Source organism: Taurulus bubalis (genome assembly GCF_910589615.1).
Source record: "Taurulus bubalis genome assembly, chromosome: 20".
Lineage (NCBI taxonomy): Eukaryota > Metazoa > Chordata > Actinopteri > Perciformes > Cottidae > Taurulus > Taurulus bubalis.
This window is the reverse complement of record NC_136608.1, coordinates 15,845,881-15,917,969: the sequence shown is the minus strand read 5'-3', so window position 1 is coordinate 15,917,969 and position 72,089 is coordinate 15,845,881. Positions and strand designations below refer to the sequence as shown.

The window sequence follows — 72,089 nt, the reverse complement described above, 5'->3', positions numbered from 1 at the left end:
TATGATAACCATGATGTCTCTCTGCTCCTCTCCCTCGCCGCCGCCTCGCCGGCCGCCAGATACAATAAATTGCTATCGTTAATCACGGCGCTTTGTTCTGCCATGATTACCCCTCCACCGCAATAAGAGTTTTATTTAAGGGAGAATATGGATTTGTCATCCTTCTGGCGGCAAAATGAAACCGACAATATTTTACGTCCTGACATTTAATTTGTAAAAGCGGACGCGGCCTGCATTTGCATTTTATGACACCCTCTCCCTCTCGCACTGATCCATCCCTCTTCCCTCCTCCTCGATGTCTTCCTCTCCCTTTATACGTGGAGTGGAGGTGACATTTGTGGATCGGGTTTGGGGGGCTGGAACGAGAGCAGAGGAAAAGGAAGAAGAAAAAAAAAAAGGCGAGGCGATGAATGCTTTTGAATGCCGGCCAGAGTTGACGTGTTTTTATTTTGCACGCCGTTGTTTTGCTCGGGCACGCCGCCTGGCCGACGAAATGAACTAAAAATAGTTTTCGGCAGGCAAATCAGTGCTGTGGGGATTTTTTTTACATCACGGTGTACTACAAAAGAAGGGATTCTCTTATCTCGGCAGTATCAATACCCTTTTCAAGATGATAGGCTCGGTCGTCTGTTTATCGGTGAAGACGTGAGATATCGCCCGATGCGGGAGATGTATGTGGTCTGTTGTTTAGGAGGAGGGCCGTGTCTTCAAGTGCTAACTAACGCAGCTGAGGGGAAAATTAACCTCCGACAGGTTTATTTATTGGCACCATTTTTGCATATCTTGTTTCCATGGTTTTGACCAAAAACTGCTGGGAGGTAAAAAAAAAAAAAAAGGCCCCACAAAAAAAAGATTCAAATTTATTTATTAGCTGTGTACAAGAAAAGGTGACACAGTGTCGCCACAGAACCAAACTTTTTGGGAACGCAACATTTTGTTTTCCTCCACCAGGGAAGTCACGGCTTCGGTTCGGTTCGTTTGTGTCTGTTTGCCAGCAGGATAACGAAAAAAATATAACCAGTGGCGAGGTTTTCATGAAGCTTTATGTACACACATATATATATATATATACAAATATATGTGTATATATAGAACATATATTATTGTTTTCATCCTCTTATTATTCAATCGTGTGACGTTCATCATAACTGTTAAGGTAAATGTGACTGTGTATTGTTTTGTGTGGTGTTTTAATAAAAAAGATTTTTATTGCAATATTTTTTCTCTATTTATGTTTCTTACTCTGCAATAAACTCGCTTGATTCTGATCACTTCTGGGTTCCTGAAGCAAGAGTGTGAACCTTTCCACATTGTTAATGATAAGATTTTAATCAAAATGAATCCAGTTCATCATAAATAAATAAGTGCAGCCAGTCACAGCTCTTTTAAGATCAAACAGAAATATGTTTTTCCTCTTCCAGATACTGCAAGTTTGATTTTGTTTGTTGTTTTTTGTTTACAAATCACCCGGCCGCTCATGAAATTATGTCCAAAAAGAACCAACGGGCATCATATTCATGAGGTTCAAATCATAAATGTTACACCGTCCATCCCGAGAAAAAATGTCACGACAAAAATGATTTGGAGAAGTTCAGGAGGGATCCCTCTGCTGCCGCTGTTCGTGAGAGGAAACCCCGACGGCAGCGTTATGATGTGGAGAAACGATAATATAATCAAGTATTAAGTGGAAAGAGTTTGGGGTAAAAATGCAGAAGCACCTGAAGTTAAGATTGTGGATTGAAATAATAAGTTCGCCCCCATTTTTAAAAATCCAGTTCACGTTCGGCTTGCTGTTAGTGTCGCGTTTAAAACAGACACAAATATTAAAATATATGAGCTTCAACATCTTGATAAATGTCTGTTTGTCGAGACAATTCTTCCCCTCCTAAGGTCCTGAATTCGACATTAGCGGGTCATTTGAATAAACTCTTTTTTTCTCTGTGAACGTGGAAAACACGACCTTCCTTGAAGGCATCGCACCAACATGAATTGTCCTTTTAGATATCAACAACGTCTAAATACTAATGAAGAGGGTCCTAATAAACAGATGCACTGTTTACCGTCGCACCGCTGCAGGGATCTACATTTACAGAGTCTACACACACACACACACACACACACACACACACACACACACTGTGAGGGCTCTCTGGGAGATAACCGGAGTGAAGTCAAGCTATTTCCTTTTCCTGTTTGTGTGGTGCCAGGCGAGCCACCCTGCTGCCACCGAGGAATGTTGATAATGCTGGCCCTGGGCGCTACTACACACACACACACACACACACACACACATATACACCAACACACGCATAAACACTAAACAGACGACGCCCATGTTATTCCACCAACGGCCCAAAACCTAATACATGTAAACATGACGGGGAATAAACTCCTTGAAAAAAAACAAGAAAAAAGCCTCCAGAGGAGACTAGACTTTGAATGACTTTGACCCTGCGTTGCCTTTGCTGCCTTTTTGAACACACACACACACACACACACACACACACACACACACACACACGCACACACTCACGCACACACTGGCGTCCCTCTCTTTCCCTCGGCTCCACCTTCCTCTCACTTTCCTGACCTTCCAGTCCGGGCGGATGGAGAGAGACAGCGAGCCCACTGGAACCTTGGGCTGAGTTATGCAGGAGTGAGCTTTGAATAATTGTCCCGCAATATGAGTGTCTCTGATTAATTGCCTGAGATAAGGTCTGCTTTCCTCCCCTCTCCTCCCATCTGTACTCCCCCCTCTCCCCAGCTCCAGCTCCCAGGCCTGCCTGCCTTGCCTGAGCTCCCATAATCAGCCCGGACTACTGAGAGAGAGAGAAACTATTTAACTGACCCTGTCATCTCGGAGCACGATGATGGCTGTCCTAATTACTCAACAATAACAAAGGCCCTCATTTAGCTCTGACGGCTGCCTGCAATCAGCAGTTCTATGAATAACTTAACAAATAGGAACGAGGGGGAAAAAACGTATTTACAGGCACATTAATTCAAGGCCAAAAGACAATACGTGTCACCTCCAGCTAACTCGGGATTCAGGTGACAATTAGTAGGTGTGTGTGTGTGTGTGTGGGGAGGCATGTGTGTGTGTGTGTGTGTGTGCATGTAAAAGCCTTTTGCACATGCACGCGAGTTAGAGTTTGACTAATCAAACGTAATTATTAGTCTAATAAAAGACTGAATGAATGAATAAATGTGTCACAAAAGAGTTTGTGAGAGAACTTTAGGATTTTTTTGCAGAAGAATTGCGATAATTGTGGCTTCAAAAGAGACGACGTTTTATCAAATTCAGCATCCTGTAAATTGGATTTTAGGTTGACAAATGCAGGCTGTCATGTCAATTTCAGTATATGTGTATATTCATGTATATTCATACAAATGCCACCATGTAAAGATTAGATTTCCCCATGAATGCATTTTAAATACACACCTGTATACATAATTAACAACAGTGATGAGGTAATATCAGGAAATGTAAAGTATCAAAAGTGGAAGTACATGCATTGCTGTTCTCAGAATATTATGCCAGTATATTGCAGTGTTTCTCTAATGGCAGTACTAGTACCCTCTGGGGTATTTTGGCGTACTGCAAACAAATTGAGTTATGCATTGTTCCTAAAACAATGATACTTTAATAGGTTTATTGTTAAAAATATAAATTGTACACTATCCTCTTTCCAATGTAATCGTTAGCTGCTGTAAACTGTACATTTCTGCAACAAACACAGTTACTTCTGTTCGCTTTGAGCAGGAAGTGAAACGCTTCTTTATGGAATAAATACTAAAATCAAAGGGTTTTGTGAAAAACACCGAGAAAGAAATGAGAAAAAGAGTGAAAACTAAATAACATTTGATTTACAGCATTTGTGCGTTTTTCAGTTACGATATTGTTGTTATGTAAATCAGACGTTGTGCAGCTCTGAGATCTTAAAGGTGAAGTTTATCCCACCTGCTTGTATGAAAAGAAGGATTTCCCAGATACTGACTCTAAAAAATGTAACCGACCCTTAACTCACAAACCCCGAGACACGGTGAATACATCCATCACACTTTAAAGCTTCCGACTTGCAATTTGTTCGTAAATTCAAAATATATTTAGCACTCAAAGGCGTCAACCAATCACATTGTGTGTAACGGACATTTCAAAACCTACACTGAACACAGAAGCAAACTTTATTTGTCCTTTCAACCTTGACAAAGACAGAGAGAGCAGATCAACTCTTTCAGTTCCTACCTTTCACAATAAAAGCCCGAGACGTGAGTACTTGTTTACCAAATAAAATAGCTTAGCGTAGCTTAAGCTATACAAATATGTACCTCAGCTGCTCTGTCAACAGGATCCTGGTAGTTGGTCCTGAGAATCCATGTGTTGCAACTCTCATAAATTTGGATCTCTGCTAGTGTAAATAGTTTCGATGAGAGATATTCCCAGGCGAGTATTATGCAATTTCCAGTCGTGATTCGCCGTGCCCTGGCTTTGTCAAGGCCTTTAGACTAAATAGACCCATCAATAGAAGCTGATGAACAAAACACACAACCACCTGGTAACAATGCACCAACTGGCCAGAGCCTTAGACTGAATACTAGACGTGGAAGTGGTCATCGTGACGTCACCCGTTGGTTTATGGGCGACGTTTTTGAAGTCTTGAGTCCAGCAATTTTCGCCGTTGCCACCTTGGAACATGGCCGCCGTCATGTTTTTTTTTCGCAACCGATGAACAGAAGTTACCATATTTTTAGGAAAGCGAAGGAGGGACGTAGTTGCTGGCTTTGCCCAACAGGCTGATTGTGTCATTGATAGCGTCTTTTGTACTCACTATCTGCTTGTGAAGACAGAATATCTCGGCCAGAACATCGTCGTAAACCAGCATCAGTATCAGCCATCTCTCTCTCTGTCTGCAGCTTCCTTGCTAACCCTAACCCAATGTTTGACATCCTCCATCTTCTGAATTTCAGCTTCTATATTCCGAAGCTCTTTCTTCTTCACTTCATATTCTTCTTTCAGGGGAACAATGAAGCTTTAAAGTAATTGCAAAGCAGATGGTCGGACATGCCGAGCTGAACGCTAACAACAGGCAGGACTTCGCGGCTGTCTGTCGTTAGCTAGTAGTTAGTTCCACAATGAACCTCGCAGGAAACTTCTCCGTGTTCGGCAACTTGTTGCTCTGAGCTCTTCCCGTCTTTCCTTCAGGCTGACCGTCTGTACTGAACAGTCTCAGATATAAAAGTCTTGACCTTATTGACCCGCAAGCTAGCTCACATAATACAATAATGAAAATAAGACTGCAGTGTGAGAAATGATTTAATGAGAGGCAAACAGAGAAGTCTTCAAAGTGAGAATTTTAGACAGCTTATCTGCAGTTTTCTGTGAGTTTGTTCCAGATAAACGGAGCATAAAAACTGAACGCCTTTAGTTCTGACTCTGGGAGGAAAGCAGACCACCTGAGAGGTCTGCATGGATCATGGATAATGCAGCGGAAAATCAGAACATAACCGTTCAATTAAACCAACGGGAGTTTTGGTGACGGCTGTGGACCAAGCAAGGTGTTTGGAGTAGGGGGGAAGGGGCCATTGGATACCAACAATATTAATTATATTAATAAATATAATGGACTTTGAATCAGTTTTATCCTGAAAATGATCTAAACATTTCTATAAAGCCCCTTTTTCAGCCGTGTCAATATTTTATTCAGCTAACCCAAACGAGTAAGATTTCACTCGCAGGAATTTTACTTAATAATAAATTAATCTCATCTGAGTATCAAAGTATTGATCACTGGACTATCGATCTGCTCAGTTTTCCTCTTTGCAGACTCCTCTTCGGCATTATTGATTCTGCGCATTATATCCATCATATCAGACGAGGAGGACACTGACCAGACCAGATGTGACTTTTTTTAATGATAAGAAAAAACACCAGCCGACCAGTCGTACCGGTCTGAGCTCAGTCGGTGTGTTTGATTCGTGTTTCAGACGGAGAGGAAGCCATCCGACCGCCAAAGTATCAGCTTCTGTTACCGCAGATAGCACCTGCACTTTGTTGAGCGGACTATTTACATATCAAACACACACAGGCAGAAAAGAAGGGCATTTCCTCAAGGAAAATATATATATAAACTAAACAAGGGGAGTGAAAAGAGTTATAATGGAGGCGGGCGAACTGTGTGGAGCTCCGTTTACTGATAAACACTCCGGGTCTTTATAGTGTGACAATAAACTGGCAGACCTGGTAACAAACACACACACACAGACACACACAGGGCAGTGAGGACAAGCAAAGTTTTGACTGGAATTTCAGAGGTTTTTGAGGGAGAAAAGATAGAGAGAAAGGGGAGAAAGAGGAGGGGGGAGATAGCCGGGGAGGGGAAGCGAAAGCCGAGCGTACACTTGACACTCAGCTAATGGTAAATCCTCAGCTTTATACTGTAATTTACTGCAGAGCCTTCAGGCCAAACTGCCTTTGAAGTGCTCCGAAATGTCAAATCAATTATTACTTAAATGAAAAAAAAAAAGAATTCAATTTACGCGTTTCATGATAATCGGTAACATTTCATGATAGAAAAAGAAAGAAGAAGAAAAAAAGAAAGAGCAAAGCAATTTGAGGCGATTTGAGCCCCGGCTCCGTTTTTCTGTGCAATTCTTTTTTTTCATCCTTCTCAGATATGCTGATTGGAATATAAAGTTGTTGATGATTGCGTCTTTTCTTCCGTCTTTCTCTCGTGTCCTCGCGATCGCAGAGTAAGGAGAATCAATTTGGGCGGTATAATACTCTTCATCAATGGAGAGCTGGGCGATAATGATGTTCTACACCTGTGAGTGTGCGCTCGGCGGGCGTAGCGTGGAACAATACGCCTCCTTCATGATTCATTACGTTCTAATGTCGGCGTGAATAAAGACGGCGCGGGCCCCGCCGAATTACACACTTCCCCCCCACACCCTAATGCCTCTGAAAAATAGGCCAAACCGCCGTCCTCCTTCCCGTGCCGCTCTTTGTTCGGCGACAGGTAAAAGCAGCCGAGCCGTGAAGCCGGCGACACGCTCGCAAGTAGTTGACGCTGACGTCTGTATCGGCGAACTCGTCTTCATCTGCCTGTAATTGAGACTTTTGATCTTTTCCATGATTTGTTCTTTAGTAGATATGGATGAAAAGGACGGTTATTAAAGGGCCAGTGCACCTAAAAAGTATTCTTTAATGGCAGCTATCCATGCAGATAGTAAATGGTAAATGGACTTGTACTTGTATATCTCTTTTCTAGTCTTCCGACTACTCAAAGCGCTTTCACACTTCATGACATCATTCACCCATTCACACCCAATTGTACACTGATGGGAGGGGCTAAGGTGCCACCTGCCCATCTGGAGTAGGGAACTATTCATACACCGTAGGTAGGAACAGCTACGGGACTAATTTTGGGTTAAACGTCTTGTCCATGGAACACTTCGACATGGGCTAACGGAGCCGGGGAATCGAACCGCCGATCCTCTGATTGAAGGACGACCCTGCTCACCACAGTGAGAGCAGATAAAAGGTGAATATTATTCCGATCGAAACGCACCAAGCTTTTTTTCGTACGGCAAATCCGTTGAGGTATGTGAAGTCGACAAATCATATTCGTATTCTGCAGTAGATCCGGCCGTGTGTTGCATAATGGATCCGGCTCGTCCATGAATCTGAATTTACATTATCATGACTCACCCTCAACGTTCTGCAAATGCGTCTGTCACAATGTAGCGGGCGACGAAACACGGATCAAACAAACCGGGTTTGAATCCGTCCAGCCCAAAAAAAAACAAGCGCCGCCCATCGGCTGGAGCGAACCGGACGGTTTTGTGTGACGGGATTTGGTGCATCACCATGACTCCAATGTAAACCCAATTGGCGTCGCCATTAGGCACTCAGAGCCACCGATGTAGCAGTCGTGGTATTAAGATCAAGAAGTCCACCAATGGTGGTGAGGAGGGGGGTCAAACAAACACAAGACTTTCAGGGGGCCATCGTTCGTGTCCTGTGTAAAAACAAAAGTTATGTCACTTGAAATTCATAGCTTAATTTATCCTACAAGTGTACTTATTTTCAGCCAAACCAATTCAAACCCTTACCGAATGGTTTTATTGCAGTTAACTTTGTACCTTCTAACCCAACCCCAGGATGACGATTGGGATGAGGTCATAAAGGTGCCGATGAATGTGGGCAATCAAATCAAAGTCAGGTGTCTCAAAACATCTGCAGATAAAACCAAGTTAATCTGCTTGTGATTTGGGTGAACTGGTCCTTTAAATGGACGTAACGGCTGCAAAACCACACAAAAAGTCGTTCTTTTTTTCTCGAGCCGGGTACAAAGAAGATCGATTGCAGGTATCGTTTGACTGGAGATGTTTCGATACCACTCGGTGCAGGATTATTTCAGTCCATACGGAGACCTGCAGTGACTACGTTCACCAAACGTCCAAACACAAAAGGTAAAATAAAAGGTTCAGGAGCAAAAGTACCCTCTAAGAATCTATCATATCAGGGGCATATTATTGTCTGAACCCTCGCAGGAAGGCGACCCCTCGGACGGCCTCAGTGACTCCGGCTGTAGACCCGGTGGAGGGAGCAAGAGGGCAGAACGAGGAATAAAAAGGGCAGACAGACACACCGCCAAGCGCCCACATCTCCTTCTCTCTCCGTTCCCTCCCTTTGTGTACCGTGTGGAATAACATACCTTCTCTCCCCTCCGCCCCTCCGTCTCCGAAGCGATCAGGGCCCCTGATAGCGCTGCCGATTACAAAACCGCAGGAGCAGGAGCAGCCTCCACACCAAAACAAAGTGTTTTTCAGCTCCTGTTTTTTTTCAGGGGCCTGGCGCCAACCCGGAGTAAACCGTAAACAATAAACACACACGGGGGGGGGGGGGCAACGCCGGGGCACCTGGGGGTGCCGGTTCACTCATCATCATCCGCAGGTACAGTGAGTCATTGTGAGCAATTGCCGGTGCATTCAGGAGCACGGCGTGCAGGGATGAGTGACGGCTATACTTCCGGACTCGCTGTGCACATTTTGGGCTTTTCCATCTATTATCGCTTCTCTTTTGTCTGAGGTCTTTATAAAGACCACCCCTCTAAACATGTGCGTGCTACCTTTTCGCTGAATCGAGTGTTAGAAAGCGTCCTTTTTCCATCCCTATCTTTACATCTTCCGTGGCCGGCTCGCAGCCCCCGGACTTGCGTCGAAGCGGTTCTGCTAAACGGTGGACTTCGTAGCAAATTGACTATTACTTCAAAGTGGGCTGTGATTATGTCCCTGAGTGATTAGGGAGGGGTTGGCGGGGCTGTTAAGAGGGAGCCACTTGAGCATTGCCAGTGAACCGGTGAAGGAATGCCGGCTCGGTGCCGACCGGCGAGGGGAAAGCGTGCAAATCCCACAAAGGCAACGGCCGTGCAGAGAGACGGGAATGGGGGGGAAAAAGGGGAAAAGGAAAGTTGGAAAAGTGAAAAGTGAGTTAGAAAGAAGCTGCACAAAGTCAATGAAAGATGTGAGAACATTATTTTAAAAAACCCTACCTAGGAAGAGGTCAAACGTTAACGTGGAGGTGTGTAGACGCTACGCACTTAACGCCGGGCGGCAAAATCGTTAGCTAAGCACATCAGGGGACGAGACCTCCACACACTTCCATTACCTTCCAATTGTTACCAGATTTTCCAACTTTTCAGCACCAAACTGTTCTTGTTTGCCCTTTTCCCCCTTCATCTCCACATCAAACAGACAATAGAGACAAGAGGAGGAGGAGGAGGAAGAGGGGGGATGAAAGAAGGAGAGAGAGAGAGAGACGGTGGCAGGAGAGAGACCCGGGTAGCGAGGCCGTTTTAATGGGAATAATAAGCTTCTATCTCAGGCAATTAAGTCTGCATTCGATACTTATCTCGAGCAGAGGTCCGCTGTGCCATCTAAAGAAAATGTTTGCGTTTGAAAAAAACTCTGTCGCATAAACAAGATAAGAGGAGGAGGGGAACACGTATGCGTGCCGCCGGTGGCGTCCAACCTCGGCTTTGTTCTTGGAGGGATGAGTGACTCAGAAATATAATAATACAACGAGGTGGGGCGTTCGGACCAACGTGGGCTTTGTGAAGGTCGATATTGACGCGGCTTTGTGCAAAATGTGGCCACTTTCAAAAAAGAAAACTTGATTGTAAAAATTGTCTTGACTTCTGGGGTTAAAATGGGTAAAATGTCCAAGTTTCAGTGTTGTTTTAGTCGCATTTAGGTGAATATACTTATACAATATAGATAGATATGAAGCAGGTCCTAATAACATGAAGAAATATAATCATTTAAGACAGTGCAGACAGACGAGATGATGATGATGATGATGGTTTTCGTTGCCTCTGCAGACGCGCAGGAGAGAACATGCACGTCTGTTGCATTCCTGTCGGTTCCTCATTGCGCAATCCTGTTGTTCTAACCGCAGCGGGTCACGAACCCGTCCGGCGTCGCAGAACACCTGAAACCTGAAATACTGCATTTCAGACATTCAGAACAGTACATGTACTCACAGGTACACACACACACACACACACACACACACACACACACACACACACGGGCACGTAGTCGTGTACGTGTTTATTTGCATGTGGAAATTGTGGAACATTTAGTATTAGGCAACTGTTCTGATACTTGATTAATGATTTTTACAAGATCAAGACATTTGATCAAGACAACTATTTTTTGCCTTTTTTTTAATTAATTAAAGTAGATGAATCAAGAAAATAATCCACGGATTAATACAAAATTATTGCAAAATATGTTAAAATATTAACAAAAAATATAATTTTCTTTTATTAAATAATATATTAACATCATATTTATTATTATTTCAGTAACAATGAGGTGACATGTTGATGGAAGTTTACGAGGACATGTTATTACTAGTAGAAGCAGTAGAACTTGTAGTATTTTTAGAAGTAGTGGTGGTCGTGTCCCAAGTTAGCATTTCAATTTAACAAAAAATACTTTGGTTTTGTGGGGTATAAAGCAAAATGTACATAAATTAGTATTATTTATTTATTGTTAAATCTGACAAATATAAGTATCTTAGTCCCTGACGATATTCCGTGTGATGATATATAATATTAGTAATAAGTATCTGCTGGTCTCAGCTGCGTCTCTCGTGTCTCTGGGTCTCGAACCCGCGGCCTGCAGCGGACCGGACGCAGCGTTCCTGCATGTTTTCCTTCAGGCACACGGAGGCCAAACCAACACCGAGGCCCCTGTGACGCCGAGAGCCAACGCCACCGCGGGGTCGCGACCCCGGCCACGGCGTCTCAGGGGTCACGGGGTCGGGTCAAGCGGAGGGGAATGTTATCCAAAGCATCAGAGTTTATTTGTTTAATTCCCCCTTCAAACCCCCGGTGTCTGCCTCTGATCAAGATGACGGTGGATTAGACGAAGAGGAGGAGGAAGAGGAGGAGAGAGAGGTGAAGGAGGGAGAGCCGCGCTGCTTCAAATTAGGCTGGAAAAATAATCCTGCGTTACCTCAACTAAACACCGTACTTTAAACTTATTGTCAAAAGTCAAATAAGCTTTACAAACCAGGAAAACACTGAGCAGCCGGAGGAGGCGGGGCTTCACGTAAAGGTCACTCCGAGTGTCACGAGTCTTTTTCAAACCTTTTTCTCTTTCTCGGTCTCATTCGATCTGCTAGAGCAGCCACACAAGTGTCCGGTTCATGAACACCGACCTCTCTGCAGGATTTCACGGAACATTAAACTTCTTTTTTGTTTGATTTTAACGTCTTTATGAGGTTTTTTTTATCCATTTTACAGGTCGAAAGAAACAGCTTCATTGTGTTTTGTGACGTAAATGAAGTAGAGGTGTGTTTTAATACATGCAAACTACTACCTGCCTTGTCACAACACACATATTGTTGAACTGCAGCAGGTATAGTTCATAAAAAGAACAGATTTCACTCAGATTGAAAGAAAACGAAAAGGTTAAAGCTCCTCTGCAGCTTTATCAGATTGAAAACATTTGTTTCATAATTGTTTTACCTCATTAGAGAAATAAATCTCTTGTGATTTTTGTTTTCACTCCTCAAAGTACTCCATTACAAGTACATTCAAAATCTAGTTCAAAACTACTTGTTGCACCAAAAGACAAATATCATAATAACAGTATTTTGCTGTGCAGTAAGATTATTTCTACCTGCTTTAAATATTAATTGAATTACTTTAATTTGATTCTAATGTGTTTTTATCCTTCATTTATTCATTAAAAACTACGAAAAACTACGATTTTATTTCCACTGAACGACGCATCACGTTTTTATGAGAAATAATGTGCAAAAAAACAAATAACCACAGCTGTCAGGTAGTGGAGTAAAAGTATAAAGCAGCAGAGAATACTTTACTTTAGTGAAAGGTCTTAAAACTATACTTTACTTGAATACATGTAGTTACCCTCCACTTCAAATACTAGTGTGTATTTACAAGATTGTTATAAAAACCTCAAATTAAAAAAATAATACACAATAGTCCAAACAACAAATACAAGTAGTTTATTTTAGGTCTAACATGACTAACGTTAAAGTTAAAGCTTTCTTTAAGTGTTTAAAAAGAGAGTTCCTTTGCAGTTGTCTTTAGATTTGTAAGTATTTAATGATGCTAACGTTGACAAAGGCCGAGCTAATCATCGATATATATACATATATATATATATATGTATATATATATATATATATATATATAAGTATATAAGTATATACATGACAGCTTTCTCTCTAAAAGAACCCCAGTAAACGTTTAAACCCCGACTACAAAGAGGAAACACCTCCCGGTGGCCTGGACCTCCATGTGGCGCGGCAACAAAACCTCTGAATGACTTTTCACCCCCGCGCTGGAGGCAACGCAACAATGCGCTTAATTTGCTGTGTGAGTACCTGTGTACCTGCTGAGGTGTGTGTGTGTGTGTGTGTGTGTGTGGAGATAGAGCGAGAGCCCAAACAGTGCGGCGCCAGCAGTCTGCCCTTCCCTTGAGAACGTAACGGCTGAGTGCCATCGGAAAGAGAGACGGACGGGACGGGAGGGGTGAGGAGGGGGAGGTGTGTGTGTGTGTGTGTGTGTGTGTGTGTGGGGCTTAATATTTGCACCAATTGAAGGAGGCAGGTAAAGACTGCCAGGTGAGGCTGGCGATGCCGCTTTGTCCTCGACCGCTGGAATACTGGAACTGTGACTCAGACTCGACGCCATGTTGCTCACTCGCCGCAAACAACAACCCAGCCCCGAAAAAAACAGTCACTTCCTGTCATTTCCTGCCTTTAAAAGGAACAACTTTTGATCTCTCTATAACGAGTGAATGTCCGGCACTTCCACGTAAACGCACTCTGCGCCTCACATGATAATCCCACTGTGCCGACGCAGAACCGCTTCTCGTTTTTTAATCTGTAGAGGAGAGGATGTGCTTACTCCTTCAGAAATACATTTCTGCTGCGCTCGGCACAATCCCGGTGCCAAAAAACTTTCACCCGCGGTCCCGCTTGGCCTGTTCCTCCCTCGACCGGGTTCCACTGAAATCAAATGTCATGTTTTAAAAACAACAGAACCATAACTGGCCCCCGAGTTCGAGTCCGAAGGAGCCAAAAAAACGACCGAAACTCGATCTGGCTACGGAGCGCTCTTGTTTGTTTTCACTGAGAACACTAACTATATTTTTGGGATGTGATATTGATGTAATGATATTGCTCCTGTCAATAGCATTCTCTCCAGTTTGATCCAAGCGAAACCTGTCGGATTCAAACGCACGGCCCTAATAAAAACAACAGCGGCGCGGTTCAGACGGCTCTAATTCCCTTGACAGCCTTTCAGCCAGTCCCACTTAAGGTTATTATGGGCTATAAATACACGCTGGTTACCAGGGCTAGAATGTCAACGCTGTTTGCCCTCGTTAAGACACATAATTACCTCATTTACATCTCGTTTCCTCAACCAAAATTGGGAGCCATTATGCGCCTCCGCACTCGGCTTCCCGTCCCACCCCCCGTCCCACCCCCCGTCCCCCGTCCCCCCCGTCCCACCCCCCGCCGCCCCCTCGCGCAGCCACCCTTCCTCCGCCGACGATTAGAGTCATCATCCAATCAGCTTCCGAGCCGCGCTTTGGGGAGAGGGAAAGGCTCCCATGAGTCGGACTGGGACGGAAAAACCAGCAGAGAGAAGAGGCTCATGGGAGATGAGATGCTCGGAGAGGAAGTGCATGTAAAGGATCGTTTTAGTGGAGTTGCGCCGTCAGCTACACTGATACCAATGAAGGATTTGGATTTTGTTGCACTTAGTTATGCATCTGTGTATTTATTTTTATTTTTTAGAGTTTCAATGGTGTTTTAGTGTCTTCTCACGCTCTATATGCTGATTGGGACACTTATCCACCCCCCAAAAAAACTACAAAACCCACTAGACCCTGGTCAGGAGCTGGTAAGCGCTATGATTGGCAAGTTTGTGTTCGAGGGGCGGGACTTAGCGAATGGATCAATTAAGGGAATAGATTGATATTTTAGTGGGGGGGTTAGGGTTTCACTTTCTGGCTTTCTTGCCGAGCGCTAGATGAGCAGACTGATGCCACTCATATGAGTGCCGGTTAGCTTAGCTTAGCTTAGCACAAACCCTGGCTCTGATCAAATGAACTAAATCGGCTGACAGCACCATTAAAGTCACGAATTGACACGTAGCATTTTGGCTAGCTGTTCCCCTTTTTTCAGGCTCTGTTTATTCATTTATTTTATTTATTTATTTTATTTTATGAATAATTATATTTACTTTATTGACTTTATTTTATGAATTTGTTTATTTTAATCATATTGATTGGTTGTATTGTTTTATCTATTGCACTGTTTTATCAGGGTTTACCTCTGTTAAACCTCACTGTTGAGCTTTCTGTTTTATTGTGCTGCTTTGTCTTGTCAAAGCACATTGAAACACTGTTTTTAAACGTGCTACATCAATAAAGTTATTATTATTATTATTATTAAAACGACGCGGCCACAGTGACCTCACTACCGTAGAGCTTCAGGACATTTATCTGCCGTCTAGCGACCCGGCAGCGACCTTCAGGGCCGAGCACGGAGACACAAACAAACACAGCCGCCTCCATGTTTCAGGAGACAAAACACCACGCTGTGCAGAGATACGTGTGTGTGTGTGTGTGTGTGTGTGTGTGTGTGTGTGTGTGTGTGTGTGTGTATCGGAGGACAAAATAATCTGACGAGGAGATCAGAGCGACTTCATTCCTCACATCGTTGACAGGTTCCAGCTTCTGTCTGTCCACATCAGCCGCCGAAATCAACAACAACAACAACAACAACGTTAGACAGAGGCGGCCTCTCTCGCTCTCTCTCTCTCTCTCTCTCTCTCTCTCTCTCTCTCTCTCTCTCTTTATCCCTTTACTGATGCTTCCCTCCCTTTGCTGTTGCCTCCTTTCTCTTCTTTACTCCTTCATTCTCCCTCCTACTAACTATCTTTACCGGCTTACCGTTATATGGTGGGAGTCTGCTATATTGTGTGTGTGTGTGTGTGTGTGTGTGTGTGTGTGTGTGTGTGTGTGTGTGTGTGTGTGTGTGTTATAACAGTATTACAGCAGTTGTGTATGAAAACAGCAGATAAGAGAGCAGGATGATGAAATGTGAAGCAACAACACATGACCCAGCTTAAAGATCTCTGATAAAAGCAAACACGCTATGCGCTGTATCTACACACACACACACACACACACACACACACACATAGCCGCGAGAGCACACACGTCTGAATACACGTGTACACACACAAGGTATACATACGTTTTAACAGATAAATACACACAAGCTGTGAGGCAAATGTTACACGGGCAGAAAAATGTGCCGCCGTGTTTATGATTGTGTGTCTCTGCATGTGTGTGTGTGTGTGTGTGTGTGTGTGTGTGTGTGTGTGTTGAGTAATGACACATGGTGGCCAGTTCAGCATTGTAAATGAAAAAGACTTGATAAGATCGGGGAGACGGGCCGAGTGACTCTGGTATATGTGGTGTGTGTGTGTGTGTGTGTGTGTGTGTGTGTGTGTGTGTGTGTGTGTGTGTGTGTGTGTTGGGTTAAAGCAGTGGATCATGGGGAAATACATGGAGGTGTAGACTAATTTTCACTGCTGCAAACTGCTTAGTGTCTGCCACGAAATCAAGTGTGGAGAGATTTCGACACGGCTTGAGAAAAGAAATTCACCAGATTTTATGCATATTTTTTTGAAGAAAAGCTAATTATTGCCAGTTTTCTCACAGCAGTAGTATTAGTAAATACACAGTTGTACGTGTAGTTTGACGGTTTAAAAATACGTCAGGCTTTAAACCTTCTGGAAACCATTTTAAGGATTTGTTCAGAGGTTGTGTTTGTTTTCCTGAAACTGAAAGTCAACACAAAATATCAATAAACTGTTGCATGAAAACCACCCATGTGTTGCTGAGGGAGAACCTGTACTACACACATGTACACACACATGTACACACACATGTACACACACAAAATACTGCTTTTAATCCTTGCTACGGATCCCCAAAGTGTCCAAACATAACGAATATGTCTTAACGATGAACACAATCATAATTACATTTGTTCAGCCCCTTATAGACGTAAAACATGAATGTGAACGTGTGTTTTATACGTGTTTGGCATCCACTCACATCAATAAACTTTATTCATTCCAAAGCTTATTTAGATGCAGTTTTCTCTGTGTCTTTTGCTTTTTTTAAACTTTGACAGAAACTGTCCACAGAGCACTTTAAAGGTTTAAAGGTTGACCTCAACAAGCCGCTTTGTTATCGCAGCATTTGATCAAAACTGTTTCCTCTCTGCTTCCCTTTTGTCTTTCCTCTTGCTGTCTTGTGAACAATGTCTGCATCAGAGTGAGGAAAACACACACACACACACACACACACACACACACACACACACACACTCACCAATCAGTGGCTGGTTCTCTATCTGATTTGGACTTGATCATGGTGCCATATAGAGGGTCTCCAATGAATTCCTGCACACACACTCTCACTCACACACACTCACACACACTCACTCAGCCCTTTTGGTCTGATAACAGCGGTTCGGGGGGGAAAGAGGGAAAGTCGAGGGACAGATATGTTTTTTTCCGGATGGACAGGTATGGTTTTGGCCACGCTCCGCTGCTCCGGGACACCTCTGTGATTGGCATGGAGGCCGGGTCGCCTCCTCCACCGACAGATTATTCATATCACCTAGTTAGGTTTCATGAAGCAATTATATGTCTTCACACTCCGCCAACTTTGGGAATGGCAGACTATAGCAACACACACACACACACACACACACACACACACACACACACACACACACACACGCACTATACGGCCTCTGCTGGTGGGGAGTCACGGTGTGAGGTGGTTTCCTTGAGACTGGAAGTCTGTTTTAACTCTAAATCACAGATTTAGTGATTCAAACTATGGGAAAAAATATGTTATATTTGCTGACAACTGACCTGCCTTGAAAAGTGTGTTTCAAAAGTGTGTTGCACAAGAAGTGACTCGTCCACCGGCTTTGATTCCGCTCCAATAAACCGGGTGAGCGCAGGGTGAAGTCGAAATGAGCGGCGACAACATTCCTCGTTTGATTGACAGGTGGTTCTGGTGCACCTCTTCCTGGTAAAGTGCCTTAGGGAGGGACTCTCTCCTAAGTTACCTGGAACTATTTCTAACAAGCAGCATTGTGCATGAACATGGTGAGCGCGTGCGGGTCAACAGTTCAATCAGAGGAGGCGGAGACGTCGACTCCACCGGCCGGCCAATGAGCTTTAAAAGGGCGGGACATCTTACCCGAACCCGATTAGCTTTTTGGTTTCCTGTAAACGTGATAAACTAGTTCATCTTATTCTGTTTGAGCTAACTCTTGTGAAGTGTGAACTGTAGATGTGTACTTTTCAAAGGAATTTACTTTCGCAAATTTAACCGTAACATTGAGTTTTTCCCTTTTAACCTGTTAAGCCCTAACCCTTTTATATCAGGAAAATCCAGAAAAAATCATGGTATAAATCCCTCCCCCCCCCAAAAAAACATGTTAGGTATCAAATTAAACATAAAAATCAGGGATACAATAATATATAACCCCGATGTACAACCTCTAAACACAACTCAAACAATAAATAGGATTAGGGGTTAGGGTTATTAGGGTTATTGGGGTTAGGCTTAGGGCTTAAAGGGTTAATTAGATAAAGTGACATCACTGTCTTGCAATGTAGAATATATTCTGTATCAATTGAGAAAACATCAACGCCTCAAAGCCCATTTAGTATATTTAGTAGAAAAATGACACGTTTTTAGGACTTTTCGGGGGGTTTATGGACTGGACTATTTCTGGACCAGTAACTTCCTGGAGTCTCGGCTGGTTTCCAAGCAACTCCATGGACATGACAAGGAAAAAAGTCAAGTTGAAATGGAGTAAAAGAAAGAAATCCTCCCATTTAACAAGCTTTAACTGGAAGATTCCATGAAAATCCTCTCCTAAATGAACCAAAACAATAATTAATTCTCTGATGGATTTCACTTCGAGCTTCAAAATGTGAAACGAAAACCAAGACGACGAGGTAGTTTTTTTTCCACCCATGTTGCCAAAAATAAATTCACCTCCACTCCCCGTGAACGCCTTGTTGGCCCCGTCACGCAGCTGAAAGGTTAAACAGTCATCACGTCGGCGTCGGGAGCGATTCAACAGACTCTTGATTACTCAACGACTACGGCAGGAAGTCAGTGTAGCCTGACGGCCTCTGAAAACAGACTCCTGCGCCGCTGAAAGACGTGGCTGCAGCGCCGGCACCGGCACGTACGCAACAACAACACGGAAAGAAGAAGAAAAACACGCACAAAAAAAAAAGAGCGGCGACAGCGAACTAAACGCACACGCGTACACGTGATGCCGTCACCTCTGCGACCTGTGAGCGACGTCATGGGAACGCTGCTTTTAAACAAGCGACATATAGAAGGTTTAAGGTGGCGATTTGAGCTCTCCCTCTCTTCTTCACACACACACAAACACACACACACACACACACACACACACACACACACACACACACTAAAGTGAGCACAGCCCCGGTTCTCACACCATCAGCTGTGACCTGGTTAGCTTTAAGCCGCTGTTTGAGCCTGGCCCTTAGTTGAGGTTGGCTGCTCAGACAGGGCAATGGTTTGCACTCACACACACACACACACACACACACACACACACACACACACACACACACACACACACACACACACTGGCCACTGTGGCTAATTGAATGGCCAGGGCAGGAGGTCCAGGCCTTTATGGCTCATGGAGAGGAGCCATGAATATCTCTGTTTCATTTTGGACTTCACACACGGAGGCGGTGGGAAAAAGGTGAACAAGTGTGGGAACCAAACGTGTCGAGGTTTGAATATTTTACTTTCTTAAAAGCTCCGCGGGGCGAGAGTATGTCCTGCCAGAGAAATAACATACACTTTGTTTGATTATAGCATTGTTGAACAACTTATTTATTTATGTATTTGTTTATTTTGCAGGGACAATGACAGCAAGCAACAGTAAAACTGAAAGTTAGCCACAGTTAGCTAGAGTTAGCGACAGTTAGCTAGAGAGGCTGATTTTCATCTGCTGTCCTCACGGATCAAAGCAACACTGGCAGCTTCCACACGTGTGAGTGAATGATTTTTTTGTATTATCATCATCATCATTGTTGTTGTTGCCTGTTTTGCTTCTGCTGTCCATATTACACCTGCAGCCCTGCAGGAAACATGCATGTTTAGCATGTTAGCATGCTGCCGTTAGCTCATTAGCGCCGGACTCTGAGCGGAACCTCGTTAGTTTTGCATAAACCCAAATATTGGACGAACTAAAGCTTGATGAATTTTTAGGGATTTTTATCTCCAAATATAATTCATCCTGAAGGTCAACGTGAACGTCTGAAACCAATTTCATGACAGATTTGATTGAGAATAAAAAACATTGCCATCCAAGCAAAATTCTCACCTTCACCTGAAGGCAGCACGTCTCCTAAAAGTCATTAATTTGAATTTGCAATATCAAATACGCTTTGACAGAAACATACATTTTATTTACCAAAATAATAAGGATGGAGAAAAACTGAGAAAAAAGTTGCATAATGTATGAGCAAAATATTCTATACAAATTTGCTGGCTTTTTGTTTATTTATAGCAACTAATGCAGGAATTAAGTCTTTATAGTTTATTTTTGTATGTATTCATGGTGTGTTTAGGCAACATAAAGCACTTTGTTTTGGTCAACTCTTGAAACCACAAACGTGTCACAAATGACACATCCTCAAAAATATATATAATATATAAAATCTTTTGTGTTTGTCCGGGGATGGAAGTGAGAGTCGCATGTTCTGTGTTTCTCATGATCGATACAACATTTCAACAAATTGGGGATTCTGCTTCTACTGAACCCTGAAAAATACATTTTGGGAAACCTTAAAACAAGGTTTTTAAAATTCAAGTTCTCCCCAAGCCGTGACAATATGCAAGTGAAAGTGAAAAATGTCCGATTTAATGGGTTTTCATTTCAGGCCTTGAGGCGATCCATAGCTTTAATCGGGGAAAAGAAGGAAGAAAAAAATAAAAAATCCAGCATGCATGTGCCGGTTCTCCCCGAGTATCAGTTAATGTACAGCACACATCTTTAATCATTTCCATGCACGTGTGTGTTTAGCGTGTATCAATGATCATGCATGTGGAGTCATCCCTTATCTCCAACGAGGGAAAAGGAAGTGAAAGGACACAGAGAATAAAATGGAGTCTCCAGGAGGGGGAAAATGAAACCTCGGAGCAGGAGTTGAGCGAGAGGTGAGAGGACGACTGCAGATTGACGGAGCACAAGAGGAGAAGGGAAGAAGGAAAAGGAAATTGAAGCGGTGTGACGGAGAGGGAGAGGGAAAGCGGTCGCGGGGGAAAAGGAGAGAGTCGGCCTTATTTGATGCAATAATGTGTTTGCTGATGTTCGTCGTTCGCACACATCGAGTCACGTAGGAAATCAGAGCATGAGTCGCACACACACCGTTAGCTAAACCCAGAAAAGGTTGTGCACGGTAATTCGTACAAAACAATTAGTGTTTATTAAATCAATTAGTGTTTATTTCACCAACAAACACAGGACTTACATGCAGGAAACCGCTGTTCGTGTCCCGCGTGTTCCCGGAAGTTACGGCATTTATTTATTCATCACGTAACTAACACGTAGTTATCGCCCTTTAAATTATTTAAATGATCTGCCTTTTTCCAAAAGAACGTATGCATGTATGTATGTATGTATTTATGTATGTAATGAGCAGATATTTACACGTGTTACTGGAAAATAAGGGAAACATTTTTTGTAAGAAGTCACAGGAAACCGTTGTTCGTGTCCCGGAAGTCACGGCATTGATTTATCCATCGCGTAAATAACACAAAGTTATCTCCCTTTCAATTATTTAAATTAGCTCCCTTTTTTTGTCAAAAGACCATATGTATGTACGTATGTAACGAGCAGATATTTACACGTGTTGCTGGATTTTTTTTCGGGAGGAAAATGAAAAAAAAAATAAGGGATAGATTTTCGTAAGAAATCACAGGAAACCGTTGCATGAAGACACGTTGTATTCACACACGTTGTATTCACACAACACATATTACATTTTAGTCAGTGTTTTTGAGCATATTAATATCTTGAAAATGGAAAGGAGGTTTTGATGATGTAAATGTGGATTTTTGACACTTTTCCACTCACAACAACGATTTAAATGAGTTCAAACTGATGGAAAACGTACAACTTCTAGCGTGTAAGAAAGATATCAGACGTCTCACTAAATTCACCCACACTCATAAAAAACACTCAACTCTCTCACTCTCACTCATTGAATTACGCCTCATTTAAAAAAATTTAAAAACAGTCGACAAATGAAGCGTTGACCGAATGTTGCATGAGGCGCTATGAATGCTTTGTGTTTGTCACTCACTCTCACACACACACACACACACACACACACACACACACACACACACACACACACACACACACACACACACAATGTCTTGTAATACCTTTGTAGTGTATAATGGTTCTCATAAGGGCAAAGAGGGGCCACAGCTTCAATTATGACATAAACACTGGCGGGAAAAACGCACTCCACACACACACACATACACACACACACACACACACAAGGAGGAAGTGAGCACCATTAGAGCCGGTGGTTAGAGTTGAACATGGTCTGTTTCCACTGTCTGTGTAGTTACTCCCAGTGTTACTCAGCCCGAGACCAGGCAGCCGCTTTGATGATACACACTATTACAGTCAAGTATTGAAGCTGTGCAATAACTATGAATTGTAATATTAGCAGTGGCGCCATTGTTCGCATGAGCATTAGCGTATTGGCTGTTGCGTAATAATCGTTGCTGTTTTGCCAGTATCTTAATGAAAGTAGTGATGCATCCTGCAACCTATATTTGTTATTTATCACCATAAACACTTGAACTATCATGAATTCATGCGCGACTTAATGCATGAAACAGAAGAAGAAGAAAACATGAATTCACTCGTGTTGTACTTCATTAATTATCAGGGATGCACTGGAATTAATATCTCATGCATGAGCCATTGCAAGAACAATACGTTAATTAATGCAAACAACTTGCAGCAGTGTGTTGTATTTTTACAGGACTCTACTGTATTTACAGCTTTTAGAATCAATGTATTTGCTTGGTACGCGGAAAATTCTGCGATATGAATCATCTTTCAGCGTCACGTGAGCCTTCAAACGGCCGCCAGATCAGTCGAGCCCGCCCGTCAAAAACGTGTCCAACAATACACACATGCAACACACGCAATTTTAATAACACACACGCAGCAGTCTGGTTGAGGATGATATTATAGAGGGTGTTTGAATGCGAGGCCGCCGCGGCGGGGAAGGTATGAAAAGGGGTGAGACGAGAAATAGAAGGGTGAGACAGGGGTGAGACAGCTGTCAGGAGGGGTGAGATAGAGGTTCAACATGCTAGCTTAGCCCCACCGGCTATATTTCCTCTCCCCTGGGCCTATTTTACATACTTTGCTCTCAGACCCAATAAACAAACAAGGAGCACAATTAGTGCTGAGTGTGCGTGCACGTGTGTGTGTGTGTGGGTGTGTGCGTGCACGTTTGCATGTGTGTGTGTGTGTGTGTGTGCACGAATTAGGAGCGTGGGAGCCAACCAAAAATGATTTTCTGTCTAAAAAAAATGGAGTTATGTGGACATACACACTCACGTAAGGCGGTGCATGTCCTCTCACACACACACACACACACACACACACACACACACACTAAACATAATTTCTCATAACACTCTAATATGGTTCATTTTCAGCTATCAAAACACACATGAAAAGAGTGTTAACGCTGTCAACAAGCGAGCATGGGATGTGGAACCGTCGTTTTCATTCTCAATATGTCAAGGTTAGGGTGTATTCCGGCATGAGAGCGAGGGAGAGGGGGAGAGAGGGAGAGAGAGAGAGAGGGAGAGAGAGAGAGAGGGTTAGAGGGGGAAGGAGTGTCGTTCTCCATCCTCATGCTCTCCAGAGAATCCCATCATGAAACGCCAAAGCACAAAGAGCTCAGAGCCTTCGACTGAAACCGAGGGACCTTTAATCCCGGAGAAAAAAAAAAGAGAAAGAAAAGAAAAGCGGGAGCATCGCTGGGGCAACAGCGCCACCCGGCACGCCGCCCGGCGTACTGCACCTCCTCTAAATCCACAACCTGCCCCGTCTCCATTTTTTTTTTTGTGTGTGTGTGTGTGTGTGTGTGTGTGTGTGTGTGTGTGTGTGTGATAAAAACAAAACAACAAAAAAGGGACATTTTTTTGGGCCTTTTCCACATTTTTTAATTCAATGGTCAAAATGAGCGGCGGTGAAACAATTCAAGTCAAATCCGCGGCCATGTTTTTTTGAGCACCCCTCTTCCTCCTCCTCCTCTTCCTCCTCCAACACATGAGAGAGGTAATCAAAGCCACAGCCTTCGCTCTGTGTGGGAATCTAACCCTTAATGGGCTCCACCAACCTCACTACACTACACACAAAATCAAACTAATTACAATTTGTCCTCTCTCTTTTGTCCTCTTCACAGAGCTCCCTTTTTAATTCCCACCAAAGAACACACCGAAAAAAGACAGAAAGAAAGGGAGGTGGTGTGTGTGTGTGAGAAGTATAGCGGCGAGGAGGGGGGATCCAAAGTGGCAGTGGAATAACACACTGGAGTGTGTATCGGCTTCCACTCTCCCTCATTTAAATAAGCGCCAACACTGATTTTCTAACAAAAATATGGTACTAGTATAATAACAATGAAATAAGACCCTGTGAAAACTCGCAGCCTGCAGCAAGTATTTAAAATATCATTTAAAAAGGGCTGATCTGTAATTCAGAGCGGATATGGTATCAGACGGCGTGCTTGTCATTCCCGGCTATAATCTCCACTACACTGAGAAACACACTGTCTGCTGGCAGCACTGGAGAGAGGGAGGAAGAATAGGGAGGAAGAGGAGGAGGAAGGGGGGATACTTATTTCCCCGTCTCCTCTAGGTGCCGTTCGTTTGTCTGATATCTGCCGAGAAATCTCAATTTTCTTGGAGTAAAAAAAAAAAAAAGTCAGATTGGAGAAGTTGGCGAGAGAAAGATAGGAGAGTAAAGAAGTTTAAATGTATTTATTTTTAATATCATAAAGGCTGATGATGGAGGTCCGAGGAAAACACAAAAACGCTGATTCAGCAATTAGTGAATTATGATCTTTGTTTCAGAGGTTTATCCAGTCAAAGAAGTTGAATCAGGAAGTTTATGGTGCACAAATTCTTACTCAACTTTTTTTTTATCTCACCATAAGATCCATTCAGTGTCTGTTCCTGCAGCTGTTGATCATTCCACATGATCTTCCTCAATACTCCGAGTCATATCGGCTTTAAGGTTCTCTAGAGTTGAAAATTGACAAAAACTAATCGCAGCACGAGGTCCATTTATTCTGTCTACAATGTTATTGAATATTATAAAAGATCAATATGTCATGTCCAATGTTAGATGGGAAAGGCTGACGGATGGACTGAGACGAGGAGACGTGAGAATAACCTCAATATTATCAAATTAGATATTGATACCATGTGAATAACACACACACACACACACACACACACACACACATACAGACACACACACATTGTGTAAATAATCCAGCGCCTCTTTTGCATTTGCATTAAAAGTTATGGTTATACTTTCTCTCCACGTCCCTACACTCATATTTTGTGTATATTGTGTAATTTATTAGACAAAACGCACAATAAACTAAACTTAAAGAGTAATTTGACCGATAGAATTATTATAATATATATTATTGTCACCGTGATGTCTTTTGTGTTGTGAAACTCTGATATTGCGACGGCCATGTGGTGAAATAATTGGTTGATTTATTAAAATATATCAACATTCTGGTTTCGAGGACTCCTCGCTCACATTTAAAAGTTAAGATAGAAATTTAGTTTTTGACCCTTGAAGCAAAATCTGACAAAAACATTTAAAAAAAATCTCACCGCAAAGTCCATTTAGCTGTTTTTGATCGTATCACACAATCTAATTAATGAACGATTAATTGCTTATTTTAAGGATGTCAAATATGAGGATTTACTTTATTGTTTATCTTGTTATTTTGGACTGTTGGTCCAAAAACAAGCAATTTAAAGATTCACCTTCAGGCTAATTGTGGTAATTAATTGATTAATTAAAACTAAACTAAAATCATCAAAAGATAAATCACTGTGGACTCTGGAAAGTTGAGTTATTCGTCAAACTGAACAAACAGTTTGAAGACGTCACTTTAACTCTTTTCACATTATTTTACATTTTATAGATTAAATCAATCAAACAATCAGAAAACAAGATCTTTAAATAGAGGAAAACGAAAGAGGGGAAATAGCTGCGGTCTCAAATGGAATTATGAATGAGAGTCGTGGACACACACACACACACACACACACACACACGCACACACACACATACACGCGTAAACACACATTGGGTTTTGGTTAGACGTGTGGTCTGGACAGGAAAGGGCCGGGGCCGCCTCGCTCAGCAGGACACGGACCTCAGGCACTTCACACTGCACACACACACACACACACACACTGCCAGGCCATCCTCACCCACCTATCCTGTTGCAGTGGGGGGTCGGAACCGGACAGACACACACACACACACACACACACACTCAGTTGGGGCGGAAACTGGCAGTGACATGTTGTCCGGCAGCTCGGGATCGGAGCTCTGAGGTTGGGCCGAGCCATCTATCATACAGCCAGAAACACAGTAACCCAAGACATGAGTGGCAGGGGATCACACACACACACACACACACACACACACACACACACACACGCATGCACGCGCACACACACAGTGAAGAAGACATAAGTATTCTCACACGAACAAAGCGCCACAGCGTCGTCTTTGAGAACCCTCAATGTGAATCTAATGAGACGTTTGGATCAGATTCCACACGCCGACGCACCGGCGGGTTTACAGCTCGCATCCCGGCTTCCAGAGGAAGAGTTTCCCTCGGTCTCAAATGATTATGATTATTTCTGCTCTGACAAGATAAAAAATAAATAGGAAAAAAATCTTGAATTAACACAATTCTTTTCATTTTTTTGGTCAAACATTTGCATGAAAATCCTCCTGTAATAAATCAACTATTTTGATAATCGTTTTCAGTCATTTCTGCAAAGCAATAAAGCAAAACAAAAAACATTAATTGGATCACGCTTCTTAAATCTTAATATTTTTTTTCCCCATGATTATGAAAGTTAACAGATCAATAAATGGGGTTTTTGGACAAACCAAGATGGCGTTTTATAGACTGAAAGATTAATTTAAGAAATGACTAAACTAATCAACAAATATGCAGCAACAATCTGTAACGTCTGTCTGGTGATCCACACCATCACCACTGTTCCAGTGCAATAAGCTTCATGAGAAATGAATCTGCAGAGGCCGTCACTCCATTTAAAAAGTGTACGCCACAAAAAACAAAAGTACAAGATACATTTTGTTAATCTTAACTTTGGATATATGAGTCAGTAGCGTACGTTTTGGTTCTTAAATCCCAGAACGCATCTTAAGTCTGATATCGCTCTCACAAATCACAATAAGCGTGAGCTGCAAGGCAGTTCTGTCGCTTTCACTTTCTGATTTAAATCAGAAGGCGGCATGTGGCGACACCTAGTGGCGAGGTTGCAGATTGCAACCAACAAGCCTGAAGGAAAACTAGTGGCCAGTGCTTGGTTTGTCCCTTCTGGGCTACCGTAGAAACATGGCTCCATGAAGAGATCCTCTGGGTAGATATTCAACGTCTCATTCTAAGGTGAGAGAAACACAATGAGTCTAACGTTCAGATGATTCGACACTAAAGAAAACATACGCTAACAGTGTACATTTCCACCAATAGGGCTCCCAAAATGTTGCTTTTTAACATCTTGTGTCTTCATGCGACCTGAGAAAAGAGACATGTTATGTTGCGCAACTGGTTTGGGATCAAGTTTGACTTTTTTGTCACTTTACCTTTGCCGAGGCTGGAATCGAACCCGGGTCCAGGTCTCCGAATCGCATCAGAGAATAATGTAGAGAAGGTCAAAGGTCAGGTTTGACTTCCATTAGTTTATTCTGTGTCTTCTTCTTTGCCTCATTGACTCAGGATTTCCTCCAACGTCAAACATCCCGCTAATCGCGGTCTTTGTTGCTAACGGTGTCGTAGCACCAGGGGCAAGCTCCCGTTAGCTTGGTTGCACGCATTGCGCTCGTTGTACAGCGGACCCTGGAGGGTCAAAACAGACCGAAAACGCCACATGAAAAAAAAAGACAGCGGAAGAAACAAGGACACGTTGCTCAAGGAGCTGAGCGGCGCGAGGATTAGCGCGCTGCAAATACCGTGCGGCGGCGCTAAATATCAGCTATCAGCGGCGACGGGGCCCTAAATATCATTTCTACCAATAGGGCTCCCAAAATGCTCCCAAGTTGCTTTTTAACATCTTGTGTCTTCATGCGACCTGGGAAAAGAGACATGTTATGTTGCACAACTGGTTTGGGATCAAGTTTGACTTTTTGTCACTTTACCTTTGCCGAGGCCGGAATTGAACCCGGGTCCAGGTCTCCGAATCGCATCAGAGAATAATGTAGAGAAGGTCAAAGGTCAGGTTTGACTTCCATTAGTTTATTCTGTGTCTTCTTCTTTGCCTCATTGACTCAGGATTTCCTCCAACGTCAAACATCCCGCTAATCGCGGTCTTTGTTGCTAACGGTGTCGTAGCACCAGGGGCTAGCTCCCGTTAGCTTGGTTGCACGCATTGCGCTCGTTGTACAGCGGACCCTGGAGGGTCAAAACAGACCGAAAACGCCACATGAAAAAAAAAGACAGCGGAAGAAACAAGGACACGTTGCTCAAGGAGCTGAGCGGCGCGAGGATTAGCGCGCTACAGATACCGCGCGGCGGCGCTAAACATCAGCTATCAGCGGCGCCGGGGCCCTAAATATCAGGCTCTTTATTGGCCTTTAGAAAGCGCCCATGTAAACCCACCTCACAATCAAGCCTTCAGCCTGAGTGAGTGCCCCGCTTCATTTGTAAAACACCGCGTGTGAATGAAACCGCCACTTTCCCCCTCGTCTAAATCTCTCCCTCTCTCTTTCTGGCCTCGCCATTCACGCCCTCAGATTGATGGGCGGACGGCGCTCATTTGGAACCGGGAGAAAAAAGTGGCCCCAGTTTAAAAGCCCCGCCGCTACTGTATTTTAAAATAAACGCTACGGGGGCGTTAAAGAGACCGATGAGCCCGGTGGGCGTCTGTACGGCGATGGCCGACCCTCCTCCCCCGTTGGGGGGAGAATGAGAGAGGAGATGGGGGAGGGGGATAAATCTGCGTGGCGGCGGGAATCGATCGTTTCTCCCTCCTATCTCATCTGCAGGGGCTGAGAGAGGCAGAGCGGTTTAAACGATCCTGACCTTGTCCGACATAAATAGTCAGAAAAGTCCACAGAGCTGATAGCTTTGTGTAAGGCTTGGGGGGGGGGGGGGGGGGAGGGGGAGATAAGAAGGAAGTGGAGGAAGAGGAGGAGGGGAGGAGGAGAAGAGGAAAGGAGGGAGATAATGCCGGCGTTACGACATCAGAGTCCATGTCGCGAAGCAGCCGGCGCCGTGGGAAACAGCCTCGGCCTCACTTCCTGTCTTCTTCTTCTTCTTCTTCTTCTTCTTCTTCTTCTTCTTCTTCTTCCTCCGCTTCTTCTTTCGTCTTCTTTTTCGTCCTCTTCCTCCTCTTTTTCCTCCTCTTTTTCTTCCTCCTCAACTTCTTCTTCTTCCTCGTCTTCTTCGTCCTCTTCTTCGTCCTCTTTTTCTTCCTCCTCCTCTTCTTCTTCCTCCTCTTCTTCCTTCTCTTCTTCTTCTTCTTCCTCCTCTTCTTCGTCCTCATTTTCTTCCTTCTCCTCCACTTCTTCTTCTTCCTCTTCTTCTTCGTCCTCTTTCTTTTTCTTCTTCGTCCTCTTCTTTATCCTCTTTTTCTTCCTCCTCTTCTTCCTTCTCTTCTTCTTCTTCCTCTTCTTCTTCGTCCTCTTTCTTTTTCTTCTTTGTCCTCTTCTTTGTCCTCTTTTTCTTCCTCATCTTCTTCTTCCTCCTCTTCTTTGCCCTCCTCTTCTTCTTCTTCCTCCTCTTCTTCTTCCTCTTCTTGCTCTTCTTTTCTTCTTCCTCCTCTTCTTCTTCATCTTCTTGCTCTTCTTCTTCTACCTCCTCTTCTTGCTCTTCTTCTTCATCTTCTTGCTCTTCTTCTTCTTCTTCTTCCTCCTCGTCTTCTTCTACCTCCTCTTCTTGCTCTTCTTTTCTTCTTCTTCCTCCTCTTCTTCTTCTTCATCTTCTTGCTCTTCTTCTTCTACCTCCTCTTCTTGGTCCTCTTCTTCTTCATCTTCTTGCTCTTCTTCTTCTTCTACCTCCTCTTCTTGCTCTTCTTCTTCTTCCTCCTCTACTTCTTCTTCATCTTCTTCCTCTTCTCCTTCTACCTCCTCCTCCTCCTCTTCTTCTTCAGGGAAAAAAAAAAAGAAGAAGAAGGGAAGTAGTTGAGAGCGAAGAGGAGGAGTAGAAAAGTCTTTTCTCCCCCTCTCTCTCAGAGCTCTCATCTTCCTCTCTGATAACCTGAGAGAAGGATGGAGGAAGTCAATTGGCTCATTCTGCGCCCCCGAAGAAGACGTGAGTGTTTTAAAGTAAGAAAGGAGCTCTTTTGTGCGGCGCCCCGTCTTCTTTTCTTCCGAGCGCAGCGCCGCTGTACCTGACAGCGGCGCTGCCCGGGGTAAAGGCAGAAATCTCTGCCTCCATTGTCACCTGTTCCTCTAATCATTTTCCGCCCTTCATGCCACAATGGAGGAGGGCGATAACGATAACGAGGTGAAGCTAATACAGAGCGGCGGCGGCGGCTAACCCCCCCGAACACAATGTTCAGATGTCTTCACTCGTTCTGCACACTCACACACCTTTATACCTTTGCACACACCCTTAATGCCGACACACACACACACACACTTTTTTTGGTCTTTTTTTCTTCTTCAGACACTCACTGTTGGAGCCATTATATTCGGGCGCCAACTGTCAAACCGCCCTCGCATTACAGTTACACACTTTACACGCAGTTTCGTCGCGACATAATAAAAGGAGAATAACGGTGTGTTACTGTTTTTTTTTTGTGTCTCTGCTTTGTTGGAACTTCTGCTGGTTTGACTGTTTTTTTTCCTCCTCTCTGCACTCAAGATGTGACGTGACTTGGGTCAAATTTTCCACGTTTTTCGCCGTCATTCCTTTGGGTTATGGAGTGACCGTGTCGCGGGTAAAAAACTAAAAAAACGACCTAAGCAGTGAGACCCTCACTTAAAAGAAAAAGTTGAGTTTAATTTACTCGGAAGAGAAAATAAACCATTCCCCAAACTGCCCGTCGTAAACATCCATCACATTTAGAGACCGACTTCTGGTTCGACATTGACCCTCTGCACTTGCCGTAGTTGAGGTTTGCAGCATTAGTAGAGCGCTGCAGAGACGATGAGATGATGCATTGTGTAGCCGAAACAGGAAGTTAGCATCACACGTGGGTCCCTTTAACAAAAAGACAATCGGATTTCCTATTTCGGATTATTACAGAAAATATATATATTTTTTTTTTTAAGTGAACGCCACATTTATGCTTTTTGAAGCGAAGACGATCACCCAAAAAGTCAAATGTGAGACGAACTCAAGGTCCGACTGGTGTCCCATGCAGTGATGACATTTTGCCATTTATCAGCAACTCCTTTTTAAATAATGTAAAAATAAAAGCTATAAAAACATCGACTTTTGAGAGCAGGAAACCGAAAAATGCCCAAAAAATGCTGAGTGTGAGTTTGAGGACTCGTTCCACAGAGATGGAGCCGTGGAGCCTTCGTGACGGACTGATTGCTCTGGATATTAATGACCTGCTCAGTATCTCGACATGCAGCGATAAGGACAGATGCAGCGTGGAGATCATGCTCAAGTTGAAGCTTAATTAACACGCAAATTGTATATAAAGATACATAATTAATGTCGGGTTTATTTTAGGCCAAATTATATCGTTTCCTTGCGGGCCTGGCGGGAAATGATCAAAGGCCTTTAGCGTCAGTCCACGGCACACTGCTGCTTTAGGGGAGAAAATGTTATTTAAATGATAGAAACTGTGGAAAAAAAAATACATATATATATTTGTATAGTACACAACTGATCGTGCATCAAAAGCACTAAAATACTATTAGACAGAAGACTCGAGCCTTAAAAACAGCTGACTTCAAAGTTTGCCTTCAAAGCATCAATACAGAGAAGGAAATTATTATTATTATTATATATATATATATATATATATATATATATATATATATATATATATATATATATATATATAGAGAGAGAGAGACAGAGAAAAAGACTTGCTGTTCTCCAGACTTCGTATACTATCCTGACAATGAACCCTGGCAGCTTTTCAAACGGACTTCCTGGTCTTTCTTTTCACCTGGACCCACCGACCATTTCCACAGAATACATATTAAAATAATAAGAAAAAAAAGGCCAAAAATAAACAGACAATCTGCTTCGGCTTTCAAAATTGTGACCTGGGCTTTGCAGAATTTCCAAAATGAGAAAAAGCCCCCCTCTCCCTCCTCGTCCTCCTCTTCCTCCCCCGTTTCCCCTCACCCACGTGCATGTGAAGTTGGATTGGGCCTCGCCAGCGAGGGGGAGATGGGAAGGCTGCTGCTCTCCGACTGTGTTTATCGGAGTCTGGCATCGCTGTAATTTCAGTGTTCAGATGCAATCGCTCCCCACTCCCCTCAGGAGTAAACAATAACAAGCACAAATACAATAGACAAACAAGGCCTGCAGGACACACACACACACACACACACGCACACACACACACACACACACACGTACGTCTACATGCACATACAGATGCACAAAAGCATACGCTCTGGACACACAAACAATAACAAATGCAAACCACAACCACCTTGCGTCTTGTTTTTCGGGCTTCATTTGACAGTGACTGTCGGCAGAAAGCTACACGGCGCTAACATGAGCAACCGCAGGATCTGTGCAGAGACGCTGCTCTCAGATCAGATACGAAATCTGAATGCGGCGGCTCAATTGACCAGAACTAAACCCCCTCTGTGTAGGAGAATGTGTGGCGTTGCCACTCCACACAGCTCCTCCTAAATGCAGGTGGCTGCAGAGGAACAGACCTTTGCATTTCTTATCAGACAGCGCTGCCTGGTGGACACTTAAGGAACAGGGCTTCAGTGCAGCGCTCTTGTTGGATGAAGATATAAACGATTCGGATATGATTCATTGATCCCCGACTGTAAACAGAGGGTCAGAGGACGAGGTCAAATGCCTTGTCTTTTGTTTTTTCAAGACCAGCTCATGAAATATGCAAAAATAAATTCCAACAGAGCAGATTGTGCACTGAAAAGAATTACATTTGAGTATTTTGCTGAATTATTATTATTATGTATCTTAATTTTATTTGTTTTTCTTTAGTGCCTAGTGTATATTTTTCTAGATTCTATCAACTTAAAAAAAGGACTTTGTTGCCATAATCTGACTGTAATTAAAGTGGAAACACAAGCGATAATTTACCCCTCTAGTATCATGCGTCTGACGTCATTACGTCCGCGAAATGTTTGCCTCACACAAAAAACTATCTCTGAAATGACAAAACAGCAGAAATAAAGTCATGAGAGGCACACTGAGCCACACTGACCTGCAGCTCTTGCAACCAGAGTTATTGATATGATTGGCAGATGTCACAACCAGAGATGTCCGAATCAAGCAGCGTTTTTTTTTTCTTTCTCCAAGTTGCACAACGTCAGAGATTTATAAACTTAAGAAGTGTGCGGCGAAATCTCCTCTTTGCTTTTTGTGTGCGTGCACATTGTACCATTTACCTGAAGCCTCGAGAAGGTGCGGGCAGGGAAAACCGACATTCTGGCAAAAAAGAAGAAAACAAAGGCGTCATAAATCGGTCGTGCGGATATCTGCTAAATAACCAGAAAGTTGGAGCAGAAGGTGGATCCACGTTGCAGAGCTTGTTGTCGAAAAAGTGAGGGAAAAAAGGATTCAACGCGCTACTACCTTCGGTGGTTGTTCCCGCTAGCTCCCCGCTGTAGCCAGCTAGCGCTGCTGCTATCTCCCCGCTGTAGCCAGCTAGCGCTGCTGCTCCCCGCTGTAGGCAGCTAGCGCTACTGCTATCTCCCCGCTGTAGCCAGCTAGCGCTGCTGCTCCCCGCTGTAGGCAGCTAGCGCTACTGCTATCTCCCCGCTGTAGCCAGCTAGCGCTGCTGCTGGCTCCCCACTGTAGCCAGCTAGCGCTGCTGCGATCTCGCCGCTGTAAGCAGCTAGCGCTGCTGCTAGCTCCCCGCTGTAGGCAACTAGCGCTGCTGCTAGCTCCCCGCTGTAGCCAGCTAGCGCTGCTGCTAGCTCCCCGACAACCACCGAAGGTAGCGGGACCAGCCCTGGCTCGACACCCGACGCGGGTCTAACACATACTGTCTAACACATACTGTCTACTACATACTGTCTAACACATACTGTCTACTACATACTGTCTAATACATACTGTCTAATACATACTGTCTAACACATACTGTCTAATACATACTGTCTAATACATACTGTCTAACACATACTGTCTAACACATACTGTCTAACACATACTGTCTAACACATACTGTCTAATACATACTGTCTAACACATACTGTCTAATACATACTGTCTAACACATACTGTCTACTACATACTGTCTACTACATACTGTCTAATACATACTGTCTAACACATACTGTCTAACACATACTGTCTACTACATACTGTCTAACACATACTGTCTAACACATACTGTCTAATACATACTGTCTAATACATACTGTCTAACACATACTGCGGCGTCCATATCTAATAACTGAACCTCCCGTGAAGACGGGCGTTTATTTTTAAGAGAATTTATGCATGTAAATAGTTATTATTGACACGCGTCACTGATATAGAGCGTTATCATTTTAAGCCAGAACTGACCGAGCGGACATATTTGATGCATTAGAGAAAGGATGTGTTGGCTTCTCCACTCATTATTCATGTTTTCTATGTCCCTATATTACTAATGCATTAACACTATTAACATGATTATGAATACATTAACATAATTCCATGTATTATTATTATGAATCAATATTAACTCTGACTCTCTGCTGGTCCACCTCTGTGCAGGGAGCTTCATGTATTCAACACAAACCGGTGATTCACAAAGAGATATATTACCAGTAAATAATGCTCATATTAAATATATCCATAAACCCGTCATTGATAAATATCACGTTTGTTTTCATTGTAGAATATCATTATTTATAACAGAATAATTAGTCGTTAACCCTAAAATATAATTTGAAAGATCTTTTATTGTTAAAATAACAACGTAAAGTACAAGTACTTCTTCGCTATAGTCACCATCATGTCATACAATTGTTCTAACACTAAATATATTTAAGGCGGAAACTGTGGTTCAAATTGATTTGATAGTTTATTTCAATCGTTGTTTTTGTTTCGGGAAAACCCTGATCACCAGGATAACAAACCCAAAATGGATGAAAGGTAAATGAACGGCGCTTGTTTCACACCACACGCTGTCATTCACCCATTCACACCCATTCATACACTCACACTCTACCATCACGGTAGAGTCTTCCTTCAGAGCATGAAAGTAGTCCTGAAGGGAGGCTCTCCATCACGGTAGAGTCTCCCTCTAGGACTACATTCATGCTCTGAAGGGAGGCTCTCCATCACGGTAGAGTCTCCCTCTAGGACTACATTCATGCTCTGAAGGGAGGCTCTCCATCACGGTAGAGTCTCCGTCTAGGACTATATTCATGCTCTGAAGGGAGGCTCTCCATCACGGTAGAGTCTCCGTCTAGGACTATATTCATGCTCTGAAGGGAGGCTCTCCATCACGGTAGAGTCTCCGTCTAGGACTATATTCATGCTCTGAAGGGAGGCTCTCCATCACGGTAGAGTCTCCCTCTAGGACTATATTCATGCTCTGAAGGGAGGCTCTCCATCACGGTAGAGTCTCCGTCTAGGACTATAATCATGCTCTGAAGGGAGGCTCTCCATCACGGTAGAGTCTCCGTCTAGGACTATATTCATGCTCTGAAGGGAGGCTCTCCATCACGGTAGAGTCTCCCTCCAGGACTACATTCATGCTCTGAAGGGAGGCTCTCCATCACGGTAGAGTCTCCCTCCAGGACTACAGCGGAGCCCACGGGAGAAGGGTTGAGAGAGGAGCGAGATGGAACGGGAGAAGAGTGAGATGGAACGGGAGAAGAGTGAGATGGGATGATAGAGGAGTGAGATGGAACGGGAGAAGAGCGAGATGGGATGATAGAGGAGTGAGATGGAACGGGAGAGGAGCGAGATAGCTGTTTTCTCTTCATCTTCGTGAGCTCCGTCTCCCTGTCCTCCATCATTCTTCCAAAAAATCCTAAATTCTTCCTCTTCTGCCGGAGGCACACGTTCTCCAGGACCAGGATTTCATTTTTTAGACTTTGCTCCTGTGCCTCGTGTCTCTGCTGCACACAGGCCTTGTCCTTCTTGATGGAAGACTCCAAGTGCTTTAACTGCTCGCTGAAGCGCTGGCTTTCCGACTTAAGTTCCGCCTGGAGACCGACGACCTTTTCCTCCAGGTGGCTCAAGTTATCCTTATGCTTAGCCGCCAGTGCCTCAGTCCTCTTGCTCTCCTCATCCTGGTATTTCATAGACTTTAGCTGCAGAGCCCTATACGTCTTCTGCCAGGCGTCTTCTTTGACCTCAAGTTTATAAGAGAGATACACCTTGTCTTTCATCAGCCCGTGTATTTTGTTGTTGGCCTTTGTACACTGGCTGATTATCCGGGCTTGAGATTCAAGTTTGGCCGTGAGTCTCTCTGACTTGTTTCTCTCCTCCTCCAGGTCTCGGGTGAAGTTTAGCTCCAGAGCCTCAAATCTTTTCTTCCACGCCTCGTCGCTGTGGTGCAACAGCTGCTTTTGGAGCTCCAGCTCACGGGAGGCCTTGCCCCTCTCGGTGATCAGCTGGGCCAGAAATGTACTTGACTTGTTCCTCTCCTCCTCCAGGTCTCTGATTGCCCTCAGCTCCAGAGCCAAACACTTCCTCTCCAAGGCCTTATTGCTCTGATGTAACTCTTGCATTAGGTCAAATGTGTGTGCACTGTCCTGAGGGTGATCCTGATCTCCACTCATGGTGTCCATTTCTGAATCAGGCTGCACAGGTGCGGCGGATTTGTCTTCACTTGAACTCATCATGTTTGAAGATATTACTTGTCGATTAAAGATATTCGTGGTCTTCAAAAGTCTGTCTTGTTAGTGAAATCCTGGTTTTCTTCGTTCCTTTGAAGATCCGCTTCAACTGGTTTGAGAGAGACTGCGTCTCTGTGGCTATAAGAGAGTTCTAGAATCCAGATTCTAGAATTGCCTTTGAATAGAACTATGATGTCACAAGTCATGCATGGTCAACCTTCAGGAGCTTTCCATCGCCATGGGAACAGCAATGATACAAACCAAGATGGCGTCAAGTAAAAGAACTACAAAACCCAGAAAGTCAGAACAAAGGAAACAGTTGCATTAATATATTCAAATACTATATTCAAATATTATATTAATGTAACCATATATGTATGTGTGTTTATTCATATATATATATATATATATATATATATATATATATATATATATATATATATATATATATATATATATAGTGTACATATGTGTACTTTTTGCAGCACAAAGTGAGGAAATAACTCCAGCACGAGGAGACGTTTCCAATTATATACATCTATGAAAAAGTCAGAGAAGTATGTCATGAAAAAATACTTTTTTATGATATATTGTGACTTTTAGGGCATTTTCATGAAATGGTATCAACATTTTGTGGCATTCTATAATACAATTCGGACATACAATCTAACTTTATGGCCTTTCGATAACATAACCTTTTTATTTTCATACTTTACAGTCTCATGATATTGTGATATTTTCCACTGTTTGATGAGGATGCGATATTTTGAATTTTTTCAACATGCTAGTTTTTTTTACTACTTTTGACAAACGTAGTATAGTTTGTCATGAAGTCATTCTTTAAGTATGCCGAAAAATGACAGTCATAGCATAGTAAGGATTTACTCAACTACTGTATTTGAGTAAAAATGTAGAGTACTTCAGTATTTCCATTGTGTACTTTTCATTATATGTATTATATAATATATATATATATATATATATATATATATATATATATATTATATTATATAATATATATATATATATATATATATATTATATAATATAATATATAAATATTATATTTATACAAGCATATTTATATCCATATATATGTATATATATTTGTGTGTGTATATATATATACACATATATATATATATATATATATATATATATATGTATATATATGTGTGTGTATATATGTTCAATGTGTGTGTATATTGGTATATGCATATGTATACATATATATGTACATGCATATGTATACATATATATGTATATATACGTATATCTGAATATAAAAACGTCCACTCTTAGAACATAAACGCTTCTGCTGTTATCTGTACTTTGGCGCCATCTTGTGGGACATTTAAACTAGGGAGATAAATGCTGAAAAATGTCATCTCTTTGCCTTCTTCTTGTTTAAAAAAAAGGTTCTTCTTCATATCAGAAACACACCAGAATGATATTTGACCAAAAAGAGCACCATGACGGTCACTTTTCTTTATCGGATCTTAAAAAGCATCTGCCTGACGTGAGTCAAACCGGCCGTATTTACCCTGCACACACTGCAGGTCAAGTTTCAAAGGGTCCCTCTCTCCTCTGGCTTCCATGATACAAAACAAATATTGACCGGGACGGGGAGTTGATCAGTTCAGAGGATTTTAACCTCCAGTTTTTTTCATCTGGGCCGTGTCTCTCTCTGCAGAAGCACCATCTCGCCTCCCAACCGCCGCTTATTGTTATTTATATGTGTGTGTGTGCACGCGAGGGTATTTGTGTTTGAGCCCACAGGCCTGGAAACATGAGGCATCCGCTGCTGCTGCTCCTGGGGCTCCTGCTCCTGCAACGGGGCCGCTGCTTTGAGTTTGTGATCGATGGGGAATGGGAGGAAGAGTCGGTGAGTTGGAGGCATTTTTTAAATCTCATATCAATCTCAATGTAGATATTTTTAGTTTATAAATGGAAAGAAAGCCAAAATATACATTCATATTCATGATGTACTTGAATAGTTTGTCCCGAAGGACACTTCCTTTTTTGTGTCAAGGGTTTTTATTGGATTTTAGTGAAATTGAGACTCGATTCACTTTTTTAGTGAATTTAGTTTTTTTTTGTATAAAAATTAAATTAAAATACTTGCCCTGACCTTTGACCTTTACAACTCAGCTTTGTAAAGCAGAAGGTTAATTTATTTTCTAATATTTCATGATATCTCTCTGAATCCTGCAGAATAAATAGAAAAGTCTTGAATATTCATCAATATCACAACAACCTGTATCTGTTCTGTGTGATTTATGTAGCTAAAAGAAACAAGCAACAACAGAATAAATATTGATTGTTTCCTTTTCTCTCTGCCTCTTAGTCACATGTACGGGATCATCGTGAGCGACACAAGGTGAAAGTAACCTGACTTTTCTTGTTTAAATACACACTTTCTCATTCGTCATCGACCCACGCAGAGCGTGTTACTGATTACACAAAGAAGTGAACAAGTTATCCCCAAATGAACCAGCGGGGTCCTGGTCCTGGTCCTGGTCCTGGTCCTGTGTCATCTGTTTCTTTAGTTTGATATGATCTCCTCAGAGAGCAGACTGAGACGTGTGACGTGTCTTTTGTGTTTCAGAGAGCGGTATTGACCAGCGACGAGCAGGAAGACTTTGAGGTATGACGTTGTCCCCACTGTGACAGAGTTTAACCGTATCTAGTAATCAATATTCTGCTGTTTGAAGAGATTCCCGTGACCTCCGGGTTATTGACTCTCACTCCGTCTTTCTCTCCCAAACAAATCAATTATAATTTTGTGGTTTTTGTCACATTTTAGGGGTATGAGAAACTCACAAGTTCTTAAGTTTCGACACACGTAGATGCAGAACGAAAGGGTTTGATATTGTAGTAAAGTTGTCTCAATTTAAACAAACGTAGAGGGAATATAGAAAGAGGAATAACCTTTGGTTGTTGTGGTGCACGGGAGGAAAGAAGAGAGAGAAATATTAAATATTCTTAAATATTAAGATAGGTGGGAAAAGTCAGATGTGAAAAATCACATTTAGTCAGAAATGGGGTCACATCGAAGGCCAGGGGTGTAAAGAGTGTGTGTGTGTGTGTGTGTGTGTACACCAGGAAAAGTTCTATAAAAACCTCCTATGCGGTCGTTCCTACTACAGTAGGGTTCACCAGGACCACATGATGCCAATGATGACACACACACACACACACACACACACACAAACGGTCTCTGAGACTTACCCTCCTCCTCCTCTTCAGGCCGTCCGCGGTGATGACATCACCGTCAAGAGCTACAAGATGGAGACCCGCATCACGTCGCGCTTCGCCCACACCACGGTCCGGAGCTCGGTGGTCAACTCGGGCTCCAAATCGCAGAGCATCGGCTTCAACGTGCAGATCCCCAAGCGGGCCTTCATCACCAACTTCACCATGTGAGCCCCGGTGTCCCCCCGGTGTCAACCCGGTGTCACCCCGGTGTCAACCGGCCTCTCACGAAGAGAGGGAGAGTTTTGACTGTGACTCCGTCTCTGTTGCAGGAATGTGAACGGCATCATATTCGTGGGCTCGGTGAAGGAAAAGACGGTGGCCAGGAACCTGTACGCCCAGGCCAAGGCCAAAGGCAAGGCGGCGGGCATCGTCAGGTACCAGAGCCGGCTCAACCTTCCCAAAAAATAGTTCCCCGCCGTCACTGAAGCGTTGTTTTTCTCGCTCCGCAGGGCGAACTCCCAGGACATGGAGACGTTTAAGACGGAGGTGCACGTGCCTCCAGGCAGCAACATCGAGTTCGAGCTGCACTACCAGGAGATGATGCACAGGAAGCTGGGCTCCTACGAGCACTCGCTGCACCTGCAGCCCGGGAGGCTGGTGCCGCAGTTCCAGGTGAGGATTCACACAGGATAAATGGATGAATGGATGTTGTTCGCCAGCCGCCTGCTGACCAAGACTCTCTTCAGGTGGATGTGTACATCTACGAGCCAAAGGGGATCTCCACGGTGCACACCTTGAACACCCTCGGAGACCAGTTCACGGAGCTGATCAAACTCACAAAGTCCAAAGACAAGGTGAGACCGACTCTCTGCATTTGTGGTTTTGCTTTGCTTTGTGCATCAAGATGCAGATCGCTGCTGGGACGATGGCGCCGTGGTTTCTTCTGGAGAGAACCTGCACCTTTTTTGGGGCAAATTGAGTTGGCTTAGTTCTGGACCTTTTAGATTGATCACGTGGGTTGTTCTAAAGAAAGGGTGTATCCTAGTCGACGGTCTGCGTACTTGCATGTCGATTTCTACCATCCGCCACTCTTCAATCAGTGAAACAGCCGAAATCTTGGGCAACAACGATGAGAACAGAAACACAGTGAGGTGCAGGCCGGTGTGAACTTCAATGCAATCGATGTTTTGTCTTCATGAAGGTGGTGAGATCAGTTTCCTTATAAACAGTCCATGCATCCGTCAAGGGACTCAATAATATTCAGGGTTTGGGGTATTTATTGTATATGTAGGCAGGCTTCTGAAGGTTGTCTCTGTCCTCAGGCTCACATCTCCTTCAAGCCAAACCTGCAGCAGCAGAGGAAGTGCCCCACCTGCAACGACAGCGCCGTGGACGGCATCTTCACGGTGCAGTACGACGTGACGAGAGACAGCAACGCCGGGGAACTACAGGTCTCACACACTCGTCCATAAATCTGCCGTTAAAACTCTCACTAAAAACCTTTAATATTGCACGAGGCGAGAAAACATTTTTTCACCGCAGCCTTTTTTTCCACCGCGGTTTCTTCCAGGTGTCAGACGGCCACTTCATCCAATTCTTCGCGCCCTCCAACCTCTCACCTCTCCCCAAGAACATCGTGTTTGTCATTGACATCAGTGGCTCCATGTGGGGAGTCAAGATGAAGCAGGTGAGTTGTTTGTTTTAGAGTCGTTTTGTTGCACTTTGACCCCTTCAATCACACATCCGTGGTTCGGCCCAATCTACACACTCAGGGACTCACTCGTGAGGGTTTAGGGCTGACTTTGCCTCATGGAATTACCCACAATTCCTAGCGTTGTGACGTTAAACACGTGGGTTACCAGTGGAAGCATGGAGACTCAAAAATGGAAGATAAAAACACATGAAAGCAGAGGCTTCATTACACAGCTGCTTTATTCATCAGCCTCTCGCACTACCAGGTGATATGAGTTCAGTCCCTGAGGGTCAAGGGTTTGGGGCCCTCGTCGGGGACATTGGGCTTATTCTTCACCTTGTGAAACACTGCCCCCTTGAGGCCATTTAATCGTAAAAACCTCTCTCCCAGACGGTGGAGGCCATGCAGGCCATTCTGGATGACCTGACCATAGATGACCACTTCAGCATCATTGACTTCAACCACAACGTGCGCTGCTGGAGCGAGGACCTGGTCCCCGGCTCCTCCTTCCAGGTCGAGGATGCCAAGAAATACATCCGGAACATCAAACCCAACGGGGGTGCGGGAGAATATTATCCTCTGAGCGAGTCTACCATTGCTCTGGTGAGGCTGCTCCGTGTGTTCGTGACGTTTGTACTTTACTGACCCCCAGGTACCAATATTAACGAGGCCCTGATGAGGGCGGTCCAGATGCTGGTGAAGGGGTCCAACCAGGGGCTCATCGACCCTCGCTCCGTCTCCATGATCATCCTGGTGTCTGATGGAGACCCCACTGTGGGTAAGACGGATTGATCCAGCTGCCGTTACAAAGATTTTCAGTTGGCCCTGTCGGGTTTATTGGCCCCCGGAGGAAGAAGAGAGAATGCACCGATTTAAAAAGGGAAAGAACGGTCTCGGTAAGATGCTGATTTTCTTGCAGGGGTGATCAAGCTGAGTACCATCCAGAAGAATGTGAAGCGGGTGATGAGGGAGGAGTTCTCCCTCTTCTCGCTGGGCATCGGCTTTGACGTGGACTACGACTTCCTGGAGCGCATCGCCATGGAGAACAGGGGCGTGGCTCAGAGGATCTACGCCAACCACGATGCCGCAGACCAACTCCGGGTACGATGACGACGACCGGGCGGGGAAACAATGAAACATGCATCATTTGTTCTGTTAGATTTGGAGAAAAACATGTATTTTCAGATGGAATATCTTGTATTTTATACACAGCAACGAAGGTTAAAGTGACAAACGCTGTCATGATAAAACCAAGCTTTATTACAATAAATCGAGATTCCATTCTCTCATTGGCACGTTTTTAATCTTGCGTATTCTCAAATTTGACTATCAAGAATCAGGCCACCCAATTTTTTATTGCAGCAATATTGTGCAACATTTTTGCTGTTGTATTGTGGCATGCAGATCAGGGTTCAGCTCCCTGGCGCCCCTTGTACATTAACCTCTTCCTCGGCCTCTGCAGACGTTCTACAGCCAGGTCTCGTCTCCTCTGCTGAGGAGGATCGCCATCCAGTTCCCAGAGGACACGGTGTCGGACGTCACCCAGAACCGCTTCGACAAATACTTCCTCGGCTCGGAGCTGGTGGTGGCCGGGAAGGTGCTGCCGTCCGAGAGCAACACCCTGACCAGCTTCACCACCGCGTCTGCTGTGAGTTAAATAAATGAAAAGCAATGCACGCTTTGAAGAGTTGAAGTCCCCTGACCCGTCTTTTGCCCTGCAGGCCCGCCTGGACATCACTCTGGAGACGGAGGGGGACTTCGCGGAGCTGGACACGCAGCTGGCCAAGCAGGAGCACTCGTTCACGGGCTTCGCCAGACAGATGTGGGCCTACATCACCGTCAAACAGCTGATCGCTGAACGGTGAGAGGCTCGAGAGCACACCGAGGGATGCCAGAAAAAAAGAAGAAAAAAAATCAAGGAACAAAAATTTGAATTGGGAATTAATGCAAATAAAAGAGCTTAAAGTGTCTTAAAAAGTCTTCAGGAAACTCCTACACGACCAATGGGAAACCCAGCAATGCTGTTATGAACCTTTATGATTAAAATCTAATCGATAAGTGTAGAAAAGGAGATTAAGCAAGTTGCATGTTGGGCAATTTGAGTTATTAGCATTAGCAACAAGCTAACGGATCACCACAAACTGGAAATGGTGAGATAGTTTTTGCCTGAATTTAACTTGTGATTAATTCATCCATCAATGTATTCATTACGGTAGTGCAGTCATGCAACACTTACCTGATAATGAGCTAACAATGCTAATTACGCAAATTGCCCAACATGCAACTCTGAGCAACCAAGTTGAATTTTATCCACCAGGACTATAGATGACAATTCAATCATAAAGGTATATAGGAAACACCGTTACCGGGTCCAAGGACGTTCCAGTTGGCCTTGAAGTGTAGAAACATGACGGTAATCTGGTCAGTACTGGACGGCTGCTGTGTTTCTCTCCTGCAGGTCTCTGGCTCCCACGGCGACCAAGAAGAGGAAGATCACCCAGCGGATCATGGCGCTGGCCGTGGAGCATCAGTTCGTCACTCCTCTCACCACTCTGCTGGTGGAGAGCGAGGACGGCACGGAGAGGCTGCTGGCCGACTCGCCGAGGGACCAGAAGCACGGCTGCTGCATAGGTGCCCCGACATTCTCTCTACTGACCACCAGGGGGCGACTCCTCTGGTTGTATAGAAGTCTATGCTTCATGTGTTCAAGCTGCATTCTCTCTCCTGACCACCAGGGGCGACTCCTCTGGTTGTATAGAAGTCTATGCTTCATGTGTTGAAGCTGCATTCTCTCTCCTGACCACCAGGGGCGACTCCTCTGGTTGTATAGAAGTATATGCTTCATGTGTTAAAGCTGCATTCTCTCTCTTACCACTTGGGGGTGACTCCTCTGGTTGTATAGAAGTCTATATAAATGACTCTACTTCTCTTGATGTATTCCCTCAGTAAACATTGTAAACATGAGTTCATGTCTCAATCTCTAGTTTCAAGTCTTCTTCAATACAGCATGATGTTCATTTAGTAAATTATGGTCATTTAGAGTCAAACAGACCATAAAGTAGGGGACGCTTTAGGGGCGGAGCTTGTACAGATTGTGCTTTAAAGGACAGATTTGCAGCACGATTTGAATGGTTTGCTAATGAAATATTCAACTTAATTAATGTTCTGAATGTAATCCGTAATGACGACACCTGCGTTGCCTTTAATACTTCCCGTGTTTGTAGGAATTGGAATGGGAGGCGGCTCGTCGCCCTCTAACGGCGGTCCGGTGCATGTGGTCTACCAGCCGCCCCCCTGGGTCCAGATGACCACCACGGCCCCCCCGAGTCAGGCTGCGAAGGGCCACGAGGAGTGGAGCCTGCCTGGTCAGGTCAACTTAGGTAACACACACACTCACACACACACACACACACACACACACACACACACACACACACACACACACACACACACACACACACACACACACACACACACACGTCTTCCTTCTTCCTGCAGCTGCAGTGTTAACGTTGCTCAATGTGTTTGTCTTCCAGTGGACAACGACCCTCACTTCATCGTCCACCTGCCCAGAGAAAACATGGACGTCTGCTTCAACATCGACTCCACACCTGGACACATCCTGAACCTGGTGTCGGACAGCGGAACAGGTACCAGACTGTAGTGAACGTAGTATAACGTTATATATATATATATATATATATATATATATATATATATATATATATATATATAGCTTCATGTGTTAAATATATATATACACACATATTTACAGACAAAGATATAACAAAACTAATGTAAAATATGATAATAACATGAAAATACAAATAAGGAAAATCTATTAAAAAATAAATAAAAATAATAAAATGTATACATTTTATAAAATAATAAAAAATGTTTTTACAATTAAATAAAACAATAAATAAATGTATTACAGACAAAGGTATGACAACAAAACTAATGTAAAATATAACATATAATTCAAATAAATAAATAAGGAAAATTACAAATATTAATAAATAAACAAATGAAAAGATATAACAAAAAACTAATGTAAAATATGATAATAAAATGAAAATACTAATAAGGAAAATCTATTAAAAAAACATTTAAAATAATAAAACATGTTTTTACGATTAAATACAAAAAATCAAAAATGTATTTACAGACAAAGGTATGACAACAAAACTAATGTAAAATATAATAATATAATGTATAAATACAAACAAATAAATAAGGAAAATTTAAAATAATAATAAATAAACAAATGAAAAGATATTACAAAAAAGAAAGAAAGAAAGAAAATCTATTAAAACACATTTTAAAAAGTGTAATTTAATTTAATAGGGGGAAATAAAAAGCGTGTCCTGATACAAAATACATGTGACTAACTCTCTGCATAAAAGACGCTCAGTAACATGTCGACGTGACCTTGTCCCGACCTTATCCCGACCCGAAGGCTTGGTGGTGAACGGTCAGCTGGTCGGCGCCAAGCAGGTGCACAAGAGCAAGCTGAGCACCTACTTCGGCTCCATCTCCGTCTACTACCAACCCGACGGCGTCGGCGTGACCGTGGACCCCAACGGCATCGCCATGACCGACGGCCAGAGCAACCACTCCTTCACCTGGGGCGCCACGGCGGACATCACGCAGGACGGGTGAACACACACACACACACACACACACACACACACACACACACACACACACACACACACACACACACACACACACACACACAGACCATTCAGTCGTCCGGCTCACTTATTCATGGTTTATTTTGAACTCTCTCTCTCCTGCTTCTGCGTGTCAGCGTAAGGATCTCCATCGTGAAGAACTCTCACGTTTCCATCGCGGTGAACGACGGCATCCAGGTGATGGTGCTGCTGCACCGCGTGTGGAAGAAGAACCCGGTCAGCGTGGACTTCCTCGGCGTCTACATTCCCAACGACAACCGGTACTCCCCTCTGGTCCACGGGCTCATCGGTTCGTCTCAGAAAAATGTTTGGACTCTTTTTCTGTCACTTTGTGTCACCTCTTCCACCGATCCCTGTTTTCATCTGGTACATGTACAGCTGAACAGTGTGTGTGTGTGTGTGTGTGTGTGTGTGTGTGTGTGTGTGTGTGTGTGTGTGTCTCTTCAGGGCAGTTCTCCAGAGAGCCTGAGGTGAGCGTGTACGACGTGCACGAGGGACTCGACCCCCTGAAGCAAGAGGCCACCATGGAGGTGAAGGGCAACAAGCTGCCCGTCACCAGGTACGTCTGGAGCTCCATGACTTTTGACAAAATCTTCTTGACCTTTGACCAAATTTCCATGACTTTTGATGACATTTTTATGACTTTTGACCACATTTCCATGACTTTAAACCAAATTTCCATGACCAAACATTTAGTGAAATCTGGGTGTAAACAGTAAAAAGTGAGTAAATGTAGTATTTAAACTAACAATGAGAATACAAAGCATACAGTAAACCTTAAATGACTCAAATGAATGAGACAATAGTTTGATTAACAGAATAAACATTTATATAGATGCCTGTATGTATGCCTGCTTATATTTTGAGTCTTTCTTTTAAAAGCATATTCATTATTTCAAACTCAGCGTAAATGAACGTCATGAACACATGAATATAACACAGTTATTTGACTTTTACTAAACTTTTGGGATAACATTTTTTTCAAGAGACTTTTCCAGGCCTGGAAATAACCATTTAAAAATTCCATGACTTTTCCAGGTTTCCCATGACCGTAAGAAATCTGGACAGACCCGTTTCTTACTGAAACCATGAAGACTCACTATGTGTGTGTGTGTGTGTGTGTGTGTGTGTGTGTGTGTGTTTTAGGGGTTGGCAGAAGGACTACAGGCGCGATAAGCGACGCGGCTCCAGCGTCTACTGCTGGTTCGTTCACAACAGCGGGAAGGGCTTCATCGACGGCCACTACACCGACTACATCGTCCCAAACCTCAGCAGCTTCCTGCCGCCGCTCTGAGACGCGTTCAGGGTCCCGTGAAAAGATGACAACTCTCCCGCCGATGTTCACGTGCATCCATTTTATTTTTTCTAAGTTCCTCTCCTAATTTTACACACACACACAAAAAAGAACACGGGAATTTTTTTTGGTGGCGAATTTATTTGGACAAAAATGTACATTTGCAATGTTAAGATCAACTTGATTAATAAAAAATAAAACAGAAAACAAATTGAACACGCTGCGCCTCCTGCGGTGACTCACTGCCCGTGATTTTCTTGTGTTTGGTGCATGCGTTTATGTACAGGTGAAAAATAACTCTGACACAGTAGAGCAGTAGTGAACAGGAAGCCGGTTCCTTCAGGCCAGTTTGGAGAAATCCTCGTAGGCGACGTCCACTCTCTTCCCCTTCTGTTGACCCTGCAGACCAGAGGACGGGCGCTTTAACCACGGGATTAATTAGGAATAAAACATAAGGAAGTAACTCCAATGCAAGGTTTAGAGCATTGGTTTCTCCTGCACCGATACCGGGTGATTTCGGTTCATTACTTTCAGAGGTAAGATGCGAAAACAATCTCCAGAATCTGCACTTACAGATGTTTGTCGGCATGAAGTCGGCCAAACCGAGTGCGTCCTCGAATATTTTAGTCCCTGTTTGTGTTTTTGGGGACATGCATATGAATACATTTTAAAAAATGATGGCGCTAATATTAGACAATTTGATTGATTTGACGGGTTTTTTTTATTCCCAGAAAAATCTTTCTCCAGGACTGCTTTTGATAATAAGCAGGACACCTTTTGCATAAAGACATTATTAAAAAAATCTTTTTGTGCTTCAAGAACCTTAAACAAAGTTTCAGAGACTTTTATATCAAAGCTTGGGGAAATAAAACCCAAACTAGACCATAGCAAAAAAATGAGAATATGCTTTTAGGTGAAGCCGTTGACCAGAAACTACGCTTCTGATATACAGTATTAATTATAGTCAGTAAAATAAAAACGGCAGACGTGAAGCCGATGATAAACCGGTGAGGAACGCGTGGAGCGGTCTCTTACGGAGTCGAGCGCGAGGGTTGCGCTGAAGTTCTTCTCGTCGATTCCCTCCAGCAGAGCCTCCGTGTCGCGGTGCGGCCCGTTCAGGATCAGGACCCGTTTACCTGCAGGACGTTTGACAACAAGAAGCTGAGGAGGACAGAGAGACGCGGCTGAGGTACGAGACGTTCAACCTGGAGACTTCTGCGTGTTATAAAGCGTTAAAATACTTCTGGTGGTTCACCTGGTGCAGGTATGACCGTCTCCACGTGATTCTGGTCCAGCTTCAGCTTGTCTCCGGAGTCGATCATCTTCACCACGGCTCCAAATTTGTCTCGCACCTCCTACAAAAAATTAAATATATGTTTTTTTTTTTTTTATATATATATATATATATATATATATATATATATATATATATATATATATATATATATATATATATATATATATATATATATATATATATATATATAAATAAAAATAACAAATAATAATAAATATATGAATATATATAAAAAAAAAATATATATAATAATAATAATAATAATAATAATACAGAACTATTTTATGTATATATAAAAATTAATATATATATAAATAAAATAATAAAACAAATATATAATAATGATAAAACAAATATATATAATATTAAAATATATTATAATATATATAATAATGATAAAACAAATATATATAATATTAAAATATATTATAATATATATAATATTAAAATATATATAATATTAAAATATATTATAATATATATAATATTAAAATAAATATAATATATAAATATATTTATGTATAAAAATAACTATATATATTTAAAAGTTCTTTTTTATATTATTTATATAGTAGTATTTTTATATTATTTATTTTGTTATATATATATATATATATATATAAAAATGTGTTTGCTGCACAGCATCGTTACCGTGATGACGGCCTTCTTCTTGTGGTACTTCTCTCCCAGCCTCTTGGTGACGACCTTCACCACGATGTTGGGCTGCAGCCAGTAGTCCGTCCTGACCGACTGCTTCTTCCTCTTCTTCTCCTCCATCTGAACGAGACGCATGGCAACCGGGATGAATACAGACCGGACGCTCGCAAGACGGACCGAAGAAGAAGAAAAATAAAATAAAAAACCATCTCCTCTACCTCCATGATCTCCTCCAGAGCGGATTTCTTCTTCTTCTCGGCCCGGCCGTCTGCGCTGGTGTCTTTCCTCTTGGTGGAGGACGCTGCTGCTGCTGCTGCCTTCAGGGCACTCGCTCCCAGAGCAGAACTACAGACACAAAACTACTCAGTTACACTCGCTTGATCATTAGCCGGCACAGTTAGCGACACAGCCAAGACGGCTCTGTACCTCGCTTTGGAAGGACCGGCCACAGATGACGAGGCGCCCATGTTGAAAGCGACTGGAGGAAAACACGTGAAGGGTGAGTGGAAGGAAATGCACGGGGGGAAATGTGACTGAAGCAACAACAAAAACACAAATAAACAAACCTTTTTCTTCTTCACTCTCACGTTTCAGCTCGGTGAAAACTGGAGATTCCTACAAAATAAAAGCACAAGAATAAAACATTTTAATTCTGAGTCTATTGATCTCGGGAGCCCTCGCTCCCTCGCTCCCTCGCCTCCTCGCCGCCGGCGCTCACACCTCGATCTCCTTGCCGTCGCGGCCTCGGCGGACCTGCTCCTCGATGAACTTGGCGCTCCGCTCTTCGTCGTCCAGGTCCTGCTTCTTCTTCCTCGCCTGCTCCTCCTGGCGGCGGATGGTCTCGGGGTCGCGGTCGATGTACTGGACGTACCAGCCCTTCGGGGTCTCGTCCACCTTGCAGAGACCTGGCGGCAACACACGGCTGCTTGTTACGCATTTTAAATACATATTTTTATACGTAGCGGGACCTAGTTTCTGAATATTGTGTCTGATGGTTAACTTGAAATATTTACACATTTATATTTACAAATCAGTAGCATTTTAAACCAAGATCTTTACTATGGTTTATGTAAAGAGACTTTTTTTTAATGCCATTTAAAGTCATTTGGCAAACTGCATGTTTATTAAGCAGCCATGGACCCAATGTTACTTTTTAATATGTACTTTTTTAGTACCCCGTATCCATTTTCTGGAAAACTCTACTTATTTTATCCTTTCAATTGACCTTTTTTTCTTTAATTGCTAACTTCTTGGTTTAAAACTTCTATTAAAAACAATGTTTTAAGATATTCATTCTTCTGTGGTCCTCATTCACTCATGTTTTGTATTTTATTTACTAAATATTGTCATTCTGGTGCTTTCACATCCGTCTACTCTGCAACTACGGACGCCGTTGCACATCTGTTTTGCCCGAGAGGAGAAGCTCCTTTCCTAAAGCGTCTCCTCCACATCCTTGTGGGTTTTATTTATTAAATATAATAATTAAAAAAAGGTGTATTGACGGTTCACCTTCTCGGCCCAGCCACTTGGTGAAGTCGGTGAGAGTCTCCCACTGAGTGGAGTTCATGTGCACGTGCTCTCTGAAGTTGATGTATTCATTGTAAATGATGTTGTTGTGCACTCGCTTGGTTCCTGCAGGTAGAACAACAACAACAACAACAACAACAACAACTTAATGACACAGCTGCTGTCGCACAAACATCTGGGCAATCTGTGTGGAGCCAGGACTCACCGAAACGTCTGCTGAGCAGCTCTATGAAGTCGTTTTTGAACTCACTGGGAAGAAAAGGACACATTAATTAACTCTTCCATCCGACGTGCGCCATTTTATGTTATTGTTATTGTATTTTACGCAGCTTACTCGGAGAAGTAGTCCATGAACTTGTTTGGGTCCTCGGAGGCCAGCAGCAGCTGCCTCTGGTGGGACTCGGCCATGCAGTGGCATTTGAAGCCATTCTGGAAAAGACAAATAAGTTACACAAATATCTCGACAAACACACGTAATCGGACGGTTTTAAACCGAACGGCTCACCTCATCTCGACATTGTTTTTGGCACATCTGACAATACCACCTCAGCTTCTGGAGACCTTTGGACTTTATCCGGTTGGCTATCGCCTTCGGAGAGAGAAAGTCTGCTTTCCCCATTCTGAGAAGCAACAACAAACACAACACACGCGCTACTTGTTGATTAATAACGTTTAAATTGAGGGAAAAGTCTCACCGGACCGCGGATAAACCACGAACAGCCAGTTTCCGCATGTTTAACGTCGTCATCTCGCGCGAAAGCTTTAATCACACGAGAACTGTAAAATGCGTTCATGGGTCTGTTGTAAGTTAAGTATTTTACGCACGTTGGCGATCTGATTTATTTTGAGTACTTTCTTTCAGTTTATTAGCACTTTGATGCTAATAGATTTGTACTAGCGTATCCTTTTTTAATACAGAACTTCAGTAAAATAACTGAATACTTATTTCACTTAACTGCGAGACATTGCAGGGTTCATTCGTGTGTCATGATCGCTGTCTTAACGATATATTTGGCAGCTCGTGAACGCATCATTCGTCCATTTTGCCTATACCCTGCGCCTGCGCAGTCCTGCGCGTCTGACCTTCATAGCAGTAACCATGTTCGCCAGGACCAGCGCGTTGGTGTTCTCCCCACAATGGTAAAGTCAAACGCCTTTAAATACTTCCACATACTATATGCTTGTTTCTTATTAGTATTTACATCACCTGCCACTTGATTGGATTAAATGTGTAACTTGTAGTCTGGGAAAAAGGAAGTTATTGAACGCAAGGACGTGCTAACGTGGAGGCCGCGGCTAATGAATGACAGCGGTTTGCTGCTAGCTTAAATTGTCTGACATTCTGCGAGAAACCAACCAAGAGAGTAAACCTTTAACCAATTAAAGACTGGATTACGTTTAACTACATCCTCAAGCACAGGCACAGCTATATAAATATATAGATAGCTAGGCTACCTGTCAAAGCTAACTGACGCCTGCACACTTGCAGCGCTAGCTAGCAAACAAAGTAACTTACGTTTATATCGAAATGAGTCTCTTTCTAACGTGACATGAGCTGCTGTTGGTGTTAGACTGTGTTGTTAATGCTGTGACGTGTCGCTATTGCGTGCAGCTGAAGCTCACATGCAGTATTTGTGTTCACAGTGGGCAGGTCAGGAACATGGCTACCTTGAAGGACAGTAAGTACTTTTGCATTCTGCCCTCTTAAATATGCAAAGACAACAGACTATAAGCTCACACTGACGACACACCACATGCAAGATGGTCTCTGCTTAAATACATTCTGAGATAAATGCACAGGTGTTCACAGGTATTTATTTACACGCTTCAAAACCTGCAAAACATGGGTTTTAATATCATTTTTTAAATAAAACCACTAATGTTTTCCATGCAAAATTGTAGTTTACAGCTACAAGTATTTTAACTAGATTCCCTGCCTCTGCGGTCTGTTTTGGTTGAAGGTGATTATGCTTCAATACCGGCATGAAACAACTTGAGTTGCACAGCCTGCCTTAGTGGTTCAGTATAGAGCCAGTAATTAAGGATAATCACGTTTCCGGGTAGTTTAGTGTGCTTTTGACCACATTTATATCCTCACAGTTGATGTTTTAATCCCCACGTTGACCGGCTTAGTAACGTCCCTTCTTTTCTTTAGTCACCATCCGGTTGAAGTCCATCAAGAACATCCAGAAAATCACCAAGTCCATGAAAATGGTGGCCGCCGCCAAGTACGCTCGTGCTGAGAGGCAGCTGAAGCCGGCCAGGGTGTACGGCGCTGGAGCTCTGGGTCTGTACACCTGTCTGGTTCTTTTTACCCTTAATGGTGTGTTTAAAAAAAAAAAAAAAACGCAAGTCTAATTTTCCACTGCTTCCTCTCTGCTCTCCAGCCCTCTACGAGAAGGCCGACATCAAGGCGCCGGAGGACAAGACCGCCAAGCACTTGCTCATTGGCGTGACGTCCGACCGTGGGCTCTGCGGCGGCATCCACTCCAACGTGGCCAAGCACATCAAGAGAGAGATCGCCGAGCTGACCGGCGCTGGCAAGGAGGTCATGTTGATCAATGTGGGGGACAAGCTGAGAAACATCCTGAACAGGTACACAACGGAGACGCTCGTCTTTTAGAAAATGTATTGAAGGACAACGGTTCGGTGTCGGGCGTTTCAGACCAGCTGATGTCGCTGTTTATTTGCGGCAGAAATTTTGTGTTATTTATAGTCGTGTGTCGGGGTGAGAGGGTTAAGAGCAGCTAACTAAATTGCTAATCCCAAATCGGATGTGTTGAAGCTTCCATGTTGGTAAAAGTCACATTATTGTTTTTTTTTTTACAATTTTAGCAATACATTTATTATGCTGAAGTTTCTATTGCACTAATAATTTGATTGCCGTATTTGTTTTGTTGGCTGAAGCATAAAAGCTGGAAACGGGGAAGCTCGGCATGCTTCACCTCTTTGCACCCGAATAGACTAATGGGCGGGTTTTGATAGAGATTTGGAGAATATGGGGATGAAATACACATTCGGCATTAGCATTATTTCCCAATATTACAAGTGTTCACCCTCTTTTCTATGACTGTACTCTCTGCAGGGAGAAATTATATTATTTCTGTTTCATTACATCTCTCTTAGGAGACTAAATAAATGTGCATTTTGATTGCTTTCCTGACCAGAACTCACGGACAACACATCCTCATGAACTGCAAGGAGATCGGCCGCCTCCCCCCCACCTTCGGCGACGCTTCAATCGTCGCCACCGAGCTGCTCAACTCTGGGTATGAGTTTGACCAGGGCTCCGTCGTCTACAACAAGTTCAGGTTCGCCTCTCGCGTTTTACTTCCTCCTTTTTTTTTTTTTTGTTTATTTGAAATTGCAAAAAAAAAATAAAAAATTTCATGTGGCGTGAAAAATGAATCTCTTTCTCTGACGCAGGTCTGTGATCTCATACAAGACGGACAGCAAGCCTGTGTTCTCCATAGACACCGTTGCTAACGCAGGTACAGTTTTAGAAAAACAAAATGTGTGCACAGATCCTCGGGCGTCCCCTCCACACAGAGAGAGAGAGAGAGATACTGAACACTGTGCTCCTCCCCCGACAGAGAGCATGGGCATCTATGACGACATTGACGCCGACGTGCTGAGGAACTACCAGGAGTTCGCTCTGATCAACATCCTCTACATGGCCATGAAGGAGTCCACCACCGCTGAGCAGAGCGCAAGGATGACCGCCATGGACAGCGCCAGCAAGAACGCCTGTAAGAACCCGTCTGGCGCGCTCTTTCTTTCAGGAGCGCGCCGGTAAAATGCTTCTCTGACACATCGGGGATCTGAAGCGTGTTTTGAAACGGTATTTAGAGGTTCTTCGTGACATCGGGGTTCAGTACCTTGCAGAACCTGATTTAAACCTCCATGAGAAAATGGAGGTCTGTCCCCGATACTCGCTGCAGTATTTGCGAGCAGAGAGATTAGCCTTCTGATGTCACGTGTTCTTGGTAATTGCTACAGTGCCAAACTGCAAGCATGTGATTGGCTCGTTGCAGACGAGCCAGGCCACAGAATCGGTTATAGGAATGCCGGTTAGACGGCAGTTTTTAGAGCCAGGTGGTGCATCAAGACCCAGGGCATGATGGGAAACGGGCCGATTGTCGCTTAGTTTTGATATTGAACACCTTGTGTCGTAGAAATGGCGACTTAATCTGTTAACAAGCATGCATTGACGATGAAAACAGTAAAGGTTATTTATATATAACTGAGCAAAATGAGCTGCAAATACGAAGGATATAACTTCATATGAATAAACCTGAACGTGGTCTACAAACTACAGGTGGCTTTAACGGGACGCAAATATTTCCGTGACTTCCTGTATGTCCTGGTCATCGCCGCCTGATCTCGTCCACTTTTCAGCTCATCTCGAACGTCTTTTAATGGAATTTAACGTCACGTTTCACGTCTCGTTAGGATTTATTTCAGGAGACGGAAGTCCGGTGCAGAGTTGTATTGTTTACATTTTCCACGTTGACCGACGTGTTTCCCTCCCTTCAGCTGAGATGATTGACAAGCTGACCCTCACCTTCAACCGGACCAGGCAGGCGGTCATCACCAAGGAGCTCATTGAGATCATCTCCGGAGCCGCTGCTCTGTAAGTCTTTCCCCCGTCCGCTGTCTTTTCTCTCTTCCCCTCCATCACTCCCTTAACTTTTCTATGCATGTCTCTGTAAAATCACATTCTCGTGTGACTAATTCCTCTCCGACTCCATCTGCTCCTCCTCATTCTCTGCTGAACTCAGGACCTGAGGCTTGTTTATACAGAGGAGGTAACACTAGTGATCGGATCCTTTTTTGTAGAATTGTGACATAAATTCCTGGATATAAAAAGTCTAGATGCCCTTTTAGGCTTCATAGTACCTCCAGAGTTTCACTCCGTCTCCAGCCAAGTTTATAGGGCCGTTTGTGTTCACTTTCTTACCTTTTTTTTAATTCTATTTTTCTTTCTTTGCAGATAAATGGGCGAGATCTTCGTTTCCATTACCTAAAGTACTTCAGACGCTGTCGTGGTGTCGAGAGAACATTTTGTGCTTTTATTTGTAAAATATATGGAGAAAAATAAACCTTACAGGAACCTTCATGCTTCTCATCTGTCCCTGTATCTGTCTTTCCTCACAATAAATACTGATGAGAAAAGCGAATGTCGATGCTTCACTCTTCTGGATTTCACCCTCCACATTTGAAAGGCAGTCCAATAGTGTGTTTGTTATTGTGTAACTGGTATTTTAAAGTATTGTGTGACTGGTTTTAAATGGTTAATAGAAAATAAAAATAAAAGGTTTTAATAGTAGAATTAATGTTGAATGTAAGTGTTTAACTTAAATATTGTAGCTGGTAAATAACAAGCATATCTTATTTACCAGCGTAATCTTTAATGTCATCAGTTGATTTATATAAAATCTGGAGAGTAACTATTGCGATAGCTGAAGCTTTAAAATAAAAGCAGCGGAATAAAGTACAATATTTTTCTGAAATTTAAAATGGTGAAAAGTACACAATGGAAATACTGAAGTACTCTACATTTTTACTCAAATACAGTAGTTGAGTAAATCCTTACTATGCTATGACTGTCATTTTTCGGCATACTTAAAGAATGACTTCATGACAAACTATACTACGTTTGTCAAAAGTAGTAAAAAAAACTAGCATGTTGAAAAAATTCAAAATATCGCATCCTCAAACAGTGGAAAATATCACAATATCATGAGACTGTAAAGTGTGAAATTAAAAAGGTTATGTTATCGAAAGGCCATAAAGTTAGATTGTATGTCCGAATTGTATTATAGAATGCCACAAAATGTTGATACCATTTCATGAAAATGCCCTAAAAGTCACAATATATCATAAAAAAGTCTTTTTTCATGACAGACTTCTCTGACTTTTTCATAGATGTATATAATTGGAAACGTCTCCTCGTGCTGGAGTTATTTCCTCACTTTGTGCTGCAAAAAGTACACATATGTACACTATATATATATATATATATATATATATATATATATATATATATATATATATATGTACGTGTGTGTGTGTATATATATATAAACACACATACATATATGGTTACATTAATATAATATTTGAATATAGTATTTGAATATATTAATGCAACTGTTTCCTTTGTTCTGACTTTCTGGGTTTTGTAGTGCTTTTACTTGACGCCATCTTGGTTTGTATCCTTGTTGTTCCCATGGCGATGGAAAGCTCCTGAAGGTTGACCATGCATGACTTGTGACATCATAGTTCTATTCAAAGGCAGTTCTAGAATCTGGATTCTAGAACTCTCTTATAGCCACAGAGACGCAGTCTCTCTCAAACCAGTTGAAGCGGATCTTCAAAGGAACGAAGAAAACCAGGATTTTACTAACAAGACAGACTTTTGAAGACCACGAATATCTTTAATCGACAAGTAATATCTTCAAACACGATGAGTTCAAGTGAAGACAAATCCGCCGCACCTGTGCAGCCTGATTCAGACAAGGACACCATGAGTGGAGATCAGGATCACCCTCAGGACAGTGCACACACATTTGACCTAATGCAAGAGTTACATCAGAGCAATAAGGCCTTAGAGGGGAAGTGTTTGGCTCTGGAGCTGAGGGCAATCAGAGACCTGGAGGAGGAGAGGAACAAGTCAAGTACATTTCTGGCCCAGCTGATCACCGAGAGGGGCAAGGCCTCCCGTGAGCTGGAGCTCCAAAAGCAGCTGTTGCGCCACAGCGACGAGGCGTGGAAGGAAAGATTTGAGGCTCTGGAGCTAAACTTCACCCGAGACCTGGAGGAGGAGAGAAACAAGTCAGAGAGACTCACGGCCAAACTTGAATCTCAAGCCCGGATAATCAGCCAGTGTACAAAGGCCAACAACAAAATACACGGGCTGATGAAAGACAAGGTGTATCTCTCTTATAAACTTGAGGTCAAAGAAGACGCCTGGCAGAAGACGTATAGGGCTCTGCAGCTAAAGTCTATGAAATACCAGGATGAGGAGAGCAAGAGGACTGAGGCACTGGCGGCTAAGCATAAGGATAACTTGAGCCACCTGGAGGAAAAGGTCGTCGGTCTCCAGGCGGAACTTAAGTCGGAAAGCCAGCGCTTCAGCGAGCAGTTAAAGCACTTGGAGTCTTCCATCAAGAAGGACAAGGCCTGTGTGCAGCAGAGACACGAGGCACAGGAGCAAAGTCTAAAAAATGAAATCCTGGTCCTGGAGAACGTGTGCCTCCGGCAGAAGAGGAAGAATTTAGGATTTTTTGGAAGAATGATGGAGGACAGGGAGACGGAGCTCACGAAGATGAAGAGAAAACAGCTATCTCGCTCCTCTCCCGTTCCATCTCGCTCCTCTATCATCCCATCTCGCTCCTCTCCCGTTCCATCTCGCTCCTCTCTCAACCCTTCTCCCGTGGGCTCCGCTGTAGTCCTGGAGGGAGACTCTACCGTGATGGAGAGCCTCCTTTCAGTGCATGAATGTAGTCCTAGACGGAGACTCTACCGTGATGGAGAGCCTCCCTTCAGAGCATGAATATAGTCCTAGACGGAGACTCTACCGTGATGGAGAGCCTCCCTTCAGAGCATGAATATAGTCCTAGACGGAGACTCTACCGTGATGGAGAGCCTCCCTTCAGTGCATGAATGTAGTCCTAGACGGAGACTCTACCGTGATGGAGAGCCTCCCTTCAGAGCATGAATGTAGTCCTAGACGGAGACTCTACCGTGATGGAGAGCCTCCCTTCAGGACTACTTTCATGCTCTGAAGGAAGACTCTACCGTGATGGTAGAGTGTGAGTGTATGAATGGGTGTGAATGGGTGAATGACAGCGTGTGGTGTGAAACAAGCGCCGTTCATTTACCTTTCATCCATTTTGGGTTTGTTATCCTGGTGATCAGGGTTTTCCCAAAACAAAAACAACGATTGAAATAAACTATCAAATCAATTTGAACCACAGTTTCCGCCTTAAATATATTTAGTGTTAGAACAATTGTATGACATGATGGTGACTATAGCGAAGAAGTACTTGTACTTTACGTTGTTATTTTAACAATAAAAGATCTTTCAAATTATATTTTAGGGTTAACGACTAATTATTCTGTTATAAATAATGATATTCTACAATGAAAACAAACGTGATAGTTATCAATGACGGGTTTATGGATATATTTAATATGAGCATTATTTACTGGTAATATATCTCTTTGTGAATCACCGGTTTGTGTTGAATACATGAAGCTCCCTGCACAGAGGTGGTCCAGCAGAGAGTCAGAGTTAATATTGATTCATAATAATAATACATGGAATTATGTTAAAGTATTCATACTCATTATTATAGTGTTAATGTATTTGTAATATAGGGACATAGAAAACATGAATAATGAGTGGAGAGCTAGCGGGGAGCTAGCAGCAGCGCTAGTATAACTGATAGGGGAACCTTGAGAATGTATATTAGCTATTATGGAACAAACACAGCTGATAGAAGGAGATGCTGCCTTCAGTGCATCTTGTAAACCCCAGCCTGTGAGTTGTGTTTACAGTCTTTAAAAGAAGAATTCTTCTGCAGAAGAATCTCTGCACCGGCAACAAAATCATAAACGAAGGATTTCCATTGCAATACTTTTCCAATCAGCACATGCACAGCCTTCTAACAATATACTTTTCCACATGTATGAATAATAAAGCTCCAGAATGCATCAAACTCACCAATTAAAACACAAACAAACGTCTGGGTGGTTTTGAGTTGAGGTGCATGACCGCCCCCTAGTGGTGATTACAAGTATCACACGTGGGAGACTTTGCTCTCATATTTATCTCTTTGTGTCAGAAGTGATGAACATAGAACATAAACTAAAGTCACTTTCTGCTTCTACTCCACTACAGTTATGACTTCAGTTATTATACACATTTCCATCCATCCATCCATCCATTATCAGCCGCTTATCCGGGGTCGGGTCGCGGTGGCAGCAGGTTCAGCAGGCCGACCCAGGCTTCCCTCTCACCCGCAACACTTTCCAGCTCATTCTGGGGGATCCCGAGGCGTTCCAAGGCCAGCCGGGAGATATAATCCCTCCAGCGTGTCCTCGGTCTTCCCCGGGGTCTCCTACCAGTTGGACGTGCCTGGAAAACCTCTAATGGGAGGCGTCCAGGAGGCATCCTGACTAGATGCCCGAACCACCTCAGCTGACTCCTTTCGACACGAAGGAGCAGCGACTCGACTCCAAGCTCCCTCCTGATGTCCGAGCTCCTTACCCTATCTCTAAGGGTGAGCCCGGCCACCCTGCGGAGGAAGCTCATTTCGGCCGCTTGTATTCGAGATCTCGTTCTTTCGGTCACGACCCAGAGTTCGTGACCATAGGTGAGGGTTGGAACATAGACCGACCAGTAAATGGAGAGCTTCGCCTTCCGGCTCAGCTCCCTCTTCACCAGGACGGACCGGTACAGCGCCTGTTTTATTGCTGCAGCCGCACCGATCCGTCTGTCGATCTCCCGCTCCACCTTACCCTCACTCGTGAAGAAGACCCCGAGATACTTGAACTCCTTCGCTTGGGGTAGGCAGTTTGTCCCCACCTGGAGGGAGCAATCCACCGGTTTCCGGCAGAGCACCATGGCCTCAGATTTGGAGGCGCTAACTCTCATCCCTGCCGCTTCACACTCGGCTGCAAAACGCCCCAGTGAATGCTGGAGGTCACAATCCGAGGAGGCAAACAGGACCACATCATCCGCGAACAGCAGAGAGGCGATCCTGAGACTCCCGAACCGGATCCTCTCCGCCCCCTGGCTGCGCCTAGATATCCTGTCCATGAAGGTCACGAACAGGACCGGTGATAAAGGGCAGCCCTGGCGGAGGCCAACACCCACCGGGAACGTGTCTGACTTACTACCGAGGATACGAACACAGCTCCTACTGCAGGCCTACAAAGACCGGATAGCCCATGCCAACGGGTCCGGCACCCCATACTCCCGCAGCACCCCCCACAAAAACCCCCGAGGGACCCGGTCGAAAGCCTTCTCCAAGTCCACAAAGCACATGTAGACTGGTTGGGCAAACTCCCAGGACCCCTCCAGTAGTCTTGCAAGGGTAAAGAGCTGGTCCACTGTTCCACGACCGGGACGGAATCCGCACTGCTCGTCTTGAATCTGAGGTTCGACAAGCGGTTCCAGCACCCTGGCATAAGCTTTTCCCGGGAGGCTGAGCAGTGTGATGCCACGATAGTTTGAGCACACTCTCCGGTCCCCCTTCTTGAAGATGGGAACCACCACCCCGGTCTGCCAGTCCATGGGCACTGTTCCCGACCCCCATGCGACACTGAAAAGGCGTGTCAACCAAGACAGCCCAACAATGTCCAGCGCTTTCAGCATCTCAGGGCGGATCTCATCCACCCCTGGCGCCTTGCCACCAAGGAGCTTTTTGACTACCTTAGCAACCTCTGCCAGGGATATGGGAGAAACCACCCCAAAGACTTCCGGCGCTGCCCCCTCTCCGGGGGACATGTTAGCCGGGTTTAGGAGTTCCTCAAAGTGCTCTTTCCACCGCCCAACGATGTCCCCAGTCCGGGTCAGCAGTTCCCCCCCCCCGCTGAGAACAGCCTGGGGTAGGCCCTGCTTTCCCTTCCTGAGCCGTCGGATGGTTTGCCAGAACTTCCTTGAGGCCAACCGAAAGTCCTTCTCCATGGCCTCCCCGAACTCCTCCCATGCCCGAGTTTTAGCATCCGCGACCATCGCAGCTGCAGCCCTTCTGGCCTGCCGGTACCCGTCAGCTGCCTCAGGAGACCCCTGGGCCAGCCAGGCCCGAAAGGCCTCCTTCTTCAGTTTGACGGCTTCCCTCACCCCCGGTGTCCACCACCGGGTTCTTGGGTTGCCGCCACGACAGGCACCGATGACCTTCTGGCCACAGCTCCGAGCAGCCGCGTCCACAATAGAGGCTTTGAACATGGTCCACTCGGGTTCCATGTCCCCAGCCTCCCTCGGGATTTGTGAGAAGTTCTTCCGGAGGTGGGAGTTGAAGACCTCCCGGACAGGATCCTCCGCCAGACGTTCCCAGTTCACCCTCACTACACGTTTGGGCTTGCCAGGTCTTTCTAGCCGACTCCCCCGCCATCTGATCCAACTCACCACCAGGTGGTGATCAGTTGACAGCTCTGCTCCTCTCTTCACCCGAGTGTCCAAGACATACGGCCGCAGACCAGATGATACGACTACAAAGTCGATCATTGATCTCCGGCCTAAGGTGTTCTGGTACCAGGTACACTTATGAGCCACCTTATGCTCGAACATGGTGTTCGTTATGGACAAACTGTGGCTAGCACAGAAGTCCAACAACAAAACACCATTCGGGTTCAGATCGGGCAAGCCGTTCCTCCCAATCACGCCCCGCCAGGTTTCTCTGTCATTGCCCACGTGAGCGTTGAAGTCTCCCAGGAGAACTATGGAGTCGGCAGGCGGCGCCCTTTCCAGGACCCCTCCCACCGACTCCAAGAAGGCCGGATACTCCGAACTGCTGTTCGGTGCATAAGCACAGACAACAGTCAGAGCTTTACTCCCTGCAACCCGTAGGCGCAGGGAGGCGACCCTCTCGTTCTCCGGGGAAAACTCCAACATAGCAGCGCTCAGCCGGGGGCTCGTGAGTATCCCCACTCCCGCCCGGCGCCTCTCACCCTGGGCAACTCCAGAAAAGGACAAAGTCCAACCCTTCTCCAGGAGCTTGGTTCCAGAGCCCATGCTGTGCGTGGAGGTGAGCCCAACTAAATCTAGCTGGTACCGCTCCACCTCCTGCACCAGCTCCGGCTCTTTCCCCGCTAGCGAGGTGACGTTCCACGTCCCTAGAGCTAGTCTATGCTGCCGGCGATCGGCTCGCCCAGGTCTCCTGCCTGGCCCGCCGCCCGGTCTGCATAGCACCCGACCCCGATGCTTCCCCCCGCGGGTGGTGAGTCCACAGGGTTGCTGGTCCATGATCTTTTTTCGGGCTGAGCCCGACCGGGCCCCATGGGTGAAAGCCCGGCCACCAGACGCTCGCCGTCGAGCTCCCCTCCCGGGTCTGGCTCCGGGAGGGTGCCCCGGTTTCCCTTGTCCGGGCGAGGTAGCTTCATTCCGTGGGCCGTACATCATCAGGGTTTTTTGAACCGCTCTTAGTCTGGGCTCTCCCCCGAGACCTGTTTGCCTTGGGAGACCCTACCAGGGGCTGACGCCCCGGACAACATAGCTCCCAGGATCACTGAGCCACTCAAACTCCTCCACCACGTTAAGGTGGCGATTCATTGGAGGAGTTATACACATTTGTATTGTATTATTTAGATTTTTATTTTCATAAGAAACACATGCAGAGTTTAATAAATATGTTTTATTTCTATAAATTAAAATACCCAAACAGTATACAAGTAGATCTGACATTATGAGTGGATTAGAACAATAATTCACAAATCTGCTGCTTTTCCTTTCAATACTTTAAAGTCCAAAAGGGTTCAAATTGAGCTCCACATCAACCAACTAGCTGCTTTTACATTATTACATGAGTAATAATAATCCAATGATTTTATATTTAATATCATAGGCAGCATTTTCTTGCATTGAGTACTTTCACTTTTAATACTTTAAGCACATTTTTGTGATCACAGACTTTTACTTAGGTCACATTTTAATTGCCAGAGTATATAAAGTACAGATATAAGTACTTTTACTTCATTAAAGGATCTGAATACTTCCTTCACCACCGAGTAGAAGTATAGAGCATGAACAGAAAAGAGTGGAGAAACGTTTTATTCCACCACTGCTGAATTATTGTGCACAAAAAAAAAATCAAATTCAGCAAGAATCCTTTAGGTTTAAGTAGGATGACATTCTTCGCTCTGATTTACTTCAACAGACCTATCTAAAGACTTTTTTTTCGGGGTTTATCTCACACCCCCTGAAGGCAGCAGCAGCATCCAGCAGTGACGACAGCGCTTCTCTCTCCTCCAGCTGGTGGGCGTGTCTCTCTCCTCCAGTGGGCGTATCTCTGTCCTCCAGTGGGCGTGTCCCTGTTCTCCTCCACGCCGTGTCGCTGCTGTCCGGTCACTCTGATCCGGACCCACGAACCATGTCCCATTCATCTTTTTGACTTTCACCTGAAGGCACCGCGCGATGCTGCTGCTGCCTCTACTGCTGTGCGTCAGCCAGAGTGTACTGGGACAACTGGAGGAGTCCCAGTTTGGAGATGACCTCGACTCCGAGCTCGCAGACTTTGACTTGGACATCGTAAGACGTTTATAGAAGTGTGTTTGTGCATTCTGGTGTTTGGAGTGTCCAGATCTGACTCCTTCTTCTTTGTGCGCAGGCGCCCCGCAGGGTCCCACGGCAGGTGAAAACTATACTCAGCAAGGTGAGGTCACATTTACCACGCAGATAAGAAGATGTGTTTTATCTAGGTACGTTCTTTAAATCTAGAGGCTAAAGGACTTTTACATATGTGATATCCTGGCACTTCATTTTGGCACATTTTAAATCCGCCAGTCCTCAGAGTTCAGGAGTTCATTGTGAACATGACCTCCCTGGCATTCAGAAAAACATTGTATACACCTTTATACTTTTTTAAAAAGTGACCCAGAAAGCGTGGTCTAGTTTCTGTTATTGAGGATCGCCTTGGATCTGGTGCGCTTGGTTTGGGGCGTGACGCGCAGGAGCTCCGCCAAGCGCGCAGCTGGGCCAGAGCCTCTGTAACGCACTGGATCTGAGCTCATGGGAACCGAGTCCGTTTGGTTGTTGGAACTGTGGGGAAACCCAGGCTTTCTTGTGATGCTTAATAAAAAATACAAAAAAAAACCAGGAGGCCTGCTCAGAAGATGTACAGATCAGATCCTCTCTCACCGATACCTGTCAGCTGTCCTTCATCTCCACCTCATTCAACCAGACTTCACGCTCTTGTTCAAGCAACACAGACTGGACTTTTCTCACTGAGTAAGAACAACTGAACTGGAAAACCTCGGCTGGTTCCTCGGCTAAGTTCGGCTGGTACCAGGCTACATCTTTAGCATACCACCCAAAGATCCACTAGAATGCATGAAATAACATCTACTTCAACCAAAATGTCCTGGGGGTGGACCATCAGCTATGTCTTTGCTTCACAGAATGTAACCAATGTTGTCCATCTCCAGTAGGCCGCCCCTCAACGACTTTAGGCCCCACAAACCACCAGCATGCAGGGTACAACATGGGTACAACGCCAAATTAATTCAAATTTCCTGATATTTGAGCCACCAACGTGTGTGGCTGCGTGCGCGGCTAAATGTTGGTCACCCCCGACAAAATCTCACTCCAAGGTTTTTTTAAAAGTTGGCAGCTCTGACCAATTGGATGGAAAGCTTCAATGCTTCAGGAAGCTTCATCTAGCCATCACTACTATATCTACTCTAGAGGCCTCGCAAAGTACACACACATATATATATATATATATATATATATATATATATATATATATATATATATATATATATATATATATATATAAAGTATATATATATATATATATATAAATAAACACACATACATATATGGTTACATTAATATAATATTTGAATATAGTATTTGAATATATTAATGCAACTGTTTCCTTTGTTCTGACTTTCTGGGTTTTGTAGTTCTTTTACTTGACGCCATCTTGGTTTGTATCCTTGTTGTTCCCATGGCGATGGAAAGCTCCTGAAGGTTGACCATGCATGACTTGTGACATCATAGTTCTATTCAAAGGCAATTCTAGAATCTGGATTCTAGAACTCTCTTATAGCCACAGAGACGCAGTCTCTCTCAAACCAGTTGAAGCGGATCCTTCAAAGGAACGAAGAAAACCAGGATTTCACTAACAAGACAGACTTTTGAAGACCACGAATATCTTTAATCGACAAGTAATATCTTCAAACATGATGAGTTCAAGTGAAGACAAATCCGCCGCACCTGTGCAGCCTGATTCAGACAAGGACACCATGAGTGGAGATCAGGATCACCCTCAGGACAGTGCACACACATTTGACCTAATGCAAGAGTTACATCAGAGCAATAAGGCCTTGGAGAGGAAGTGTTTGGCTCTGGAGCTGAGGGCAATCAGAGACCTGGAGGAGGAGAGGAACAAGTCAAGTACACTTCTGGCCCAGCTGATCACCGAGAGGGGCAAGGCCTCCCGTGAGCTGGAGCTCCAAAAGCAGCTGTTGCGCCACAGCGACGAGGCGTGGAAGGAAAGATTTGAGGCTCTGGAGCTAAACTTCACCCGAGACCTGGAGGAGGAGAGAAACAAGTCAGAGAGACTCACGGCCAAACTTGAATCTCAAGCCCGGATAATCAGCCAGTGTACAAAGGCCAACAACAAAATACACGGGCTGATGAAAGACAAGGTGTATCTCTCTTATAAACTTGAGGTCAAAGAAGACGCCTGGCAGAAGACGTATAGGGCTCTGCAGCTAAAGTCTATGAAATACCAGGATGAGGAGAGCAAGAGGACTGAGGCACTGGCGGCTAAGCATAAGGATAACTTGAGCCACCTGGAGGAAAAGGTCGTCGGTCTCCAGGCGGAACTTAAGTCGGAAAGCCAGCGCTTCAGCGAGCAGTTAAAGCACTTGGAGTCTTCCATCAAGAAGGACAAGGCCTGTGTGCAGCAGAGACACGAGGCACAGGAGCAAAGTCTAAAAAATGAAATCCTGGTCCTGGAGAACGTGTGCCTCCGGCAGAAGAGGAAGAATTTAGGATTTTTTGGAAGAATGATGGAGGACAGGGAGACGGAGCTCACGAAGATGAAGAGAAAACAGCTATCTCGCTCCTCTCCCGTTCCATCTCGCTCCTCTATCATCCCATCTCGCTCTTCTCCCGTTCCATCTCACTCCTCTATCATCCCATCTCACTCTTCTCCCGTTCCATCTCACTCTTCTCCCGTTCCATCTCGCTCCTCTCTCAACCCTTCTCCCGTGGGCTCCGCTGTAGTCCTGGAGGGAGACTCTACCGTGATGGAGAGCCTCCCTTCAGTGCATGAATGTAGTCCTGGAGGGAGACTCTACCGTGATGGAGAGCCTCCCTTCAGTGCATGAATGTAGTCCTAGAGGGAGACTCTACTGTGATGGAGAGCCTCCTTTCAGTGCATGAATGTAGTCCTAGACGGAGACTCTACCGTGATGGAGAGCCTCCCTTCAGTGCATGAATGTAGTCCTAGACGGAGACTCTACCGTGATGGAGAGCCTCCCTTCAGAGCATGAATATAGTCCTAGACGGAGACTCTACCGTGATGGAGAGCCTCCCTTCAGAGCATGAATGTAGTCCTAGACGGAGACTCTACCGTGATGGAGAGCCTCCCTTCAGTGCATGAATGTAGTCCTAGACGGAGACTCTACCGTGATGGAGAGCCTCCCTTCAGAGCATGAATGTAGTCCTAGACGGAGACTCTACCGTGATGGAGAGCCTCCCTTCAGAGCATGAATATAGTCCTAGACGGAGACTCTACCGTGATGGAGAGCCTCCCTTCAGGACTACTTTCATGCTCTGAAGGAAGACTCTACCGTGATGGTAGAATGTGAGTGTATGAATGGGTGTGAATGGGTGAATGACAGCGTGTGGTGTGAAACAAGCGCCGTTCATTTACCTTTCATCCATTTTGGGTTTGTTATCCTGGTGATCAGGGTTTTCCCAAAACAAAAACAACGATTGAAATAAACTATCAAATCAATTTGAACCACAGTTTCCGCCTTAAATATATTTAGTGTTAGAACAATTGTATGACATGATGGTGACTATAGCGAAGAAGTACTTGTACTTTACGTTGTTATTTTAACAATAAAAGATCTTTCAAATTATATTTTAGGGTTAACGACTAATTATTCTGTTATAAATAATGATATTCTACAATGAAAACAAACGTGATAGTTATCAATGACGGGTTTATGGATATATTTAATATGAGCATTATTTACTGGTAATATATCTCTTTGTGAATCACCGGTTTGTGTTGAATACATGAAGCTCCCTGCACAGAGGTGGTCCAGCAGAGAGTCAGAGTTAATATTGATTCATAATAATAATACATGGAATTATGTTAAAGTATTCATACTCATTATTATAGTGTTAATGTATTTGTAATATAGGGACATAGAAAACATGAATAATGAGTGGAGAGCTAGCGGGGAGCTAGCAGCAGCGCTAGTATAACTGATAGGGGAACCTTGAGAATGTATGTTAGTTATTATGGAACAAACACAGCTGATAGAAGGAGATGCTGCCTTCAGTGCATCTTGTAAACCCCAGCCTGTGAGTTGTGTTTACAGTCTTTAAAAGAAGAATTCTTCTGCAGAAGAATCTCTGCACCGGCAACAAAATCATAAACGAAGGATTTCCATTGCAATACTTTTCCAATCAGCACATGCACAGCCTTCTAACAATATACTTTTCCACATGTATGAATAATAAAGCTCCAGAATGCATCAAACTCACCAATTAAAACACAAACAAACGTCTGGGTGGTTTTGAGTTGAGGTGCATGACCGCCCCCTAGTGGTGATTACAAGTATCACACGTGGGAGACTTTGCTCTCATATTTATCTCTTTGTGTCAGAAGTGATGAACATAGAACATAAACTAAAGTCACTTTCTGCTTCTACTCCACTACAGTTATGACTTCAGTTATTATACACATTTGTATTGTATTATTTAGATTTTTATTTTCATAAGAAACACATGCAGAGTTTAATAAATATGTTTTATTTCTATAAATTAAAATACCCAAACAGTATACAAGTAGATCTGACATTATGAGTGGATAATATCATAGGCAGCATTTTCTTGCATTGAGTACTTTCACTTTTAATACTTTAAGCACATTTTTGTGATCACAGACTTTTACTTATGTCACATTTTAATTGCCAGAGTATATAAAGTACAGATATAAGTACTTTTACTTCATTAAAGGATCTGAATACTTCCTTCACCACCGAGTAGAAGTATAGAGCATGAACAGAAAAGAGTGGAGAAACGTTTTATTCCACCACTGCTGAATTATTGTGCACAAAAAAAAATCAAATTCAGCAAGAATCCTTTAGGTTTAAGTAGGATGACATTCTTCGCTCTGATTTACTTCAACAGACCTATCTAAAGACTTTTTTTTCGGGGTTTATCTCACACCCCCTGAAGGCAGCAGCAGCATCCAGCAGTGACGACAGCGCTTCTCTCTCCTCCAGCTGGTGGGCGTGTCTCTCTCCTCCAGTGGGCGTATCTCTGTCCTCCAGTGGGCGTGTCCCTGTTCTCCTCCACGCCGTGTCGCTGCTGTCCGGTCACTCTGATCCGGACCCACGAACCATGTCCCATTCATCTTTTTGACTTTCACCTGAAGGCACCGCGCGATGCTGCTGCTGCCTCTACTGCTGTGCGTCAGCCAGAGTGTACTGGGACAACTGGAGGAGTCCCAGTTTGGAGATGACCTCGACTCCGAGCTCGCAGACTTTGACTTGGACATCGTAAGACGTTTATAGAAGTGTGTTTGTGCATTCTGGTGTTTGGAGTGTCCAGATCTGACTCCTTCTTCTTTGTGCGCAGGCGCCCTGCAGGGTCCCACGGCGGGTGAAAACTATACTCAGCAAGGTGAGGTCACATTTACCACGCAGATAAGAAGATGTGTTTTATCTAGGTACGTTCTTTAAATCTAGAGGCTAAAGGACTTTTACATATGTGATATCCTGGCACATTTTAAATCCGCCAGTCCTCAGAGTTCAGGAGTTCATTGTGAACATGACCTCCCTGGCATTCAGAAAAACATTGTATACACCTTTATACTTTTTTAAAAAGTGACCCAGAAAGCGTGGTCTAGTTTCTGTTATTGAGGATCGCCTTGGATCTGGTGCGCTTGGTTTGGGGCGTGACGCGCAGGAGCTCCGCCAAGCGCGCAGCTGGGCCAGAGCCTCTGTAACACACTGGATCTGAGCTCATGGGAACCGAGTCCGTTTGGTTGTTGGAACTGTGGGGAAACCCAGGCTTTCTTGTGATGCTTAATAAAAAAATACAAAAAAAAACAGGAGGCCTGCTCAGAAGATGTACAGATCAGATCCTCTCTCCCCGATACCTGTCAGCTGTCCTTCATCTCCACCTCATTCAACCAGACTTCACGCTCTTGTTCAAGCAACACAGACTGGACTTTTCTCACTGAGTAAGAACAACTGAACTGGAAAACATCAAAAGCACTTATTGCTTTTGTTTAAAGTTGTAACGACCCGATAATCCAAGGACCCAAAAGCACAACTCAGGAAGGCGGAGGTACGGAATACGATTCGTTTACTAAACAGGTCACTACAGGTTACACACAAGGAATGCTGGAGAGCTAGGTTCAAGAACACAAAACAATCTGGCAGGGGACAAGTGCAAGTGAGGGGACCTAAGTAGTGAAAGACTAATGAGGGGATGTGCAACAGGTGAGACAGGGATGGGCCAGGTGCAAGAAATGAGGACTGACGAGGAGGGAGTGGCTGATGAAGGGGGCGTGCAGCAGGATCCGTGACAGAATCCCCCCTCTAAGGGACGGCTCCTGACGTCCCAAAGCGATCGCCACGCTGGCGAAGAGGATCTGAGGGAGGCCTAATACTCCTCCGACATCTCCGCCCTCTCCTCATCGGCGAGTGGATTGTCCTGGTCGGAGGACGGCTCCTTCTCGATGTCTGACTCTGCCGACGGAAGAGAGGGGGCAGAGTTCGGCTGGGTAGCCCTCGTGGGCACAGGCCCCTTGGAGGGCTGGTCAGGGTGGCTGCAGTGAAACTCTCTTATGAGAGGGGCATCCAGAATGTGTCGGGCCGGGACCCAGCATCTCTCCTCTGGGCCGTAGCCCTCCCAGTCTACCAGGTATTGTAACCCTCTCCCACGACGGCGGGAACGAAGTAAGCGACGAACCGTGTAGGTAAGACCTCCATCGATGAACCGCGGTGGCGGTGGAGGCTGTACTGCAGGGACCAGTGGACATTCCCGCACCGGCTTGACTCTGGAGATGTGGAATGACGGATGGACCCGCATGGCCCGGGGCAGCTTGAGCCTCACCGCTGCAGGATTGATGACCTTCAGGACCTCGAATGGTCCGATGAACCTGGGTGCCAACTTCTTTGCCTCCACTCGCAAGGGTAGGTCCCTGGTCGACAGCCACACCTTCTGACCAACCTGGTAGGTGGGAGCCTTGGAGTGGCGCCGGTTGGCCGCTGCGGAGTACCGGTTGGCTGAGCTGAGGAGCGCAACTCTGGCCTTGGCCCAGGTACGGTGGCAGCGGCGGACGAAAGCCTGGACCAAGGGGCAGGAAACCTCCTTCTCCAAGGCCGAGAACAATGGAGGTTGAAACCCGTAGGCACACTGGAACGGGGACATTCCAGTGGCAGAGCTGGTCAAGGTGTTGTGAGCATACTCCACCCACAGGAGCTGCTGGGACCAGGATGCTGGAGTTTCGGAGACCAAGCACCGTAGAACTGTCTCCATCTCCTGGTTCTTGCGCTCCGTCTGGCCATTAGACTGTGGGTGGAATCCCGATGACAGGCTGGCTGTGGCCCCGATTAGTGTGCAAACTCCCTCCAGAAGACTGACGTGAACTGAGGACCCCGGTCGGAGACTACATCCGTGGGAAGCCCGTGAAGCCGGAAGACATGCAGCAGAACCAGCTCAGCAGTCTCCTTGGCCGAGGGGAGCTTGGGCAGGGGGACAAAGTGGGCCATCTTGCTGAACCGATCTACCACCGTTAGGATGGTGGTATGCTTGTTGGACAGCGGGAGACCGGTCACAAAGT

General features: G+C 44.3%; 3 protein-coding genes across 4 annotated transcripts; 2 read left to right on the top strand and 1 right to left on the bottom strand.

Moving 5' to 3' along the window:
• Positions 1-38,738: 38,738 nt before the first annotated feature.
• itih2 (inter-alpha-trypsin inhibitor heavy chain 2) lies at positions 38,739-47,831 on the top strand (the record flags this gene model as incomplete). Its single annotated transcript, XM_079236461.1, has 21 exons — positions 38,739-38,834; positions 39,297-39,329; positions 39,558-39,596; positions 40,199-40,371; positions 40,477-40,581; positions 40,657-40,819; positions 40,894-41,001; positions 41,470-41,598; positions 41,718-41,834; positions 42,231-42,399; positions 42,493-42,618; positions 42,760-42,941; positions 43,303-43,488; positions 43,562-43,701; positions 44,299-44,471; positions 45,065-45,220; positions 45,377-45,490; positions 46,300-46,498; positions 46,654-46,826; positions 46,985-47,096; positions 47,684-47,831. 21 exons carry the CDS (start codon positions 38,739-38,741, stop codon positions 47,829-47,831), a joined length of 2,841 nt encoding a protein of 946 aa, XP_079092587.1.
• A 130-nt stretch (positions 47,832-47,961) lies between these two features.
• kin (Kin17 DNA and RNA binding protein) lies at positions 47,962-52,030 on the bottom strand. The gene is made up of 12 exons (XM_079236189.1): positions 51,818-52,030; positions 51,647-51,741; positions 51,518-51,561; positions 51,295-51,417; positions 50,506-50,690; positions 50,352-50,400; positions 50,212-50,263; positions 50,004-50,130; positions 49,780-49,905; positions 49,087-49,186; positions 48,867-48,967; positions 47,962-48,230 (listed from the first exon to the last, which is right to left on the bottom strand). Exons 1-12 carry the CDS (start codon positions 51,929-51,931, stop codon positions 48,171-48,173), a joined length of 1,176 nt encoding a protein of 391 aa, XP_079092315.1. The 5' UTR covers positions 51,932-52,030; the 3' UTR covers positions 47,962-48,170.
• Positions 52,031-52,381: 351 nt separating this feature from the next.
• Positions 52,382-56,492, top strand: atp5f1c (ATP synthase F1 subunit gamma; the record flags this gene model as incomplete). Of its 2 annotated transcripts, XM_079236418.1 has the most annotated exons (9): positions 52,394-52,452; positions 52,957-52,991; positions 53,468-53,599; positions 53,700-53,907; positions 54,480-54,623; positions 54,739-54,803; positions 54,906-55,061; positions 55,849-55,945; positions 56,306-56,492. In XM_079236418.1, the coding sequence occupies exons 1-9, from the start codon at positions 52,412-52,414 to the stop codon at positions 56,307-56,309; spliced, it is 882 nt and encodes a 293-aa protein (XP_079092544.1). In that variant the 5' UTR covers positions 52,394-52,411. The 2 variants fall into 2 exon arrangements, with proteins under 2 accessions (XP_079092545.1, XP_079092544.1); XM_079236419.1 differs by lacking the exon at positions 56,306-56,492 and having other exon boundaries at positions 52,382-52,452; positions 55,849-55,949.
• Positions 56,493-72,089: the final 15,597 nt, after the last annotated feature.

Coding starts and splice junctions, on each gene's coding strand:
- kin (XM_079236189.1), bottom strand. CDS start 51,931: ATGGGGAAAGCAGACTTTCTCTCTCCGAAGGCGATAGCCAACCGGATA. Junction 51,562..51,646: donor TTCATGGACTACTTCTCCGA/GTAAGCTGCGTA, acceptor TTTTCTTCCCAG/TGAGTTCAAAAACGACTTCA. Junction 49,187..49,779: donor AGAAGAAGGCCGTCATCACG/GTAACGATGCTG, acceptor AATTTTTTGTAG/GAGGTGCGAGACAAATTTGG.